This window comes from Chelonoidis abingdonii, chromosome 4, assembly GCF_003597395.2.
Source record: "Chelonoidis abingdonii isolate Lonesome George chromosome 4, CheloAbing_2.0, whole genome shotgun sequence".
Lineage (NCBI taxonomy): Eukaryota > Metazoa > Chordata > Testudines > Testudinidae > Chelonoidis > Chelonoidis abingdonii.
Genome location: NC_133772.1, coordinates 98,716,685 through 98,788,773, shown reverse-complemented (window position 1 = coordinate 98,788,773; position 72,089 = coordinate 98,716,685). Strand labels below are relative to the sequence as shown.

Below are 72,089 nucleotides of genomic sequence, written 5' to 3'. Positions count from 1 at the left end.
AACACCTGAAAAATAATTCCAGTGAAGTCTATATTTTTTAGCTCATGTGTTTCTAGAAATTTATATAATAAAAGAAGAAGAGCAATGTTCTCTGGTTTACAAAAAAAGGCAAGTACTTTATTTATCAATAGGATTACCAGCTGCTTTTTACACCATTGCCATGACTAAACAAATAGAACAAAATAAATAAAAGAGAATATAAAACCATATTACTCCAGTTGGTACCCCTGGACAACCCTTTGACTAAGTACAGAGTTAGATGTTTCAAGTATGGCACTTATATGAATAAGAGCAGAGAGAAGGTGACATATTCACAGTTAAAAGCAACAAACTATGTTCCTTTGGTATATTTGTCAGAAGATCATAGGTAACTTGGCTGAACATTAATTAGTTCTATCTGATTTATGCACATCAGAGTAATTTTGTTTTTTACAACATACTGACAAATTTGGTAGATCCCAACTAGCATAAGATGATTAAGGTCTCTGGTGTGAACAGACAGACAAACAAAAATGGCAAAAGTATATTCAGCATGATTGTTTTGTGTAATTGTTGTACAAAACTATGTTAGAAAATAGCTAATAATATACACCAGCAATAAGCTCTGTGACTCCAACAGACAAAAAAAAAATCAGACATCCTTGATGATGAAAGTGCACAGACCTTCTGGTTGAGTTTATGGTCAAGTGCCTAACAGTGCAATTAATCTCCTTTTAAAATGTGCTTGCAGTTGTATATTACAGAATTCCCCTGTATACACTCCAGAAAACAGCATCCTTGCAATTTTTTAGCTATGATCATTTTACATGCAATTACAACAATTAGTCAGACAGTCTCGCCTGTAATCTCATCCTAATAATGACCAAAAAGCTGCTCCAGTCAAAAGATAATATTGGATAATCAGAAAACAGTAACTGTACTGTAAGGCCAGAACAAGCATGGTTTTACAGCTTTTCCTTCAGTCTTTTACTTAGCACTGCATTTTGTATCTAGTTCAGTAAGTGTCGTTCCAATACCTTAGTGGCTTTCTTGGTGGTTGATAAAATGCTTGCCTAAGCAATGTACCTTTCCCTAATGTTGTCTGGGTCAGTTCCACCTGGCACAGTGTTTCAGTTCTGTAACAGCCTCACACATAAGCTGAGTCACTTGACTGAGTCCTGCCAAAGTTAGGTACGCTCATTCTTGGCAGGTCCTTGTTTCTGATTTCGTATATGGATTTCCTTTTTGCTTGTACTCCTCTCACTGCCATTTTGATCTTTCTCCAGCCCAAGTGGTTCAGTTCTGCCAAATTGAGCACCACACAAATCCCACTCACTGCAAACATGAATACCAAGAAAACAGTCTTCTCAGTGGGTCTAGACACATAGCACTCCACTTCCTTAATGCAGGGGTATCTATCACATTCATACATGGAAGGGACATTAAATCCATACAAGAAATATTGTCCCACTAAGAACCCAATCTCTAGGGCATTTCGAAAAACCACCTGGATGATGTAAAATCTGGAGATGCCTTCTTGCCGCCTCATCTTCGACTTTGTAGTTCTGATGGCTGGGTTGGGGATTTCCTTCACCTCCAAGCAGTCTGGCTCTGCTTCCTTAGTGGAGTTCTCGGTGTTCTGCAGCACTCCATTGACAATGGTATTCTTGATCTTCTTATTGTCCTCGCGTTGCATTGAGTCCTGATCTCTGTCCAAGGCGAGGAAGACGGTGGAGTACCTCCTCTCCCTCTGCTTAGCAGACTGGTGAACAGAGTACGTTATAAAGCAGAGACTGGGGGTGCATACCATGATGATCTGGAACACCCAGTACCTGATATGAGAGATAGGGAATGCCTGGTCGTAACAAGCCTGATTGCAGCCTGGCTGCAGTGTGTTGCACACAAACATAGTTTGTTCATCATCGTAAACCGTTTCTCCTACAATGGCCACAATGAGTATCCTGAAGATCACCACCACGGTCAGCAGGATCCTACAACAGAAAAGTTCGTCAGTGCACGCTGACCCTGCACACCTAGAGTGAGAGCGAAACGCCCGAAACCACAGCAGGCAGCAGCATGGCTGGATCTAACCGCCAGGGCTACGGGGAGCTGTCCGGTGCTGATCATGCACATAAACAGAGATCACAATGCAAGTGGCAAAGAAACGTTTGCCCTGATTTTTGTTTAGTCTAAAGGACAGTGCAAGCAGGAGTGTTGTCCTGTGTGACTCAGGCTACATGATATTAAAGAGCAATGAAGAGATACACGCAAGCACACTCATTGTAATCCTCAGTTGGGAAAAGATCCTCAGCTCAAAGGGTGACTAGCTAGACCTCAGTTTTACCTGGCTTTTAAAAAAGCTTCACAATTTAGAATGTTGTAAATATCAGCCGAAACCAACACAAAGGGGAGAGGCGTTCAAAGGGCTTTAAAGAAATTGATGTGTGTGGGGGGGGGGCGGGGTCGATCTCGCGACGGCACTTTATTTCCTAGAAGAGTCCTATGCCGGGACAACTTCTTGATTTTCTCCACAGGGAGCGGGAGATACTTGATGGCTGAAGTTTACTCTAGTCTGGAGCATTTTTTTTCTCCGTAACCCATGGCACATACCTGGTTAGGACATTTCCTCCCTGCACTGGCACAGGCACATGGCAACTGCTCTCCGCCAGCACTTCCAGGAGGGGCTTAAGCTAGGTCCCCTTGCCTGCCCGTCGTTCCGAGGCAAAGCCCCTTTGTTCTTACCTCCCTATCATAGTCGAGTGCTGCTGCACCGCAGCTTCCAGGAGTCTCTCTAGGATGGTCCATTCCCCCATCGCTGTTCATCCGGAGACAAAGACTTTGGCCGCGCTGCCGCTTTCGGCTTTTAGCCCACCCCAGCTGAGCAAAGCAACGTGTTAGCAGGCGGCTTGGCCCGCGGGGGTGCTGGATGGCCCGGGCTGCCTGAGTACAGCCCCGCAGCCCTTGCGCCTCGCCGGGCAGGTCCCGCGGCTGGGCTCGGCCTGGACCCCCGGTGCCTGGGCTGTGCATGGGCAGGGAGGGAGGGTGGCTGTAATGTCTTGCCGCCTCTAATCGGCCTTTAAGTAGTCTCTGCTTGCGTCACAGCCCGGTCGGGGGAGAGCAGCCAGCAGCGGCGCTAGGATTTTCTCCGGGTTCTTATGGGGGGCACGGGAAAGAAATCACTGGCACTAAAAAGAACTACATGGCGCTGGCGAGAGATTAATTTTGCGACCCAGGGATTCTTGATGATCTGGGCTCCCTGGGGAATCCCGCCGCGGGCAGCTAGCCCTAAGCAGCCCGAAATGCCGGGGGCAGGCAGAACTGGGGTCTTACCCAATCACACAGACATTAAAACGGCTCCACTAAGCACACAGGTAATGGACTGGAGTTAATTCGCCCTTAGAAGCATAGCACGCAATTAGATGCTACCAAGATCCCCCAGTGGAAAGCTTCCCTCGCAGGGAGTTCTCCCCTCCCCTCACATTTCCTCTGTTGTCTGCCGAATCTATTTTAATAAATGTAACCTGCAGCTTTGTTGTATCCATTTCCCTCTGTGTGTCGGTCTCGGCTCACACGCCAGTGATTTAATAGCTGTGTGTTTGCATGTGCTGTGCCTGTATGCAGAGGAAATACCCCAAGTACGGGCAGTGACTATTCATTGCCATTCCACCAGTCAGAGTTAACAGCGGAGGTAATGAGTGATGTAGCCACAAGGAAATTGTGTTAGGTCATCCTCAAATAAGGCATATTCACTGTTCAAACAGTACTCAGTTCGGACCAGAAAATAGTGTCTATGCTAGGTATTAATTTTAAATTTTGTTTTCTGATCTATGAAACAATTCGGGTGTGTGTGTGGGGGAGGGGGGGTACTTCTGGCTGTTAACACCTAGCTTCCAGGTAGAAATGTACTTTAGGAATTGGAACGGTTTGGTATTGTCTCAAAGTTTGGAAATATTTTGTGTATCTTACACAATGGCAGCATTCTATAGCTATAGTTTTATATATTCTTATCTCTCAAGCTTGGAAGACACTGGAATTAATATGTAGGTTTTAGTTCTCACTGGTTTTACATCATTGATATAAATATTCATGAACAGAAAGAACTGAAATTTACATATCCAGCATTTTCCAAGATTAAGGTTCTGTGTGTGCGAATCTGCATATACATATCAGTGGTGACACTAAAATATATACAAATCATGTAAAAGTTATGTATCGTTTCCCAGACAAAATGCTTATACTAAAATTAATCCATATAAATTACCATAGAATATTTTAGCTTGTTAACTATTTACATTTTAAATTTTGTGGATGCACTCAGAACCAGAGATACTACAGGAGGTTATTGCACAAAGATTTAATTGGCAAGAGTTTGCATTGACTGCCTTACACTCAAGTGATGAATCCAAGGATGTTATTTATTTTTCCCTACCTGCTAAGTAAACATTGACACCACATCACCCTGTTTTGAATTATTTTTAACCCACAAATTTCACAGAAACCCTAGTTAAGAAGTATTTCAGATAGCTTTATGGTACTATTGATCATACATCTACACCAATACAAGCCAGACTACATTAGTCATAGAGCAAGTCACACTATTCACTGGAAATAATTGGGTCCTTTGTTTTTAGGAACCATTTCTAATTTGTGTAAAAAATTACTTTAAATATTTGATGAGTGGTTGGGATGAAATCCAAAAGTAGTTTGTAAATCTTCAGCTATTCATAGTTTGCTGTCTGTTATTTAGATGTGTAAATGATCACTTAGGTCAGGATACTGTTTCTGTTCCCTGAGTGGACAAGCAGAACTATTTTTAAAACTAGAACAACAATAAAAAAATGAAGAATAGTGACTATCCTTGTTTGCACAGAAATAGATAGATTTCCTCTAGCTGAAAATTGGATTTCCGTGATGAAGCATTCCATAATCTGGACCAAGTGAGTTTCTCTCTGCAGTTTGGAATTGGTAGGCACAGTGATGAATCATGGGCTTTTCTTCTCTTCAGTTGTATGTGCTCTATAGACTGATGCCCACACCTTGCACTTCCTTCACTTGAAGTACTGTGCAACTTCTAAACATATTTATGAAAAGGTGCTATTAGATACAGCAACAGAGCTATAGAAAAATCAACTCTGGCTTTGCCTTTTAAAACAAGCCTAACAACTAGTTAATTAACTACACCAACGGCCAACTGCCTCATAAGGGCCCAATGGTGTCTGTCTGGAGATGAAACTGAAGATATATATGAAAGAAAGCAGAGGAGCCAGTCCACATCCACAGAGGAAGTGCCAATGTGTGAAGATAATACATACATACATACAGAATGCCAGTGATCCGTTATCCCGTACAGCAAGACCAAACAGCAGAGGAAAAGTCAGTCCATGGTCCAGATTGTCAAAGAAAGAAGAGAAATCCTTGTACAAAGGCAAATATGGGTATTTATATAAAGAACAGCTATTCTCCAAACTTTCATGTGGACAAAAACCCATTTGCATGGATGGGCGCCAATAGTAAATTTAAAAAGAGCACAACATGATCAAATTGATCAGCTATTTGGAATTCAAATGAATGGTCAACATATTGCTTGCTGTCTTAATCAGCTTTACTTAATGCAGTATGTCCAACTGTATGCCCTTTGGAAGGAGAAAAATGTCTAATTAATAAATACTATAAACCTCTAAAAGTGATCTGAAATAGCATTTAATATCAATAATGGTAAAGGTCCAATAACTTGGGGCCCACTGTAGCAGGTGCTGTGTCCTATTATAAAGCAGGAAATGTCCCTTTTCCAGTGCTATACAAACTCCATTTTCACTTGTGAGACATTGGACCTTAGCCCTGAGAATGAATATTGTCCACTTGGCACCTCAGACCAGGCTAATTTAAGGAAGGTAATTCCACACTTGTTGGAAAGACAAAGGTTTTCATGGCATTATATAAACAAACAAACAAACAAACAACCACAAACTACCAGAGTGTCAGCTGTTTGAAGTTCACAGTAGCTTGGTATGTCTGAGGGTGTCTTATATTCATATACCACCTAGTGCTATGAAGCCCAGACCCCAGTTGTGGCTTTTAGGCACTACCACAATACAAATACAAATAATAAATAGTGGAGTTGGCAGAGTGTAGGTGCAACAGTGAAAGGTGTATGATAAAAGCAAATTTTTACATTCCCACAATTGACCACATACATATCAGAAATACCCAAACATAGACTTACTTGATAACTCATTTGTTTCACAAAGTAATTTGTCAAATTAATCATGATGGCTAGAGACCAATGTTGGGGAGGAAAAGTTGCAAGCAGGGGAAAATTCCACAGTTTCTACAGTCTTTGTCTTAGGTTTTATACCAATCCACTGAATATATCAGCCTGTTGTAGAGAGAGGATCTGCAGCCTAGCAGACTGCCCAGAATGCTAGGGATAAATTTTATGCTGGCTGTGGCACTCCTGTTAGTAAATCATCCTACATTTCATTCACAAGCAGCTAGGATTAACAAAGCTTTATCCCATGGCTTACAAAAACAGTTTCTTAATGAAGCAACAATATTGGTTTCCAACAGGATCAGATGTGTCCTGTGTAATATTTTGTGAATTGTATACAAAGAGTATAAAAGCAACACACTTCCTTAGGAACAGTTATGTTTTTTTTATAGAAGAAAGCAAAATTCAGTACAAACTCTACTCTGTTTCTGATGGTAGCTCAAGCAACCCCTACAAAAATAACAGTAAGTCAAAGCCTGTATATGTTTGGAGCTCATGCTTCTACAATATGAACGTTAAAATAAATAATAAGAATATAGATTGGATGGATTTTGGATTAGGTTTGGAGAGTGAGATTGTTTGTTTGCTCAGTTTAGATGCCAAACTGAGGTTAATCTGTCTCTAAGAAGCTATAGGCCAGATTCCCTTTCAAAGAAATCCAGCCGCTTTGCACTGTACCAGTACTGCAAAGGGTCCAGAGAGCAGTCAGATTTCTCCAGCTGGGGATTCCTCCTGAAAAAGGGTGACCACACTGGGAGATAGGGGCTCCTACCCCACACCCCCTGTAGCTCCCAATGTAGGTGACATACCAGGGTGGGCTAGGAAAGACAGCATGAATGAAGAGCAGTGACTTCTGGGCATTTCCAGCAGGCAGCTGACTTCTTGGGGGCCATACATTACAGCATCTCCCAAATTGCTATAATCTATGCTGGGGAAAGCCCCAGAGTTCAGGTGCTGCAACCAGTTACTTGTATAAGTCATCCTTCCCCACTACTCTGTCCAATGGCAACTGGACACACCAGTGAGCCTAGGCCAATAAATCTTGAAATAATATTTATTTTAAAAAAATACTGTCCCATGGACTATTTTTATTTATTTGCAGCAGCAATGTGATATTACAGCAAATTGATGAATGCTTCACTAAGAATCAAAGAAGCCATGGTGACTTCTTATATTTCACTTTTACATGAAATCATGATTTTCATAGCTTCAGAGACCCCAGAGATATGCATTAACTATATGCAGTGAAAGACCCCTTTTAAACATTTGCAAGTTATTAACTAGAGTGTGGAAAAGAGAAAACCTTATCAGACATACCTGTTTGTTGCCTTCATTATGCTTTGTAATTGGACTTCATAACTGGGTTGGCTGATGAGATTTTTTTCAGTATTACTTTTATGAAACAGTAGAACTTTGTTTTTACAAGCACTTCTTTTCTGATAGTATTTGGTATAATCCACAAAGGCTAAGTAGTTAGCTGCTAAACTGAAAACGCCCTTCTAAGACCTCTCCTAGCCATCTGCTCTGCTGTTTTTTCATTTGGTGCCATGTGTGTATTAATGAAATGATTGCATCAGATTATATCTTTTATTCATAAAATCATCTAGGTCATTGCTTCCATCTACATTTTTTCTCTCATGAAATGAACATTTGGGTATAGATTCTCCCTTCATTGTATGCGCTTATTCCTAACAGCAATCAGCATTACATGTGAATATTAAGAAAAAGCTCTTTTGTGTCTTCATTCAGTCTAAGTCCCTTCAAAAGCCAAGAGGTTTATCTTCAAAAATCACACTGGGTGCACCTCTTCTCCCACCCCTATAATTTTAAAGTAAAAGACTTCCCAAAAGGAGAACTTCAAGAACTGGTGATGACATCTATCCAGAGTACAGGCAGACTATAGTCAATGGCAATGTAAGCTTTTCTACATTATCTTGCCACTTCGCCCTCAAGGAGAAGGCAGTTCCTTCTCCATGCCTTGTGAGTCACTGGCCTCAAGAGTGCCAAGCACAGCCAACTGTGGTGGTGGCTTTTGAGATGTGAATGGTATACACCTGGTATTTTTTCACCTGTCAGAGTTAATCACATGAAATCTAAGGTGCTAAAATACCCCAGTGGTGAAGGCCTTATAGACGCCTAGACAGACAGATACTATCACCAACAGTACCCCATAAACCTTGTGCTATGTCAGCGTGCCACTGGGAGTCAGAGATGTGCAGCTGGAGCTGGAAATTGCCAGACATAAAGTGTAATTTGGTGACAGAAACAAGTAGAGCACTGGATGAAGAATGCAAAGAAGTTTACATGAATATTCATATACATTTTTAAGGAGTTTAGTTTTCCAGTTTTCACGCCTCATATAAATATTCCAGAAAATAAGTTTAGTAGCAGGAATACTTAATGGAAGGTGTGGATTTTAAGTGACTATTCCTGGAAAGTGTATTTCAGATAACTAAATGTGAGTGTTTTTACTGGAACCCTGAATCTGAATTACACTCTTTTAGTTAGGGAAAATTCCGTGCCCTGTATAGACAGTCAAAATAGCTCAAATCTTAATAGTAAGTGCTCACAATGAACGGGTTATGAATAATCCAGAATTATTATCAGAAAGTATCTGGCCAATAATTTTCAATTACAAATACATCTATGGTATGTGGGTCCAATTACTGTAATATCTGGGTACTTCATCTAATGAGAGTGAACGATGATCTGTTTGCAGATAATTTGCAGTTAGAAAGAGGCACAATTCATCAAATAAAAGGGTGATGAATAATTTCCCCAAACCTTGAAGCAAGCTAAACTTTCTCACCTTAAATTTTGATGTCTATAGGCTAAACCCTTAGCTGGAGGAAATTGGCACAGAGCCATTGACTGCAATGGATTTGTGTCTGTTTTTATTATCTGGACCCACAGAAGTAAATTTTATATTTCTTATGAGCAAATCTAACTTGGGTTCTAATTACGGCCCACACTAAGATTCCTTATTCATTAAAGTAAGAAAACCCTTCAGAAATGCCTTGGGCATGAAATAATATAAAGGACTATATACAATTTAATACATTAAATAATAACTATGCCTTATGTTCTAAAGATACCAAGTAATGTGCACCTAATATGGTAAAGACAGATTCAACATGAATTGAAAGCAAGTTTTCATTGAGGAAAAATTGACTCACTCCATAGAGACTGTTGTCTTAAAGAAACACACGCAGAAACAAATGCAGCACTGATCAGATGCATTATGGGTGAGGAAGTCTCCTTCCTTGGATTCTTGAGGTCTATCTGGGGTCAGAGCCCAGATACCAAACTTGAGACTTGACTGGGTCATTGGTCTGACCCAATATGGTAAATCATATATTCCTATTTTCCTTTTTCTTGTGAATCAAAGGAGTTATGATTAGTAATCAAAATGAACTTGACTTTTTCTTTTTAAAACCCCGGGGGTGAAATCCAGGCTTCACAGAAGTCATTGGCATAATTCTCATTGACTTCAGTGAGACCAGGATTTCAAATCTCTCTGAGAATCTAATCTACAGCTGTGCTTTTTAAAATCTCCAATGGCAAAACACTAGGCAGATAAAATTAATGAATGCTACAGAACACCCAGAATAGGAGCAGATAAGGCCAAATGATGAGAACACACAGCCCTGTGCTCTTAAGCTATGTGTAGCTTTTGACTTCTCTCCTAGGCTTCTTGTACCAGTAGGAAAAAAGTACAATTGTTTGTGAGAAGCCATTCTGCGATATTTCACTATAAATTCATTCACATGACATTTCTTTTGGACCTAATGCTTTGCTTTACCTTGTCTTCTTTCGTCTCCATTCAAATGCTGAAACCCTATATGCTCCCAGCTGCTTTTGATTCAGTGCCGTGATGTATGGCAGAATTAATTTCCTTTGTTTTGATTGTTACACCACCATATGTCTTCAGTATTCCTGGTGCCTCCCTTTTATCTCCCCCTTCATCTCACCAATCTCAGTAGAGAATTCACATTACATTAAAGCAGTCCATTGAAATAACTAGGAGAGTGCAGTGATTGATTTGAAAGTAAAGGAAACTACTTTTGTGAACGGGAGTGAAAAGCAGGAGCTGAGTAAGGAATCCTGTTTTTACTTTTTAAATCTTTCTGTTGTTCAGGAATTCTGCAGCTAGAAAGTGTAGGGGAGAAAAGTAATTTATTTCATATACATGTAATCCTAATGAGTGTGTTTGTTTACATTATGGAATCACCCTACAAAATGTAATAGCTATTGTTTTTTGAAACATGGTCTAGTATTTAATATAGAATTCCATCCCTACTATAGAATTTTATGGGAAGGTTGGAAAAAAGTATATAGGAAGGATATTATTACATTCTATAGGATATATAGAACCCTAATGTTTAACTGCTATTAAATTCTGTTGGAATTTATGGGGCGGGACTCTAGTTAGGATAGAAGGACAAAAAAAATGCTATAATTTTTATTTTTCTTCATTTAGTAACCAAGCCCCCAATCATTCCTCCCCGGGCCTGCATGCAGCAGGAATGCTCCATACAGAACTCTTACACACACGAGGAAGGGATGAAGGGGTCAGCCTTCTATCAGCCCTACTGAAAGCTCTCAGTGGATCTATAGATCCTTGCAGGGGGAAAGAGGCAGGAAGATGGCAAGCCAGGAGAGGAATAGCTGGGATGTGGACAGGGCAGGGGTATTGTGCAGGTGCATCAACCCCTAGCCTAGGGCTGTGTGTGAATTTTGCATGAACCTCAGCCTGTCCAGTGAAGACTGCCCATTAGGTGGGTTCTGAACCCAGCCTCTGGCTAGAGAATTCTTGGTAGGGAGACACCATTGGAGTCATGCCTCTAAAGACTGGGGAGGTTGACAGAGATACAGAGCAGTGAAGATAGTCCTAACCTACCATGGATCCTCTGGGAGCCAGAGCCCTGGCCTGTTCCCCTGGAAGTTGGAAGGGAAAAGCCTTCTCTCACACTTCCAACTTGGGAGGAAACTTAGCAAAGAGAACAGCACAGATTTCTTCCTCTTTAGCCCCTCCCTTGGGTATTCCCACAGCATGGGGAGATCAGGCCCTACCCTTCATTAAAGGTAAAAAATTATCAAACAATTCAGTCTAAAAACAGTTTAAGCTACACATGTACCCATGGTCAGACAGCGGCTCACATTGGGCATGGAGACATTTTAAAGATACAGGGATAAATTCTGCACCCTGTTATACTGGTGTAAATATTAAGAAAGTTACTCCAAATTTAAAGCCTATTCCAAAGTTCATTGAAATCAATAGGAGTCTTTTCATTGACTTCAGTAGGCTATTGATAAGGTGCCTACATAAAAGATGACTTTCCCCAATATCTTGATATATTTTCCAGTTTAAGGATTTTTTCCCCCTCATTCTTAAAGTGAATTTAAGGCTTATGAAAGATGCCAGAGTGAGATCCGTGAAGAATGAAGTCTCCTTTAATCCACAGAAAAGGTACAGCATAGGTAAAAGCAGTACAATCCTACACACACATGCCTTATCCCTGACCTGGCGGGACCACATCTAGGGCCTTAGAAGGTAGCTTAACTTGTTCCATTGCTTACTTCTCATCCTCTCTGTTCAGACCATTAACAAGGCAGGCTGTTTGTGCTGAGTGTGATGGTGATTTTTGTGGTGTTGGACACACACTATGAGTTGTATGATATGAATGAAACTGAACAGAGACAGCTGATTTAATTCATGCTGGCCACCAATATTAACAACTTTTGTTCCATATCAACTTCTCACATTCAAACAAGTGACCTAGGGCTGGCTTTAAAGCCCATTGAACTCAGTGGGTTGAGAGTCAGGCCCCAAGAGCTGGAAACTTTCACATCCCAATGCTCATCCTTTAGATCGTCTTGTTATACCAACAGTGAGAATTTTTAATAGAGAATTCCCAGGATGGCAGTGGGGAGGCCCAAGCTTTTATTCCGCTAATAGCTACGCTGCTTTAAAATCCAAAATGTCAGTTTTATTCAGATGTATACAGGCCCTAAAGCAAAGTTAAGATATTTATGAGTGTTATTGTTGAGACTCAAGAAATACTCTTAATAATTAACTAATGGAAATCAATGATGATACTCCACTCTCTCTACCCAACAGGAACTGAAGTGTCCATGTCTAGATTTTGTGATAATCTTTACTTTAGGAAATACCCTGAAGCTAATTCACTTCTGCCAAAATCTAATAGAAGTCACTGATATTTCTTGAAAGAATATTTGAGATGGGGAGAAAGAAAGAAGCAAGAGAGAAAGATTTAAGAGTGCTACACAACAGTACATTGGAGCACTTATTTTCTAATGAAACATTGCAAAGCACACAAATGTTCAGGATATATTTCTGCGTGTTTTTCTTTAAGAAAAGCAGCATTAAGCATGATGTTGCCATGGTATCGGAAGTTACACTTAATTTTTCTAGATAGCAGAGAAGCCCACGTAATTTCACGCATAGGTCACAATTGCTCAAGGGCTGCATTGATTTACACATGTCCTATGCAAATTTGTCCTCATTTTTTAGCTGAGTGTTTATTTTAACATTTAGATTTAGAAACTCCTTTTTGTAGCTGGTTGTGAGTCCTTTCACACTTCTCTGTAACAAACTGGTGACTACCTTCCTGTGAGGAATGTAACTGAACTGTGGATGATTCACAGAAAAAACACACTGTACCTGATAAACAGCTGTTCCATAACTTGCTTACATTAAAGCCACATCAACTCTAGGAAATTTCACAAAAGCTTCTCTTCCAATCTAACCAGTGGAAGTCAGACTGTGAAGAAGGCAGTACTGTCTCTACCCTGTCCAGTTCAATGGTAGTTCTGAGCAGATCAGGGACATTGTCAAGGGCAGAACTGGAATGCACTGGTGACAGGGATTCCAGAGTTGTGCAAAAATCCCTGGTGGACCACTTTTGTTGATGCCTGCTTAGTCTCTTATCAGACCAAGTATCAGAGGCATGCAAATATGGCTTAGAACCACCTTCTCGCTCCCGCTTCCAGGTCTTATGCATAGTACAGTTTAACTGGTCCCAGGGGAGAAGGATAGCTCAGTGGTTTGAGCATTGGCCTACTAAACCCAGCGTTGTGAGCTCAATCTTTGAGGGGGCCATTTGGGGAACTGGGGTAAAAATCTGGGGATTGGTCCTGCTTTGAGCAGGGGAGTGGACTAGATGACCTCCTGATGTCCCTTCCAACCCTGATATTCTATCTGGCCCTTAAAAAGCTGAAAAAAACAGTGAGGCTGGTGAGATTCCAAGATACAATAAAAGCAGTGCAATATATTAACATTGAGAAAGACAATACTTAGTACACAGATAGCATGAAAGAGTCATTTATAGATTGTGACCAGACTTTATTATTCATATTCATCCATTTCACTAATGCTTTGCTCTAGAAGCTATCTTGGGGCATAGATTCATTTTCTTTTTTTGGAGTCTCTTTAACAAGAGAAAAAGGCATGCAGAGAATTTTTTTCCTTCAGTGGAACATTCCTACTTCCTACCTTCACAGCCCCTTCATCAGGGTTGACTCATTTAGTAAAGGAAAGTATGTTGGAATTCCCTGCCAGCACAACAGTGCAACTACTTGTCCTTTCAGAGTGGGTCACTGCAGAGTAAAGAGCTGCACACCCTCTTCACCTGATAGACACCAAGTATGTTGTGTCTGTTATGTTCTTCCATTCCCTGACAGTTTTAGTGTGTGGATACATTAGATATTTTTCCTTAAAATTTCCCACCATTGCTAGCACCAGGGGAGTTGGATTGTGGTAATAATAGTGGAAAATTTTAGAGGAAAATGTCTAGTGTGTGTTGAGTACTCATGTTAAGAATTGCCTGAGGAAGCCATTTGCAGTACACAAAAACAAGTTTTATTGGTCCTACAAAACCAAGGAGTTGTGTCACATGTTCTTTAGTGCCATCTACTGTCACCTTATCTGTTTACATATATACAGAAACCGAGTACTCCTGTAACAATGTAGACAAGGCCTTAGAGATCAGGCCTGAGAATCAAACCCAAGTCCCTCATGGCAGGATACTTGTCTAACTACAGGGTACCAAGGCTTTTAAACTTACAGTCTTAGTAGTTGTGACTGGCGTTCCAGGAAGCTACAATGAAGTTACTCAATTAGGGTAAACTGCAAAGAATGGGGCAGACAATCTCCAAAGCTGGTGGTAATTCCAATACTTAGATTTACCAGTCCAGCACAAAACAGCTTCTATAATACCTTACTGGTTTCCCAGAAAACAACAACACAGTTCCTTTAAAAATGACAAGGAGTCCAGTGGCACCTTAAAGACTAACAGATTTATTTGAGCATAAGCTTTCATGGGTAAAAAACCCTCTTCTTCAGATGCATGGAGTGAAAATTACAGATACAGGCATAAATATACTGGAGACGAAAGTTACCTTAAAAGTGGAGAACCCGTATTGACAAGGCCAATTTAGTCAGGGTGGATGTGGTCCACTCCCAATAATTGATGAGGAGGGGTCAGTACCAAGAGAGGGAAACTTGCTTTTGTAGTTAGCCAGCCACTCCCAGGCCCTATTCAAGCCCAAATTAATGGTGTTAAGTTTGCAAATGAATTGTAGCTCTGCAGTTTCTTTTGAAGTCTGTTTTTGAAGTTTTTTTGTTGAAGGATGGCTACTTTTAAAGCTGTTATAAAATGTCCAGGGAGTTTGAAGTGCTCTCCAACTGGCTTTTTGTATGTTACCATTCCTGATGTCTGATTTCTGTCCACTTATTCTTTTACGTAGAGATTGTCTGTTTTGGCCAGTGTACATGGCAGAGGGGCATTGCTGGCACATGATGGCATATATTACATTAGGAGATTGCAGGTGAATGAACCCCTGATGTGTTTGGGTCCTCTGATGCTGTCGCTAGAGTAGATATAGGGACAGAATAGGCAACAGAGTTTGTTACAGGGATTGGTTCATGGGTTAGAGTTTCTGTGGTGTGGTGTGTAGTTGCTAGTATTTGCTTCAGGTTGGGGACTGTCTGTAAGCGAGAACTGGCCTGCCTCCCAAGGTCTGTGAGACTGAGGGCTCATTTTCCAGGATAGGTTGTAGATCACTGATGATGCGCTGGAGAGGTTTTAGCTGGGGGCTGTACGTGATGGCCTGTGGTGTTCTGTTATTTTCCTTGTTGGGCTGTCCCATAGTAGGTAACTTCTGGGTACCCATCTCACTCTGTCAATCTGTTTCCTCAGTTCCCCAGGTACTGTAGTTTTAAGAATGCTTGATAGAGATCTTGTAGGTGTTTGTCTCTGTCTGAGGGATTGGCAAATGCAGTTGTATCTTAGACAATGGATCGTGTGATGTAGTCTGGATGAAAGCTGGAGGCATGTAGGTAAGTATAGCAGTCAGTAGGTTTCCAGTATAGGGTGGTGTTTATGTGACCGTCACTTATTTGCATTGTAGTGTCCAGGAAGTGGATCTCTTGTGTAGACTGGTCCAGGCTGAGGTTGATGGTGGGATGGAAATTGTTGAAATCCAGGTGGAATTCTTCAAGGGCCTCCTTTTTACGGGTCCATATGATGAAGATGTCATCAATGTACTGCAAGTAGAGGAGATGTACTGGGGACGAAAACTGAGGAAGTGTTATTCTACGTCAGTCATAAAAATGTTGGCATACTGTGGGGCCATGCAGGTACCCACAGCAGTGCCACTGACTTGAAGGTATAAGTTGTCCCCAAATCTGAAATGGTTGTAGGTGAGGACAAAGTCACAAAGTTCAGCCACCAGGTGTGCCGTGGTCTCATCAGGGATACTGTTCCTGACAGCTTGTACTCCATCCTCGTGTGGAATATTGGTGTAAAGAGCTTCTACATCTATGGTGGCCAGGATGGTGTTTTCTGAAAGATCACCAATGCATTGTAGTTTCCTCAGGAAGTCGGTGGTGTCTCAAAGATAGCTAGGACTGCTGATAGCATAGGGTCTGAGGAGAGAGTCCAAATACCCAGATAATCTTGCTGTAAGAGTGCCAATGCCTGAGATGATGGGGCAGGATTTCCAGGTTTATGGTTCTTGGGTAGCAGATAGAATACCCCTGGTTGGGGCTCTAGGGGCATGTCTGTGTATATTTGTTCCTGTGCTATAGCAGGAAGTTTGTTGAGCAGATGGTGTAGTATCTTTTGGTACCCCTCAGTGGAATTAGAGGATAGTGGCCTGTAGAATGTGGTGTTGGAGAGTTGCTTGGCAACCTCTGTTCATAATCTGACCTGTTCATGCAGCAGGGTGTGCTACAGCAGGTGCTACCCCTCTGATACTTAGTTCCCTTAACGCAACCCATACTCAGGCCTCCACCCATACACCCAAGTCAAATATGATGAGGATTACTGAAAATCTTATTCATCATATAAGAAAGTTCTACCAACGCCAAAGGATCGGACACATTACCTCCCAGGTTAAGAAATATTTCAGATCTTACCCAAATACACACTTACAGACAATTCTTATTAACTAAATTAAAATTTATTTTAAAAGAGAGACAGAGTATGGTTTAAAGATCAATATACATACAGACAGGAGTACAGTTCTGAGATCAGATTCATAGTACAGATGGTGAGATTTGTAGTTGCAAAAAGTTCTTTCAGAATTAGTCTATAGGTTATAGCCCAGTGTTCATATTCAGGGTGATCCAGATAGGACTGGAAATCTTAGTCTTATGACTTAAGTTTCCCCTGCATGAAGCATCAAGCAGATCTGAGATGAAAGGATCAGGCCCCAAGAGACTTTTATAGAGTTTTCTAGCAGCCTCTTGACCATATAGTCCTGGGTGAACAATAGGCTTTTGATGTAACCTATTTCCCAAACATCACCAGAACTACATGGATTAACATAAGGTATTTTATCCATTAAGCCATTTATCACAAACTTTAAAGAGACATATAGACAATTACACTATTTCACCTAAGATTAATCTAAATGTTAATATTCCCTTTTGATCTCTGAATCAATAGCTATAGTAATAGACAGGAACAATCTGTTTACATGGCTAACATCTAAGAAGATAGAAGTAAACACATACACTTAGTATCATCTCTAATTCTCTAACACTACAAGTTTCAAAGTTCTAGCCTATCTAACATGGAATGGCCCTAATTAGCATTTACATAGTTTTCTAACGGTTGAATCTGGGTCATTTATTCTGCAGGATGCTTAACCCTTTTTGCCTATGCATCATAGTAGTATAGACTTGTATAAATAAAATAAAGATATCTACACTACATTTTCAGATATGATTATTGATTGCAGGTGCTTCCATTTTTGGATGCCCAACTTGAGATGTCTGAAATGGCCCAGTACTTTCTGAAAGCCAGACACTTCAAGGTGTCTGAAGTTGGACCCCTAAAATTTCAGGAAGCTGAAATCACTAGTGGCTTTTGAAAGTTTAGGTCCTCCCATCCCTTAATTCAGAGTATAAAATTGTTAGTACTGTAGCCTCTGCACACAGAAAATTGCCATTCACTTCACTTATATGCAGATAAGAACGTTAGGATCTATCTGTAATGGGTTGAATCACAGAAAACCCCCTTGGGAACTGACACCTGATGTGCTGAGACGACCTCTGAATTCATTTTCCCTGGCCGCTTGGGACTTCATTGCCCTGCCTGGTTGTGCCAGACATGCTAGCCTGCTACAAACTCAGACCAAGGTCTGAACCACGTCCCCCAAAAACAGCTTAAGAAGTGCTCCTGTCTCCAGCACTCAGATGCCCAACTCCCCATAGGGTCCAAACCCCAAATAAATCCGTTTTACTCTGTATAAAGCTTATACAGGGTAAACTCATAAATTGTTCACCCTCTATAACACTGATAGAGAGATATGCACAGCTGTTTCCCCCCGTCCAGCTATTAATACATACTGAGTTAATTAATAAGTAAAAAGAGATTTTATTAAATACAAAAAGTAGGATTTAAGTGGTTCCAAGTAACAGACAGAACAAAGTGAATTACTAAGCAAAATAAAATAAACACACACAAGTCTACGCCTAATACAGTAAGAAAGTGATTACAGATGAAATCTCAACCTCAGAGATGTTCCAGTAAGCTTCTTTTACAGACTAACCTCCTTCTAGTATGGGTTCAGCAACCACTCACACCCCTGTAGTTACTGTTCTTTGTTCCAGTTTCTTTCAGTATCCTTTGGGGGGGAGGAGGGAAGGCTACCTCTTGAGCCAGCTGAAGACCAAATGGAGAGGTCTCCCAGGACTTTATATAGTTTGTCTCTTGTGGGTGGAAATGTATCCCTCCCCCTGTGTAGAATCCCAGCTACGCAGACATGGGCAAGTCACATGTCTATGCATGACTTAGTTCTCTACAGGGACATTTCCAGGAAAACTCAGATGTGGATTGGCATCTATCAAGGTTCATTGTTCACCAAGTACTTCCATTTACTTGAATAACCCCTTCCACACTATGTGGAACAAATCTGCCTTAGGTCCTTTCTACAGAAAACACTTTAAATACAAGCATAGAGCCAATGCTCATAACTTCACATATAAAAATGACACATGCATATGAATAGGATAAATACATGCAGTAAATATAACCTTTGCAAAGGTATGTTACATGGCATATCTAGCATAAAACATATTCCAGTTATGTCATATTTACATTCATAAGCATATTTCTATAAAGCATTATGGGATGCAACATCACGCTATCCCCATATAAAGGTATGCCAATAAGATAAAAATGAATGATTCAGTCCATTAGACTTGTTTTGTTATTACATTTAAATCATGTAAAGCATATTGAGCCAGCGCTTTTGTCAGAGATGAGTCGAGGATTACAGGAAACTAACCCAGGGAGAGAGAAAAGTTGGGAAGTAGGTTTCTGCAGGGCTTTAATAAACATTTGTGAAGGATATTTAGTTTAATACCAACGAGTTATCAGAGTCCAATGCCATGCTACCTGAACTCTCAGTGCAAAATAACTTACAGGCATGAAGGCAATACATATGGCAAAGTGAAAGGGTGAAATCAAATGTGACTGTCACATATACAAACAAGGCATGAGAGAAAACATGAGTTCTACGATAGATCAATTAATTCAAACACCACCAACTAGACAGGTAGCTGAGTCATCCAGGCTATGCAGATGGAGTTCGCTTTTACTGGAAAATGTATTTAACACAGCATGTTTCACTATGCAAGACAAAGCAGCAGGCAAGCTTAGAGAAGATTTGAGGCCATCTCTCCTGGAATTATGAAGACAGACTCTTGAAAGGGGCTGGAGGTGTATTTGTCTCTCTGGTGAACAGGTTCTTCCCCTTGTCATGCTTACCCTTTCCCCAGCCACTGTGGTAGGGGGACTAGGTAAAAAGTATTTGAGACAGCTCTCCTGCATGAGAGGGCATGACCGGATACTTTCACCAGGTCAATGAGAGTCTCAGATCTTACCCAATAATCAGGCTGATGCCAATCCTTTAGTAACTAGAACTAAAGGTTTAACAAAAGGAAAAAGAAAGAGTTGCAAATGGTTAGAAGATCAATATTCGTACAAATACATGTAAAGTCCTTTGGTCAGTTTCATAGCAGAGATGTTGAGGATGCTGATTTGTAAAAGTCTTTCTGGGATCAATTTAAAAAGTTATATTACAATCAGCAGTCCAGGTGCAGAGTCTGTTCAAGTTTTTCCATGAGAATTTCATGGTGATCCAGGGTAAACCCGGAGACCTCAGTCTTCTGGCTTAGACCTTCCCTGTTAAAGTTAAAGCAGAACTGAAATGCCAGGATCAGGCCTGGGGCTTTACTTTATAGCTCTCTAGCAGGCCTCTTGTCATAGCAAGACGTTCTCCTGAGGAACAATAGACTGTGCAAACTGTCTGTGGACCATTGCTTTGAAGCTAAACTATTCCCTATGCATACACAGGTAAACATAAGGCAATTAGCCAGTACTTTATCATAGCACAGACAGTTTAGCGGAAGACAATGCAGTAATATTATCAGTGTCCTGCAGTATCTTACATCTTTGATCTTAAGGTTAACTGAATCATCCACATGCATAATATAAGGCAGTGAAGACATGTAAGGGAATTAGTATCTAAAAGCTAATCTGGTTACATTGTTAAACTTCTAACAAGATATAGGTAAACACAGACAGATGCACTTAACATCTCCTCTTGATTCCATTACCTCAAATTAATGGGTTAATGATTGCTGGTCTAGTACAATGGTTCTCAACCTTTCCAGACTACTCTGCCCCTTTCAGGAGTCTGATTTGTCTTGCCTACCTCAAGTTTCACCTCACTTAAATTACCTGCTTACAAAATCAGACATAAAAATACAGAAGTGTCAAAGCATGTTATAACTGAAAAATTGCTTACTTTCTCATTTTTACTATAAAATTATAAAATAAATCAATTGGAATATAAACACAGTACACTACTTACATTTCAATGTGATACCTGAGCCTGTTTTTCACTTCTGAGCCTTAGCTGAAGCCTGACCCCCAGGCAGCAGGCCTGAAGCATGTAACTTAGCTTTGCAAGACCCCCCTGTGGTGTGGAGACCTGGGCAATTGTCCTGCTTGCCATCCCCTAATGCCAGCTCTGCACTTGCAACCCCTCTACATCCATCCTGAGACACTTCCCTCTCCCAGGGGGCTGCAACTCCCAGGGCAAGAAACACTGAGTTGAGCACCTCCAGGGATATCTTTACCCCTGGTTGAGAACTACTGGTCTAGTATATCTCTTTGAAATTCACACACAAGTAGATTGCCATGATTACATTTCAATAAATTGTTATGGGTCATACTCAGGTTGACTGGTCTGTCAGAGTCACAGAGGGAAAGATTTATGAGTAGGAAAATATCTTTCTTCTACATTGGGGGCAACCTTGGAAGGAGAGGGGAAATGAGGTGCCCTAGGGGAGGGAGAGGTGAGATTTTGGGGTGGGAGGTAAGTGGGAAGCTCCCATTTTTTTGGTCTCTCTGGGAAAAGTGGCAAGTTGAGAGACACTTTGGATGCACTATTCTGGAGAGGCAGGAAAAGCTAAGTCATTCTGGGGGCTCTGAAGCTCTCAGGATTTGGGGAAAGGAAGAGCAATCTGATATTAGTTGCCTGGGGCTGGATTACTATGCTGCAAAGATGGCCTTTGCAACGGGCTCTGGAGATTCCTATTCAGGTGCCCAGCTACAACGGTTGTGAAAAGTTGTATTTCAAAAACATATGTGATGGTGTAGGCAAAAACTGTATCATATTCCACACGTAGAAAAGACAAAGTTAAAGTGGTACATTTCGTGACTTCTGTCTGCTCTCCTGCGCACCCATAGCATTACATCAATAGGCTTTTAAAACATAAATGTAGTTTTCTCATTTAATATCAATAATACATACATTTTAAAAAGGTAATTTTACATAAAGAACATAGAAATGAAATGGCAAGTTCAAGAGTCCACAATTCTACTTTCTTCTAACACTATCAGAATAAGAAAAAACTATTCTATAATATATACTTTTTATTACTGTTCTCCTTTGTGTATGTGACTAATACTATTCATTTCAGGGACAAGAAGATTGGCTCTTGTGTCTTAGAAATGACAATATGATTGACTATGCCAGGTCTTGCTTGCAAGATGTTTACCAGACCTCTAGCTCTTTTAAATAAGTTCCTTATGCTTTTCACAGAAGAGAATCCAGTTAAAAACAGGGAAGATAAGAAAAGCCTGAGCATTCAAGGATTCACATATTCTCAAAGCCACTAATTAAAATGTTACAAGGATTAACAAGTTTGAAATGAAATGATATGTGTCCATTACCTTTTTAAAGGTCACAAGATGTATCTAGCCTGGATCTGAATGTTTGTAATGTTTTGATATGACTACATATCCAAATAAAATATCTTCTGCCATTACCCCAAATCAAGCTTAATTCTCATCAATTCTCAGAAGCTTCAGGCTCAGTACTCGAATGGGAGGCATCTAGGAAAAACTCAGGTTGTGCAAGAAGAGGTGGTTTAATTTAGGAAGTGGTATTGTACCCACTGAGTCAGTACTGAACAAATGCCAACATAGTGCTAAGAGAGAGTGCACTGCTGAAGGTGCCATCTTTCTAAGAAATAAATGCAAGGTTCCAACTATCTGTGCTCATGGCAAATCATATGGCATATTTTGTGAGAGCAGGGTTGCTAATCCTGGTTAAATTCCATTTTGCCTATCTGAATTCCATATTATTCCAACCACACCTGGGGCCCCAGTCTCAGCTGGGGCCTCTGTTGTGCTGAGCACTATACAGACAAGTAGAAAGACACAGTCACTGTGCAGAAGAGTTTATATTCTAAATAGACCAGACAAAGAGTTGGCGGAAGGAAGCATTAGTACCCCGTTTTGCAGATGGCAATCTGAGGCACTAGATCATACAGACAGTCTATGGTCAAGCTGGCAGCAGAACCCCAGCCTCCTGAGTCCCATTCAAGTGCCTTAACCACAAAACCTGACCTTCCTTTCCAATTCCTGTTGCAGTTTCATTTGCACACGGTATTCCACACTTTTGTCCTAAGTTTCTGTGTATTCTTGCTCTGCACTAACAAACACTTGCTGAGGGTGATAGAACTTCAGCAATGGCCAAAGTGATTCCTTTGGAGGTAGTTTGTACAATCAGCCTGTCAAATTTGTAATTCACTTTCTGATCCGTTTTAGATAAAAGGTGCTTTATAACTGCAAGTTTCTTAACAAACATAATCTATTTCTAAATCCCAGTGCAACTGTAGGTACAGTGAGCACCATTAGCACCTTAACATTTTTTGCACTGCAGTAATTATCTGTTCCACGGAATTTGTGGCATTCCCTATACTTAGGCTGGGGAATACCACAAATACCATGGTAAATTTAACTACTGTGAGAGATAAATGTCAAGCTTTTAATAGCACCTACTGTCTCTCTGTGACACAGCCCTATTTGGAGTTTGTACATTGACCCTCTGTGTGTAGCTATTTGTACAGGAAATTTATAAGAAATAGTCTTATTTGGTACTCAAAGTTAAATTATTTTCGTTTCATTGTTTTACATTAGCATAGGTGGACAGGGCCAGTGGAGAAACCTTTAGTATATCTTTTGACAAAGTGAAGAACCTCCAGGGTACTTTTCCTGATCATTTTACATCTTGTCTCTATACAAAAATAAGCTTTGAAAATAAGGTCCTATTTCTCTAAGGTATTGGTACAATGAGCAGAATGTATGGACTCAGTTTCACGGAAAAGAAAGGGACAAATTTGTCCACACAATTATTGTCAATGGGTGAGGTTATGTTAGATCAGAAGAGAAAAGAATGTAAACCTATCTCTGCATTCTTTTAAAATAATAAATGTGACACAATATATTAAGAACTTGCTTTGGACATTACTTTGGGCACTTTTTAAACATATAGAAATAAATTATTAGATCAGGCTACATGGTGTGAGTATGATTCTGTGGCACTTAGACAACGCATTACAATAAAAGGATTGTTTTTCACACTATCCCCTACAATATTTCAGTTCTTCTTTTCTCATAATCCCAAACTGTAGAGCAGAATTCAAGCCCTTAAGCAAAATACATAAAAAGTAGTCATGTGCCCGTCCTCTGAAGTAGGCTACTGAATCTTGATAGATTTTGAATAAGATTGGACATCTCTGTGATGTATCTGACGAACTATTTATTCTTTTCATTTCAGCTACAATCTCTCTCCAGATTTGTTATTTACAGCAAATCACGTCTTTATAATCATGGCCTCTAAAATTCTTTAGCATGTCAGAGACCCATTACTGGGACAAAGGTAAGAGTACTTTTGGGGCAAATATTTGGAAATGTAATTGAATTTCTTTAGCACAGCAGATAGCATGGAAAACCCAGTGCTCCAGGTACTATGGCCAGGAACAAAGCTGCCACTCTAAGACAACTTTTAAGTTCTAGGCCTTTGTTGCCCCACATGATCACAGGGTAACATTTACAACAGTACATAAGTCATTTTGCAAGTCAAACTGAAAAAATTACCCATATATATCATATATACCAGGCTGCAAAAGGCTGGACAGTGAACCAAATGAATTCTGAATCACCTGTGCACTAATGGCCAATAAAACATGGCTGTTAGAGAAAAATAACATTCAATCAAGCAATTCACAAAGACTTAAAATAACCTTATTACCATCCAAGTAGGAAAAAATCCTTTTATTGCCACAGTTGTGCCCTGGATGCTATATAGGAAAAAAATGTTGTAAAATGTAGATTTTATAGCAGGACACCTAAATACCCTGGGAAAAGATGGTAATTGAGAAGCTATATCCTAAACATTAACTGCAGTATACTGAAAACTTTTTTAAAATGTACTAACTCCAGCCAGATGGCAGTTCAGTATCTAGTAGACTATGTACGAAAAGAGGCATAATAGATTTTGTAAATATCCAAGTGCAGGGACTGTTGAATTTTGTCATAGTATGGACCACATCTGAATAGAAATATTGTCTTGTAGGACACCCATTTGCAATCAAAATACCACCAGATGATAATCACAGAAATCATGTCTTTGAAAAAGTAATATTAGGAAAATACTCATTATATGTTTAGCTCTTTTTTTATACAGGTTGGTAGCTGAAAACAAGGAAGAGAACCAACATCATATGACCAGCCCGCTCTCTGCAGACCTCCATCAAGTGTTTCACACCTCTATGTCTTCAGTGCAGAGTTCACCGTGGCTTGACTAGACAGCTGCCCATAGTTCTCAGTGGTGCATTAAACTGGACTTCTCTATAAATTCATTTGCAGGGTGCACTTTCTTGCTCTGTTGCCTAGCATGTAACTTCTGTCTGTGGCAAGGACACAAGAACGATACTTTATGTAAATAGCTTACAAGGGAAGTTATTCATGATTAACACAGCAGGTCTGAAGATGAAAGGAAACAGCAATTGGAAGCAAGAACTTTCAATGAGAATACAATTAAGGGATTCAGTCTGCAAACCACAGAGTGATTTGTAGCGTGTTTGTCTGACTGCTCTGCCTCTCCGTTTCTTTCCTGTCCACTAACTATACAAATGTCATTCTGGGTATATTTCCCCAAATAATGGATCTTCCTGACATAACTCCACAGCTCCTGGCCAAATGGGAGCACAGGAGGAGGATTTCTTGCATAGCTTCTCTGTTCAAATGCTATGGAAGTTCAGCAGAAATGGAGCATGCAATCCTAGGGTTAAAATGCAGTGCGGAAGAAAGTACATACTAGGTGAAATTGTGGGATAGTACAGAGGACTAACAGTACCCAGGCTTGATTAGCCTGTGTTCTCACTGCAAAGTAGGCAGGTTGCCAGCCCAGGCTGAAGTGAAATCTAAGATCAAGCCTGTGCCCACAGCCAAGTCTGCTAACTCAGGCTTAAAGCACATTCAAGCCTGGGTTAGAGATTTATCTGTGTGGAGAGAGGCCGGTGAAAGGCAACACTTCAGCTAGCCCTAGTCCTGACTAACTCCGCAGGGAAGCCAGACTCTACAGTTAGGCGCCTCTGGGCTAGTGAAGTAATAGCAGATTCCCTCAGCTTTTTCATCTTGCACAAATTGTTTAGCTTAAACATGCAAGGTATGAAGCACCATTGCATTACTCCATTTTAACTTCACTGAAATCGGTGGGGTTAAGCTAGTGTAAATTGGTAATAACCCAGTGGCGTATCAGGTCTGCTACAAGAAACACATCAGGAAGAGCATATCCTGTACGGAGTGTATGATTTAGTAAATGTAGTGTGTGCTAGATGATGCTCCTCATGACTTTACCTGTCTTGTTAGTCAGTTTTTGAAGAAATCATTTAATATATTTTGGGGGATATTTCCCATCAATTTACTGACCATATACCACAATTTCAGCAACTATTTTCACTTAAAATTTACTTTTTTTAACTGAACTACTTCTGTTATCCATAGATACCAGCAATACTAGTAAAATATACTCCCAAAATCTGTGTTAAAATGGAGCTAAGATTACATATCAATAATCTAAGAATAACTAAAGAACAAAAACACCAACCATTAAGAATCCAGGAAAATCAGAATTAAAGGTTAAACTTAAAGAAATCCAACACTTGACAGTATGATTATGCACAGTTAAGGCACCCAAACAGCTTAACTCTGCCCCTATTGTGATGTCCTGAAAAGAAACTCTGTCTCAACCTACCCATCTTACCAGTGAATCCAAAAGCTACAATTCTTTCCTCTTAACCATGCAGGGATAAATTTTCAAGAGCACCCAGATGGACTTACAAGCCTAAGTCCATTTAAAGTCAATAGGTCACTTAGGCTTTTAAGAGCTACATCACTGTTGAAAATGGAAGTTAGGATGAAATCATGTCCCAGTTGAAGTCAATGGGAACACTGCTATTAATTTCAGTAAGGCTAGAACTTCCCTAATAAATTCCTAAGTCACAGTCATTTTAGCAAATTTTGCCCAGTATTTGTGCCAGCTCTGGCCATCTTATACAGTAGTATACAATCCACAGAAAAAAGACCTACGTATTTTCTTGAAACAGGAAAGAAGCATAATGAATGAAATCATTCCCCACTGCAAAGCAAGAACATGATCCCATATAGCATTGATAGAGTCTTCAGTTACATTACTGTACCAAATATTGATGCAGTACTCTGCCTCATGCCGGGAGAAATTCTCCCATGGGCAGGGAGCCAGAACAGATCATTTACACCATTTAAGTTCCCTAAAAGCCCTATTTCAGGAGTGTCTGAAGTTAACCATACAACACTGGAAATACCCAAAATTAGAGGATGTGTTGGAAAATTTTGGCCAGAGTAATTTGCTCAAGGTCACACAGGGAGATAATGGCACTCCTGTGAAGAAGATCCAGGCATGACACTGCTTCCCATATTGTTCATAGTAATATTACAATATGATTGTGTCATAATCATAATGTATTTTATGCAGAATAGGTCATTTGAAGTATCATTGGAAAGTTTATGATTTGCTGAATATGATTATCCTATTTGTATGCATATATCATTTTTGTATCTAAAGTTAAGAATATAGACTATACATCTGTACTACAAAAGTGTTTGCACCTGGGGAACGCCCACCAGACAGTCTGGCTGGCTAGCTATGAACAACTTAATGGACCATTAGTGAGGACAATAGGTCTTTGAAGATGCTAATCTCCCACTTTCCTGGAAAGCCTTCCTGTGAACACTGCAAATAAACTTTGAGTTATGGCTGCAGGGTCATGTGATCAAGTCACCTAGTTCTGGAATCCATCTTGGAATACCAGTGTTTTTCCACTGACTGTTGTGGGAACTTAGTTTGGAAACAAAAGGTTCCCACCATAGGCAAAACCTATTTAAGGCAGGGGAGTGACATAATCAGAGTTGTTCTTCGCTGAATCCCTGCCCAGGCTTAGTGCTGTGAACATCTAAGAAACAAAGACAAAGGGGGTGAGAAGGACTGAGCCCAGGCTGGAAAGGTGTCTGGTCTGTGAAAGAAATACCTGGAGTTTTAAGCTGCAAGCAAGAGCAGAATCTCTGCAATCTGTTTAAAACAACATTTAGGGTGAGAATTTCCTACTTGTATCAGTTTCTTTAGTACTTTAAGCTTAGTATGTGTGTTTGTTTTATTTGCTCAGTAATTGACTTTGATCTGTCTGCTATCTCTTATAATAATTTAAAATCTGTCTTTTGTAGTCAATATAATTGTTTTTGTTTATTCTAAAACTGTTTGCGGAATTCATAACTGGAGAGCAAAAAGCTGTGCATATCTTCCTCCAAATGGAAGGAGAGAGTGACAGTCATGAGCTTATGCTGTACAGTTCTCTGTGCAGTACAAGATGATACAATTTTTGGTTTACACTACAGAGGGGGTGTGTACATGAGTGTTGGGTACTTCCCTAGCTGAAGCTTACCCATGCAATGCTGATTTCAATGTTTGTGTCTTTCTGTCCCTATCTGTGTGTATGGTGGAGGAGGCTTGAGTGCCTGGCTCAGCAGGACAGTGTAAGAGAGTCCAGGTTGGTGGAACAGGTGGGATCAGTGGTACCTCAGTTCCAATAGGCATCCTGGGAGTAAGGTGACTAGACAGCAAGTGTGAAAAATTGGGACGGGGTGGGGAGTAATAGACACCTATATAGGACAAAACCCCAAATATCGGGACTGTCCCTATAAAATAGAGACATCTGGTCACCCTACCCGGAGGAAACCCATCACACCAGGTTTCCACTGCAGCTCACTATCTACATTGAACTATGCTGCCTCTATAAATAAGGATTGCAGGAATTTAGCCCTTAGTTTTCTTCTGGTCTCTGGTTGGAGGACCTCCGATGTCACCCATCAAATACTGATGTAAATGTATTCTGCATCAGTCAAACTGTGTAATTTGTGTCAGTTTCTTTTCCTTCTCCAGCTTAAAATGATTTCTAAGTATTCCCACAACCACCAAACAACCAGACTTTTAGGATATTTTCATGAACTAATTCACTACATATGACATCTGTATTTTTTTAAACTACACAAGAAATTTTGAATTTAAGAGTAAATCCAGTGCATTTTTGTCAAGGTTTCTTCTCCACTCTGAACTTTAGGGTACAAATGTGGGGACCTGCATGGACACTTCTAAGCTTAATTACTAGCTTAGATCTGGTAACTCTGCCATCATCCAGAAATCAGTGTCTGGAGCACTTCCTGTCCCCCCCAAACTCTCCCCTCCCTGGGTGGCCTTGAGAGGCTTCATCAATTCCCTGGTGAACACAGATCCAAATCCCTTGGATCTCAAAACAAAGGAAAAAATCAATCAGGTTCTTAAAAAGAAAGCTTTTAATTAAAGAATAAAGGTAAAAATCATCTCTGTAAAATCAAGATGGAAAATACTTTACAGGGTAATCAAATTCATATAGCCCAGAGGAACCCCCTCCAGCCTTAGGTTCAAAGTTACAGCAAACAGAGGTAAAATCCTCTCAGCAAAAAAAAAAAAAAGGACATTTACAAGTTGAGAAAACAAAAATAAAACTAATCCGCCTTGCCTGGCTGTTACTTACAATTTTGAAACATGAAAGCCTGATCCAGAAAGATTTGGAGAGCCTGGATGTACGTCTGGTCCCCCTTAGTCCCAATAGCGAACAACAAACAAAACAAAGAGCACAAACAAAGACTTCCCTCCACCAAGATTTGAAAGTATCTTGTCCTCTTATTGGTCCTCTGGTCAGGTGTCAGCCAGGTTCACTGAGCTTCTTAACCCTTTACAGGTAAAAGAGGCATTAACTCTTAACTATCTGTTTATGACAATTTTAATCACAACCTTTAAAATGGACAGTGATGTTTGGTAAGCCTTGAATGTTCAAATATGTATACAGGGTTGCATACTTGCATATATCAATGTCATTTTGAAAATGGGAATTAGAAATTTGTGACAACTGTGTTGAGTTTTCAAAATTCAGGATTTGTCTACACTGGGGGAAAAAAAAAAGCCATGGCAATGAGTCTCAGAGCCTGAGTCAATTGACTCAGGCTCACAAGTCTTACACTATGGGGCTAACAATAGAAATAGAAGGCTCTGAGACCCACTCCCTCACCAGGTTTCAGAGCCCAGGCTCCAGCCCAAGCCTGAATGTCTATACTGCTATTTTTAGCCCCCCTAGCACGAGTCCTGCAAGCCCAAGTTGATTCAGGCTGTCATGGTACAATTCCCCACTCTGAACCTTAGCATCCAAAAGATGGGGTACCAGCACAAATTCCTCTAAGCTCAATTGCCAGTTTAGAACCTGTAGCGCTGCCACCAACCAGGAATTCCAGTGCCTGGTACACTCTGGTCCCCCCAAGACCTTGCCCAAGGAACCCCAAGACCAGACCCTCTGGATCTTACCATAAGGAAAGTAAACCCTTTCCCCCCACCGTTGCCTCTCCCAGGCTTCCCCTCCCTGGGTTACCCTGGAAGATCACTGATTCAAACTCCTTGAATCTTAAACACAGAGAAAAATGCACCTTCCCCCCTCCTTCTCTTTCCCCCTCCCAGACTCTCCCTGAGAGAGAAAATAATCCTAACACAGAGAGAAAATTAACGTTTCTCTCCCCCTTCTCTCCTTTCTCCCCACCAATTCCCTGGTGGATCCAGACCCAGTCCTCTGAGATCTCACCAGAATAAAAAAACAATCAGGTTCTTAAACAAGAAAAAGCTTTTAATTAGAGAGAGAAAAACAGTAAAAATTATCTTTGTAAATTTAAGATGGATTAGATACAGAGTTTTCAGCTATAGACACTGGAAATACCCTCCCAGCCTAAGTATACAAGTACAAATTAAAATCCTTTCAGCAAAAATACAAATTTGAACTCCTTCCAGCCAAATGCACAACTAAAACTCCTTCCAGCCAAATACACATTTGCAAATAAACATAACAAACATAAGCCTAACTCGCCTGATCTACCTAGAACTTACTATTTTAAACTTATAAGAGCCTGTATTGGAGAGATTGGAGAGAAACCTGGCTGCACGTCTGGTCACTCTCAGAACCCAGAGAGAACTTTTGTTCTACTAACTCCTACTATCTGTTTATGACACGCCCCCCAAATCGCTGACAATGTGGAACCACACTGGCAGTGATTTCTCCCTAGAACTCTAGAATAAACAGATCAATAACACATGCACTCTTACATATGCTACTAATTATGTACAACTACAAGATTCTTCACATTGTAAGGACAATTTTTAACCTTCTGGGGAACTTTCATGGGAGAGTGCATCAACTCCTTGATCTGTTGCCACTGCAGATGTTTCCGGGTTGTGGAGAGGGTCACCTCTTCCACGCCACCGTTACTTTTCCCTTTATCATAGACACCATCAGGCCAGTCAGCATCATCTGCTCCCTGGGCTGTGAACTGACAAACCTGTAAGTCTCTGGAATAAAAGGGCTTGAGAGAATTAACGTGGTATATTCTGGGGTTTAGGGAGGAATTGGGAAATGCTATGAGGTAGTTAACAGCTCCCAGGCCCTCTTGGACCATGAATGGCCCTTCCCATGATGCTTCCATTTTAATGGGCTGTTGCGCCTTCAAGACCATAACCTGGTCTCCTACTTGAAGGAACGCTCTCTGGAATGTCTATCATACCAGGCCTTTGCTCTTTTTGAGCATCCTTTAGGTTTTCTCTAGCAAGGGCTAAAGAGTGTCGGAGGGTATCCTGTAGGTTGCTTACAAAGTCCAGAAGTTAGTTCCTGGAGTGGGTATAAACCTCTCCCATTGCTGCTTCACAACTGTAATGGCCCTTTAACCTTGTGGCCATACACAAGCTCAAACAGTGAAACCCTAAACTAGCTGTGGTACAGCCCTGTAAGCAAAGAGCAACTGCTGCAAACTAGTCCCAGTCACTGGAGGTTCATCATGAATTTACCAGATCATGCACCCACCCAAAGTTCCATTAAACCTTTCCACCAGCCATTGTTTGATGGTGGTACGGAGTGGCAACCAGTGATTACCCCATGAGTTTCCCACAGTTCTTTCATGGTCCTGCCAGGAAATTTGTCCCTGAGTCCATAAGGCTATCAGAGCCAACCTACCCTGGCAAAAGTGTCTGTTAGGGCCTGGCACACCAGTTTTAGCCTAGTGTTGCCTAGAGCTACTGCTTCCGGCCATCGGTAGCAAAGTCCACGAAAGTTAATATGTACTGCTTTCCTCTGGGGGTCTTTTTTGGAAAGGACCCAGAATATCCACAGCTACTTGCTGAAATGGGACCTCTATTAGGGAAGTGGCTGGAGAGGGGCCTTGACCTGTCCTGGGGCTTTCCCACTTTTTGGCACCACCTCACAAGACCGACATACTTGGCAACGCCTTGCCATCCCCTCCCAGTGGAAGAGACTTCCCCAACCTGTCTTTGGTTCTGTTCATCCCAACATGGCACGCTGGATGATCATGGGTAAGCTTAAAAGCTTCCGCCCAGTACCTACTTGGAACCACCAACTGTTTTGTGGATGCCAGTCTTCCTGGTTCCACCAGAAGAGTCTCTTATGTAAAAGCCCTGTTTTAAACAAACTGGATCGCTCCCGGTGGTGCTCCGTGCCACCGCCAAGCTTTCTGAAGGCTGTCATCTGCTTGGTTTGAAAATTTATAATTGTTCATGTGTTCCTTAGGCATTTCAGCCGCCACCTCTGCTAGGGGTCCACTGAGCAGGGGCCTCAGCTCTATCATGTACTGGTCTTCAGAGATGCTGTACCCATGGCAGGTCCTTTCAAAATTTTCTAAGAAAGGCCTCAGTGTCATCACCTGCCTTGTAGTGGGAAATTTCTTGGATGGTGAACAATAACTGGAGAAGGGTTGTTAGGGTTGACTGGAGCATGCTGCCTAGCTCAGCCAACCGGCTGCACGTCTGGTCACTCTCAGAACCCCAGAGAGAACAACAACCAAAAACTAACAGCACACACAAACTCCCTCCCTCAAGATTTGAAAAGTATCCTGTCCCCTGATTGGTCCTCTGGTCAGGTGACAGCCAGGCTTACTGAACTTGTTAACCCTTTACAGTCAAAACAGATATAAAGTACTTTTGTTCTACTAACTCCTACTATCTGTTTATGACACAGGCGCTGAGATTCTCTGCTGCAATCTTTTTTTTGCAGTGTAGACATACCCTCACACTCTGCTTTTACACCCCCTGGCTCCTGAAAGCTCACTTTTGCTCATATAGACTTGCGCGCACACACACAAAGCAGTTGCATAAATATCCACTGGTCTGTACAATTATCCATTTTGCATGTGCAAATACAGTTTATGAGGAAGCAACATGTATACATGCAAATTTTGCAGGTACTGTATCTAAAATTCTGGTTTGTAACTTCCTCCAGATCTAGAAGAAAGATCTCCATTCTCAGCTGGCTAACCCACCAACAGCAAACTGAAGGCTTTACATTCATACAGGAGACACAAACAACATCTGAGAGAGAAAATTTCTTTAGCATTTCAATATCCTCCCAGCTCACAAGCATGAAGTAAGCAGGCAGGTGGCCTGGGGTGCAACACATCTATACCTTAATCCAAACAAAACCGGGCAGTCTAATTTTAGGCATACCAGCACGCAGAGTGTCACCACTTATTTTAGAAATCTCTATATTAAAACCATCCATCATTGTTCCAGTTAGAAAGGCTCACCCATCCATTATACTCTATTTCTTCCTGATCTCCTTTGTTTGCTTTATTTTTTTTATTTTTTTCCCTTTGGGCTTGGCTACACTTGAGAGTTACGGCGCTGTAACTTACTTCCCGTCCACACTGGCAAGGCACATACAGCACTGTATCTCCCTGGCTACAGTGCTGGTTGTACTCCACATGGACAAGAGGAATAAAGAGAACAGTGCTGGAGCTGTAGCGCTGGAGTGCCAGTGTAAACATTGATTAATCTTACTACGCTGTAACTGACCTCTGGAATTTTCCCATAATGCTTTTAACTAAAGAACTCTGTTTGTTTTGTTGTGATGCCTTTCTTTGTTTTGTTGTGAACTCGGGGCTCCAGGAGCTGCTTATCCAAAAAACAAACACAGCTACTGTTTGCTCAAGCAGAGGCAGGCAGGGAATGTCCACAGCTAGTGTTTGCTTGAGAAGAGAAACAGCTAGGCAGGAGGGAGGGAGGGAGTTCATCGAAGCAGCTGCTTATCTGATCTGAAGGCTATTTGCATTTAAGAGTGAATGAGATAGGGGTGGCGGAAGTGGTCGGAATTTGCAAGGCAGGGAGCTGACACAGTGTCGGCTCCAAAAATCCACTCTCTCTCTCTCCCCCACGCTCCCTGTCACACTCCACCCCACCCCCTCGCCTCTTTTGAAAGCACGTTGCAGCCGCTTGAAAGCTGGGATAGCTGCCCATAATGCACCACTCCCAACACCATTGCAAATGCTGCAAATGTGGCCACACTGCAGCGCTTTCCCTACACAGCTGTACGAAGACAGCTTTAACTCCCAGTCCTGTACAGCTGCAAGTGTAGCCAAACCCTTTATCTTCTTTCTTGAAATATAGCACTTAGACCACCAAATTGCTGTGCCCATGAGAGTAAGGACCATTTTTTGGTTAAGGCACAGAAAGGAAATTAGAAAGCCGGAATTCTGTTCCGGGCTCTGGTGCAGGCTTCCCTGGTGACCTTGAACAAGTCACTAATGATAGCTTTGAAAAGCAGCCTCTGATTTTGAGTGCCTATAGAGACATGGAGGACCTACCTTCAAAGGTTCTGAGTGCCCACAACTCCAAATAAGGCAATGGGAGTTGTAGGCACTAAACACTTTGAAAATCAGCTGTTAAGTGTCCCAAGTTCAGCACACAAAATGAGAGGTGAACATTTTTTCCCCAAAAAAGTGGCCTCTAAGTTTCCCCATTTGTAAAATGGGAATATTTACTTACCTCACAGGCATGTTGTGAGTCTAAACTAAAACCCACAGACAGGTTGTTGGGGAAAATACGACCACAAAAAGAAAATTCCTTATAGAGCTCCTCCCCCATCATTCAACAGACTTTCCCCTTTTGTGGACTAGACTTTATGGTTTCTCAGGGATCTCTCTGGAAGCTGGGGGATCAGGAGGCCAGAGATATATCTGTGTGGGGGTAATGATCACATTGGCTCTGTGCCCTGGTGCCCCATGCCACTCTCTAGAAAACAGCTTTAATGGAGCCCTACTACCAGTAACTCCCCATAGCTGTGGCTGCTCCTGAGAGGAGGGTAGTGGAAAAGATTATCAATTCTATCAGAACATCTCTGTGGAGCTAAAGGCACATTCTCCCAATTTGCAATCTCCACCCGGCCTCTCCCACTGTAAGGGCCCCAAGTGGCAATGCAGCCCCACAGGAGTTGGCTAATATCCTTCTTCCCCCTACAAATGGATTGTACATTAAAATTTAGTAACATTAATTGTAACCCTTAAGGTTGTAGGAGTGTGTTATTGTACTTTACTTACCATCTGGTTCTTCAGCGACTCACTGATTTCAAGAGATTTATTAATTAAAAATAGGATTAGGCTATTTTTACATTTGATGAGCCCTGAAACAAGCATGTGCTTAACTGAAAAAATATCTTCAATTGAACTAAACTGAACATGGCATAGAGTGAGGTCACAGTTGCATTCACTATCTTTTTTATTTTTTAAAAAAGTAGAAAGCTACTGTATGAAACACTGGAAAAATCCACTCAGGCATCAACCTGCTGTCCTACATATCAGTGCAGGAAAGCCAGTTTTGAATCCCAGAGAGAGTTTCTCATTCTTCTAGCCTGCCAGGGGCTGAGAGAACTGCAAAGCATCATGCTCTGTTCTTAAAAAAAGGGTTCACTTTGTGTCATTCAGCAGCTCTTTGCCTGTTCAGAAGCAGCATTTTCTAAGGTGGGTAGGGAGCTTAGTTTAAATCTTCTGGCTATGGCTGTTCATCCACAATCATGGATACAGGGAAGAAGGAGTTATGATATTTTCCAAATACACATTTACAAAACATAGTAGCTACTTTTCACTGGGTAAACATAGTCATGGGCATTTATAACCCTCTATTCAGAACTAGTTAGTTTTGAATAGAGCTGGTGAGAAAAAAAATTTCTCCCCCTATGTGCAATGTGGACTTCTCATCGAAAAAACAAAAACAAATTTTTTTCAGGTTTTGGCAAGTGAAAAAAAATACTACCTAAAAACTGCCAAAAGATTGAACAATTTTCTGGCTTCAGTCGAAAAGTTTTGGCTTTCAGTTTTGTGACAGTGAAAAAAAAAATCAAAATTTTTCAAGGAAAGCAGACACTTACCATGAAAATTGTTATTTAGACAGAAACCCAATTTTTAAATAATGTATTCTGATTGAATTTTTTTGACCAGCCCTACCTTTGACTCCATCTAGTAAATAATATGGGGACATGTCCTGAGTCCGCTACTATATCTTCCTCTGGAACTTCTCAGCCCAGACAGATTCCACAGCCACAAAGTGCAAATAAAGAGAGTCTCTACCACAATGGCTACCACAGGGTTATATGACCTGGGATCCCATCTTCAATTCTACCCCTCCTCCTCAGTATTAGATTAAACAGGTCCTTGACATGCTTTCCCAATTCCACTATGCTAGATGTGCCTTTAAAGCACAAGGGAGACTGTAGATTGTAAAGCATGAATGGATCTTTTAGGAAGAAAGCCACTATATTCATAATAAATTATATACTGCTAATTAACATTGTCAACGTTATATTTTTTGTGATGCAAACTGACAAAAGCTTGGAAATTCAGAACAAAGTTCCACATTCCTTCTTTATTGTTTTATTACCTAGATGGTATTGGGTAGCTTCACAACCATAATATATTATTTACATCTCAAATGCATTCCTCACAGCATCATGCTAATGAAACCTTTATGCCATGCCATTACATATTCTTCCTGTCTCAGTTTTTCCTCTATATTAATATTACGTGTCAGAAAATAATCAAACAAAAGTGTCTTTAAAGTATAATTGCCCTCCCCTGAGCCATTCTTCATGTTATGTTTGGCGTATTTCAGCCTGATGATAGATTTTTCCAATGGTTTCTTTGTGAAGACAAATAAGATTACAAATAGTTACATCAGTTTGCTGTGATGTCTGCTAAATACATTTCATGCAATGTTGCTGTAACAGAGCACCATATATAGTTTAATCACACAATTTAGGCATCTGTTAATTATCTGTTAGCATAATCTCTCTTTGTTCAGATATGACCAATAATAACAATTCTGTATTGCTGAGAATAACATTTATTATTAAAAGCAGCAGAGAATGCTGTGGCACCTTATAGACTAACAGACGTTTTGGAGCGTGAGCTTTCATGAGTGAATACCCACTTCGTCAGACGCAGGTAGTGGAAATTTCCAGGGGCAGGTATATATATGCTAGCAAGCAAGCTAGAGATAATGAGGTTAGTTCTATCAGGGAGGATGTGTCCCTTTTCTAGCATTAGAGGTGTGAAAACCTAGGGAGGAGAAACTGGTTCTGTAATTGGCAAGCCATTCACAGTCTTTGTTTAGTCCAGAGCTGATGGTGTCAAATTTACAGATGAACTCCAAAACGCTCCAAAACGTCTGTTAGTCTATAAGGTCCCACAGGATTCTCTGCTGCTTTTACAGATCCAGACTAACACGGCTACCCCTCTGATATTTATTATTAACATTTTCCTTATTGGGAGAACACCAAAAATAATTGGCAATACACTAAAGACCTAAAACTGTAGGTCTTACTAAGGCAAAATTCCTGTTGCAATTAATGGGCGTTACAGCTCTGACCATTTTAAAGCCTACATCCTTCCCTTTGATATCCTCCTCACCTCAGCTTTGTATTGCTGGCAGGTGTTGCAGGGCAGGGCCAGCTTCACCCTGTCACTGTTAACCCCTGACACCCCTGGTCCAGTTTGTTCAGCCCATCACAGAACATGACGGATGGTCCTTTACACCAAAAATCACAATAATATTCAGGTTATTCCCAGTCCCAAAAAGCTAGTCACTTACCCCAGGTCAGTTTCACCTCAAACTAAATACAGTGCTTGTAGCCAATTCTGTAACAAACTAACTAAAGGTTTATTAACTAGGCAAACGAGATGAGTTATTTACAAGGTTAAAGCAGGCAACCATGCACACACAAATGAGTTACAGTCTTAGGTTCCAAAAGGTAATAGTAGCTGCTATATATGCAAGTTCTATATGTCCTTTAGGGCTAATCCAACCTAAACAACTTAGGAATTCCTTGCTTATGCTTAGAAATATTACCTACTCCGAATTCAGCATAGTGAGACCTCATTCCTTCTTGTTAGGCATTTTTATTCCCTTCCCCCCAAAGTTCAAGCTGATGGAATGAATTCACATGCAAGTCCCTGCTTCCTGGATGTGGGGTTGCAGGAGGGAGAGGACAATTAACAAAGTATTTGTCCTTTGATGTTTCATAGTGGCTCATTTGGGTTCAAAGGGACTTCTTGTGTGCAGGATCAGCACATTACATTAATAAATTCTTTCCGGTTTGGTGAGTTACACAATTACAGAGGCGTACAACACAATTGCTCAATATAACTTTATATCATGGGCTACAGATAGTATAAGTAAGATTAATAGCAGCCTACAAGCATTTCTTCACATCTAAACCCATTCTTATAAACTTAACATCTATTTCAACAACACTAACACACAGGTGGGCCAGACTGGTTTCCACCTATGCATTTGTCAATGTTCAGTGAGGCCTAGGGGCCTGGGCATGAGCTAGTACCCAGTCTGTCAGCACCACATTCCCTATTTTATGTATTGATATTTTATTATAGGCATATCTGACAGTGAATCACTTAAGGTTCCTAATAGTAGCCATTATAACCCCCTGTTTTCAGTTGCTTATAATTTTGCCAAACTTTAACCACTCAACCTCATGTTTTTCATGCTGGCTATCTGACGCAGAATTAATTTAGTTGTTAGTGGGGGGTTTTTTTTGTAGTTTGTTTGTTTTACATTTTCTTTTCTTTTAAGCTTCAGCAAAAACAGTTTCTGCCATTTTCAAGAATAGGGTTAGTTAAAAAACTTGTCCTACCATTTCTTTGAAGAGCTCTGGCACCTCCAGGTTTAGGAGCACGAACTTCAAATGGTCCTGCCAGAGAGCTGTCTTTTTTCCATCCCTGTGAAATTCCATCCTTTTTTAACTGAATTGCAGGCTTTTGAAAATCACCATTTGTACATGCTCAGTAAAGCTTGTTAGAAGCTGGCTGTGAAAATCTCTGAATATTCCATCTGAGCATGCTCCAACTCTACAGAGCTCCCTGGGTGCCAACTGCACTGAGCATGCTCCCAGGCCCAGTAGAGCTCCCTACATGGAGAGTGCAGCATGCTAGAACTGCTAATGGGATAACTACAATAGCCCCTATAGCAAAGTACTCTTTAACCCAGGGGAAAATATGCTGGGCCAAGAGCAAGAACACAGTCATGAGTTCTAACCATAGCTCTTATTGATGTATGTTAATAATTCTGTACTCTTTACAGTCCTTTCTAACTGACCAAAGCATCATACACCTTATTTAAGGGGGAGGATAGTGTAAGTCCCACTATCTTACATATGGGATAACAAAGAGACTGAACAAGCTCAAGTAATAGAAATGAGATCTCCGATATGGCAGACTCAGCCTTTTGGAAATGACATACCAAATCTATGTGTTCATCTGAGCTGTTTGCAATCCCTATAACCCTTCTCTCCCATCCAAAACCAGGAATCCTGATTCCCAACATTCTCCTGCAGTTTAACAAATAATAGGTGTGTAAGCTATTAGAAAAGTGGATGTCATAGCACCCTCTAGGGGTTAGCCAACATAGAAAATAATAGCCTATTATTATAACCAGTTATTTCTTTAGTTCAAATATCAGAGAGCAGTGCTACAGTTGTAAAGCTCCTGGGTTCAAATCCTGAGGATGACCTATGTGAAGGGTCTATATGCTGTGAAGGGTCTATATTAATCAAGGCAAAATCCAGATAATTACATTTTAAAATATATATATTATATTTGGAGTACAGTGACCATATTTCCCTATGCTGAATACGAGACACCTGGTAAAATTACTTGTATTCAAGCAAGCTCAGTGGCAATCAGTCAGAACTATACCGTACAAATGTTCAAGTTAACATCAAGTTGACTGAGCCCCCATTAAAAAGAAATACTGAGTAATTGGATTCTTTTTATTTACCTTCTTATCTTTAAGGCTCTATGCTTCACATGGGGAGAGGTGACACATACACCCCTCCCCCTCCCACTTACATGGGGAAAGGTGACACACTCTCTCACACAAGGGGAGTGACTGACAGACCCCCGCTCCTCCCCCTCATCCAGTGCTCTCTGCCCTCCGCGCCTGACTGGGCCCCTGAGACGGACAAGCTTATCCCAGTACCTGGTGCCACATCATCCCGAGGCAATGTCTCTCCCCTCCCCCAATGACTGGAAGCAGCTTGTCTGTTCCTGCCCACACAGTATCAAAAGGCAGCTAACACCTCCAGGCCACTGCTGGCCACCAACATAACCCAGCCACCTCCTGTCCCCTGGCTACAGTGCAAGGAGGAAGGGGTTAAGCCCTAAGGACTCAGTGTGCACCGTGGTCCAGGGAACCTGACTGCCAGGGCTTCAGCACCTATGAAGCCCAGCCACAGAGGTGGCTTAGCAGGGGAAGCTGCCTAAGAGATGGAGCTGCCACAGGCTCCCTGGGGGCAGGACCCAGGGCTGTGTTGGGGGAGGCAGGTGAAGAGGATGCTAAGCTCCTACCCTGGGTGCTGCTGTAGAGCCTGCAGGTTTGGGGCAGGAACAGGCTGGAAATCACCTCCATCTCCCACTCCAGAGCTTAGCTGATGGGTGGAGATGCCTCCCTGTAGCGCTGCATGGGGCTTTGGCACACGCAGGGTTTGGTTCCTCCTGGTCAGCATCCCAGGTCTTGGGCTTTCCTGGGGGCCATGCCAGCCAGAGGCAGTGGGGGAAGGAAGGAGCCTTCCGGCCAGGCTGCTGGTGAGCTAAGCGCTCCGACCAGGGGCTGGTTCTTTGCACAGTGCTGTGAGAGGGAAGGGGCCCAGTGGTGGGAGGGGAGATATAGAGGAGTAATGGGGTTGGGGAGGGCAAAGAGGCAAAGCAGGGAGAGGACAGCTACAGGGAGAGTACATAAAGGGCTAATGAGTGGGCAGCAGAGGCAACGAGTAACTAGCCACCGCCCGATGCCTGCCCATACTCACTGGCCACTGCAGCGGGCGGCCAGCACCAGCTTGAAATGGGGCAGGGCCCTGCTGGCCGAGAGCCAGCATGCAGTGGGGGCTGCGCTGACAGATCGGCGGGGGGGCAGATTGGCCCTGCAGCTTCTCCTCACCATGATCCTTGCACACCATCATTGGCCACTGAATCCTCATCCCCACTTACCACTAGTATGCGGGTGACCGGAGAGCAGGGATCCAGCCAGCAGAAGAACCTGCCGATACCCATGGGGAGCAGGCAGAAAATACAGGACAATTTGCCTGTTTTAAAAAAAGTTCGGACACCTGCAGGAGGGCTTAAATAGGGGACTGTTCCATTCAAAACGGGATGTCTGGTCACCTTAATTTGGAAACACTTGCTTTACTGGCAGAGAGAGGAGACAAGAGCGCAATTGCCTTCCCTAGATGTTTTCCATTCACCATATTTTTGCATGTTCTTTGCTGCCCATATCAATGCACCATTAGCCATAAATGATTAATCCAATATTGTCTCTACAGAGGAATCCTGTTAATGCCATCAAGCAACTAGTGGCATCCTTCAGTCTCTTGCATGCTCAAAGGCCCATTGTTATGAACTGCTTGAACATGCTGCCAGCTTTATGCCTGCAACACCTGACCAAACGTCAGTGCCAGTCACAGCTCTATTGTCTCTTAACTTCAATTCTCTCTGCATATTTGTCTAACATTTTGAGCTTCCCTTAGTTTGAAGCACTGTGTGGCTGACTGAATTTTGCAAATTAGCAAGTACGCAATCAAAAAGCAAAGATTCTGCATTACAATTTGTAATTTAATTGGCAAGTGTCATTGTCATTTGGCTTCAATTATTCATATTGATACTTCATAGTACACTTGTAAATGTTATGTACTGTATTTTATAAACTACAAAACTTTACCTGCATACCAAACTCTTCAACATGTGAGCCTCAGAATGGTGCAATGCTGTTAAACCTGGTTAAGAAGGCAGAGGGTGGCTGTTGGTTTTGAGTGTAAGTTATGGGATGTGCTGATTAACAAATCTCTACCGTACTGGAAAGGCTTATTTAAAAAAAAAAAAATTGATAATGCTATGCACAGTGTCATGCTCTGGTATTTCTAGAAGCCAGTATTAACCTTCTCCCCCAAAACTCTCATGATCAGAGCTGAGAAAGTGCTTGTCATACTTTGTTCTTAACAAAACATTCTACCTGTATAACAATGACAGACAATTACAAAACCACCTTTTTACACCCTGTTCCAAGGTACAATAAATTATGAACAGTACAAATAAAGTTTATTAAAAAACATCTTCCTATATTCACAGGGGCAAATACATCTCTGTACAACAGAAAGTGCTTTTTTTTCTGCTTATCCACAGATTACATCCAAGTGTCCAAAGTTTTAGTTAAACTTCAGAATAGTAAATGGGAGAAACATGGGAAAAGTCTCTTGCTACGTGCATGTCCCCTATTTTTAATGTATTATTCAGTATTCCTATCTTGTATAGCAGTTGAAGAATATAAAAAGTTAGTATGAAACCTATTTTAAACATGATCTTTAATACCTTTAAAGCCCAGTCATTCTAGAGGGACCTGATACAGGACAGTGCTTAAGCACATGCCTAACTTTAAGCACTCGCCGGAAGTTAGGCATGTGCTTAAGGGCTTGCTTAAATCAAGCCTAGGTGAGTCCCATCCTGTATGTATTCTATAACATGCTGATAATATTGAACCCATAGTTTCCCATATCATTTGGTACTACACATTTCATTGATTAAATTTTTAGAAGATACCCAACCAGCAGCATAGTTATGAAAAGAAAGAGTGAGGAACAGAAAAAAGCCTACGAACGCCAGGCCATGTCTCATCTCAGTATCTGGGTCAGATGGAAAATAAGAATTAAAAGTGTCTAGGGCACTCAAGGTGATGTAAAAATAATCATTAGGATACCAGCTGTGCTTCATTTGTGCCAGGGCTTGCCAGGGTTGAGCCTTGGCACCTCTAGCCTTGGCACTTCATAGCCCCGGCACCTCTGCACTTGCCACGTCAGTTATGAAAGTAAAAAAAATTGCTTAAGTCTGGGTACCTAGTTGCTTGCGCTCTGGCACCTCTTTCATTATAAATTAAGCACTGTATAATAGTTGTATGTTATACTACTTTTGACTTCAAATTTTTGTTTGGCTCTTGTACAATAAAGCTTTTGTGTCCTTGTTTCAGAATTGTTGATAGGTTTGACGAGGTGGGGGAAGGGGTCAAGTTGTCAGTTTGGATTAATGTTTAATCACAAACATGTATAACCTTCAGAAGACACGTTGGATGGGTAAGGGAGGGGTTCTTCAGGCATTAAGGATTTACTTTAATTAGTTTTAAATAACTCTGATCATATGAACATAATTATCCTTTTCCAACTGTGTTTGGTATGCAAGACTTTGGTACTAAAATACTTGGATTATAACTAATCCAATTAGCAATTGAAAAAATCACATTTAAACCCAAAGAATGAATGTGAGTGATTTGCTTCCACTTGTCCTACTTACTGGTTTTACCCCCAAACCACTTCTTTATTATAAGAGGTTTCTTTTATTTCAGATTCCAAAAGAAAAAAAGTCTGAATTAATATATCATGGCTGCCAGAGCGCCCATAATCACACCATTTAAAAAAAGACACCCACTCAAAGACATTGATGTATTGTGTTACTTTCCAAAGCCCAGTTTGTATACAGCTTAATTTTCAGAGCAAAAAAGGGGGAAAAAAAGACAAAATTATTTGTAGGTTGCAAGTCCCAGATCTTGTTTATTTATAAAGCAATAAATATTAGAAGAAGCACAAATAAATTGCACGGGTGTGTAAACAAACTGTACAATGACTGAAGAGAGTTCAGGAAGGATTGCTGGAAGACTCCAAGAAGCATGATGTCATCATCCTGAGTGGGAGGTAAATTGAGGAAAAGGCACTTAGAAGCACTTGCGATGGACAATGGATGGACCAGCCTCATCATACTCCTGTTTGCTGATCCACATCTGCTGGAAGGTGGACAGAGATGCCAGGATGGAGCCACCAATCCAGACAGAGTATTTGCGCTCAGGTGGGGCAATGATCTAGGGAAGGATAAGCAACAAAATCCTCATCAGTTCAATAATTTGAGTTTCCAACAGCTACTCTACATGATTATAGTGATTTGATATTCCAAATTGCTACAGACTACATAAAATTACGAAAGAACTTTCCTATCTTATCACTGGTAACATCTCCAGCAGCCAGTTTACAATATATGCAATATTCTCAATTGCAATTTACAGCCTGATTTGCCGCTCCTAACACTTGCTTCTTATCAGTGTAATTCCTCTGACTTCAATCACGTTATTCCCAATTAATTCTGCAGCTCTTGGTCTTACTATTGAATTGTTCCCACCACCCAAATTAATTATTTAGTCCAATGCGATCATTCTTTACCCCAGTTTCTGCTTCTTGTGACACCAAACCCCTCACCTTGATCTTCATAGTGCTAGGAGCCAATGCAGTGATTTCTTTCTGCATGCGGTCAGCGATACCAGGGTACATGGTTGTACCACCTGAAAGGACATTGTTGGCATACAGATCCTTACGGATGTCGATATCACACTTCATGATGCTATTGTAGGTAGTTTCATGAATACCAGCAGATTCCATACCTTGAAAGGCAAGATGATAGATCAGCAAATTATACAGGAGGGACAATTTTTGTGTAAAAGATCTGTGAGCATTTATAGCAATTATTAATAAGCATTATTATAGTCCCAAAAAAGTATATGTCATAAAACATAGCAAAATATACCATCTTTGTCCTGAATGAGCTACAATATAATAGAGACAAAACAAAACAAAACAAAACATGTGACAATGATTTAGATAAAGGAAGGGTGTGGAGACATTATTTATTGTAAAACTACTGGTTAATAATAATTACTAAAGGAGATTAACACAAAGGAGAATCCTAAAACAAGTAAGTTTTAAAAAGGAGAGGTCACTTGCTGGAGACAGTGGGGGAGAGGGGAAGCTTCTCAGTGTGTGTGGAGCAGAATAAAAGAAGTGCGCAGCAAAGAGCAGTAACAGAGGATCAGTAGAAATATATGTAGAAAGGAGGGATAGGAGGAAATGACAGAAGAGATATAAAATGAGTGGAGATTATGTAGGGCCTTGAAAGTGAGACAAAGAGCTTTAATTTGATCTGGTAAAAGACAGGAGCAGAGCAGAGCAGAAGAGATTAGCAGTAGTATTTTGGATAGACTGGAGAAAAAAGAAAATGGAGAGGCCAGGCCAGAAAGGTTCAGTTATCAAGACAAGAGATGATCCAGGCACGGACAAGGGGTATAGCAATGCATATAAAGAGGAAAGACATCAGAAGCAAATGTTCATAGGTTACATTCCAATGTATTAATTTAACAGGTGCTTCCTGAAAGCAATGAAACTAGATCTGCAACGAGATGCCAGCTGATGAACAACTGCATTTAACACACAGGATTTATGCTATAAACACTTGTTGTAGCCATCAAATTTATTTGGCTCTATAGCAGAATTTACAGTCTTAGCGATGACAGTATATAAGTATATGGTATATACATAGATGCAAACCTCTCTTTTTGAAACTTCACTTCTCAGTAAAAGCAGATGTTGTCTTTAAGTATAAGACATAAACCTTTCAAATACTCTCTCAGCAAAATTCACCAATGGAAAATCTCAAATGACACAGTGACATTCTACTAATTCTAAGACATTTATATCTGAGCAATAACATTTCTGCAAGGACAGAGTCCTATAATTATGCCACATCAGCACAATAGGAATAACTTACTTATGGGCCAGATCCTCAACTAGTGCAAATCAGCAGAACTCCATTGACTTCAACTGAGCTATCCTGATTTATAATAGCTAAGAATCTCCCCTAATGTAATTCTGCTAGCACAGAGCCACAATAGAGGCTCCTACACCACCCCCTCATGCATCCCAGTGCAGGCACTTATCTAGGAAAGAGGAAGTGCGACTGAAGTGTCCCCATGTCCTGGGTTGTCACAATTGCTGGAATGGCCACAGGGAGGCACTGACAGCTAGTGCAGTTGCAATTTGAAGGCTAGTCTAATCTGCACCAAGAAACTAACCAAGTGCTCAGTCAGCAAGCCACCTTCTCAATAGTTTTGTACCAAGCATAGCTTAGCAGGACTGGAGAAGCTAATCCATTTTTTTGCTTGTTTTTATGCCAAGTTTAGCTGAATAGGTAGGTAGGGAATGGGGACTCTCCAAGCCTTACAGTTCACTTGGTCTCACGGCCAAAGGAGGAGTCCTTGAGGGCACTTACCAATGAAGGATGGCTGGAAGAGAGTCTCTGGGCAGCGGAAACGTTCGTTACCAATTGTGATCACCTGACCATCAGGCAATTCATAGCTCTTCTCCAGAGAAGAAGAGGAGGCAGCCGTGGCCATTTCATTCTCAAAGTCCAGAGCAACATAGCACAACTTCTCCTTAATGTCACGGACAATCTCACGTTCAGCTACAGAAACACAGAAAGCAAGTCAAAGTCTGAAGAGGGGGATTGCCAGAGGCAGAAATTCCCCAGTGACTTGACAGAGATGAGAAGATGTTAGCAAGGAGATGAGGATGAGATGTACTTACCTGTTGTCACAAAGGAGTAGCCACGCTCAGTGAGGATCTTCATGAGGTAGTCAGTCAGATCCCTGCCTGCCAGATCCAGACGCATGATAGCATGAGGCAAGGCATAACCTTCATAGATAGGTACGTTGTGGGTGACACCATCACCAGAGTCAAGAACAATGCCTGGAAGAGAGAAATGACTGAGATCAGATACACCTGGAAGCATCTAACTTTTCAGAAATCACATGATCTTTCAATACACAAGTCAGTAAGAAAAGAAGGTATATATAACATAATGTAAATCAGCATAGCTCTATATTGTATTCAACAGTTACAATGGATTTGGCTCATTCTGCCTTTAGTAGCATGGCTATTACTGAGCATTCAGGGTGATTCAGAATCTCACTCTCCATTTACTTTGAGTAAGAGCCTTTTCGTACCCTCACTAGCACTATCTCGGTGATCATTGTTTTCAACTGAAGTCAAAGTATTTGGCCTGAGTCTCCACTCAAACCAGTTACAGCAGTATAACTTCAGTGAGTTCATAGTAGTCACTTCTGGTTTACATCACTGTAAGTGACAGGAGAAACAGGCCATGTCTTCACTACCACTTACGCTGGCAAAACTTATGTCACTCAGCGGTGTGAGAAAACATATCCCAAGCAATATAAGTTTCTCCAGCATAAGTGATAGCGTGCACAGTGCTATGTCTGCAGGAGAACTACCGCCACTCACTGGGAGTGGTTTAATTGTGTCAACAGGAGAGCTCTCTCCCATCGGCATAGAGCAGCTACGTGAGATCTTACAGCAGAATAGCTGCATTGGTACATCTGTGTCAATATAGACATAAGGCAACTGAGGCTCATTTATAAAGCAATATGGATAAATTAATAATACCAATTTCTTATGGCTTTTCATCAGAAGATCTCAAATCACTTCACAATCTTTAATATATTCAGCCTCAGAACACCCCTATGGAGTAGAGGCTCAAATAAGGCACAGAGAGGCTAAGTGACTTGCCCAGCGTCACATAAGAAGTCTGTGGCAGAACAAGGTATTGAAACAAGGTTTCCAAGTCCTAGGCTGGTACCCTAATCACCGGAAAATCCTTCTGCACATTCAGTAGACTGTTTTAATTTTTTACCAGTGCCATATTTGAAAGAAATCATTTTTCTGTGAATCTGAATGCCTTAAAGACTGCTTACAATTTTCTGTTTTCTTTTGGAGTTGAGGGGTTGAAAGGAAACATTTCTATAGCAATCACTTATCTTTTTACCTGTGGTACGACCAGAGGCATACAGGGACAAAACAGCCTGGATTGCCACATACATGGCTGGCACATTGAAAGTCTCAAACATTATCTGGGTCATCTTTTCACGGTTAGCTTTAGGGTTCAGGGGGGCCTCCGTGAGCAAGGTAGGGTGTTCCTCAGGGGCCACACGCAGTTCATTGTAGAAAGTGTGGTGCCAGATCTTTTCCATATCATCCCAGTTGGTGATGATGCCATGTTCAATAGGATATTTCAGCGTCAGGATACCTCTCTTGCTCTGAGCCTCATCACCTACATAGGAATCTTTCTGACCCATGCCAACCATAACACCCTAATGGAGGAAAATGTAAAGAAACATTTTCTAGGGGGGAACCACCATTATTAAGCACAGATTTAATCATACCATAAAGCTAAGTATATTATTTGGAATAAAGCAAGGAAAAATACATGAACTATGCCAAAATGTGGCTAAATATGGAAAGCAACATTAATTACTTTGAATATTAATTAAGTCAACACATGGCTGACTCTTTTAAAAAAATCCTACTTCACTTAATCAATTAAAGTGACAAACATAAAACAGGAAAACTCAGCTAGCTCATTCCCACATACCTTAGGCTATGGTGGAAAGCAAACCATATAATTTCATGAAAAATGAAGCTATGGATAGATGGATGGGAGAAGGTTTTTATAGCTATCTCCATGACAGTGAAATGCATCCATGACAATAGCCATAATCATTCACAAACTAGTAACCATTTACAACTGTTGCATTCTGGAAATCATGGCAAATAGTATAGTATAAAAAAAAGGGGGGGGCTTATATCTCGTGTAGAAAACAAAAAGATGAATCCATAATATCAAACACCATTGTTGAGCTTTTACATATTTTTTGGCATGGAAGTTGTAGCTCTTGGGTGGGGGGTGGGGGGAACAGTTTACTAAAAGTTTTCTATATGCTGGTTTAATTATCACAATATGGAGAGGTAAGAGAATGGGAGAAAGAAGGAAGCACTGTGGGGAGATAAGAGGAAGGGGAAAGGGTCTGGGGCAAACAGTAAAGAGTAACAGAGGAAGTGGATCAGAGAAGAGAAGAGAAGAGAAAAGAACAGTGAATAATTCAAAGGGAGTGGCCGTGGCCTGAAGGGTTAGATGAGCTAGATGGCGAGGCAGAGGTCTATGAAAAGGTCCGGGGGTAATGTAAATGCAATTAATGGAGCTATGGATTTACACCAGCTGGAGGAGATCTGTTCCGTGGCAGGAGGGAGGAACTAGGAAAGATGAGAGAGGAGGGAGTTAAGTGAGGGTGAAGAACCACAGGGGAGAGGAGGGAGCTGAAAGAGAAAAGGATGAGACAGAGGGAGATAGTGGGGGAAGAGAAGCGTGTGGGGAGAGGAGGAAGTTCATGAGGGGGGATTGTAGAGACAGGAGTGGGGTGTGGGGAAGGAGTCCGGTGAGGCAGGTGGGGAGGGTCAGAGCGGGGGAAGAAGAACATCGGAGAGAAGGGAGCCGGCGCTCGGCAGAGAGCGGCGGGGCTAAGAGGCAGGTGGGGGCTAGAGCTGGGGCTCAGCGAGTCGGAGGGCTGAAGGAGGAGGCGGCGGGGCCCGTTACCTGGTGCCTGGGGCGGCCGACGATGGAAGGGAAGACGGCTCGGGGAGCATCGTCTCCGGCGAAGCCGGCCTTCACCAGCCCGGAGCCGTTGTCGCACACGAGCGCGGTGGTCTCCTCGTCGTCACACATCTTGGGCGGGAGGCAGGGAGCTGCAAGACAGCGCGGCCGCGTGTCCAGAGCCCGTGCAGCCCCCGGGGGAGGCAGCAGACTGCAGAGCCCCGCTCCATCCCGCCCGGCCAAGAGCTCCCTCAACACACACACACACCCCCACACCCTCGCTCCGGGCTCAGCTTTCTCTACCCGCACAACAAGGGACCTGCTCCTGCTCCCGCTCCCGCTCCCAACTGGGCAGTGAGAGATATTAGACAATCAATCACTTTCTAGATCTCTCTCTCTTTCACACACGGATAAACTCGTGGCAGACCCTGCCCTCCAGCTGTTGCCTGTTCCTTACTGTTACTGATGCAGCTTAGCTATTGCTTGCAGTAAGCGTAGACATGACAGGGGACGTTGCCACACAGTGCAAACACACTTCTCCACCCTTTTGGAGGTTTTATATACATACAATCAGTTAATATTTTTCCCTCGGCTCTTCAAATGCACTTTTACTTCTAGCAGAGCATTATTAGAATTATTTTAAAGAAATGTCGTCCAAGATCTTTCTCTGAAGGACTAGAAAACTTTTGAGAGCCGTCCTGGGGGAATTTCAGACACAACTTGTTTGTAGTGTCTATAATTCCCCAGACAGCCAACCTGTGGCAATCACTATTATTTTAAAAGCAATGAATGAAAGGATGAATGAATGAATGAAAAGTTTATAGGCTTCAGTCCCCTCTCCCAGCCCTCACCCAAAAAAGAAATAAAATTAGTCCTTATGTTACAGATGCAAAGCAGCCTCTCAACAGTTGTATCTAGAAATCCAGAAATTGTCTCCTCTTTGTCAGTCTGATCTTCTAATTTCCCCAAGGAGGCCTTCAGCTGAGCAGCTGGGAACTTGACTGATAGGCTGGTCAGCTGTACTACTCACCAGATCAGCACCTACTGCTTGGGATTCCTGAGAAAAAGCTGGGTACTGACTCAGAGGGAGATACACCAATTTATACTTCTTGGGTGGCAGTGGCAGTCAGACGTTCCTGAGGGACAAGCCAGCCACCTTTTCCTTATTTGGGCGGCTTCATGCCATTGAGTAGCGGTGAAGCCATGAATGGAGTAAGGGAAGGCAAAAGTCAGAGTAGGCCAGAGCAGTCAGGGCCCCACAGGCCATGTAAGGCAAGCAAGGGGGTAGCATTCTAACAGCAAATGGGATGGCCAAATAGGGAACCCATGTGAAAAATCATGCATACTTGTTCTGGGGGCCAATATTTTTAAAAAGGTGAATGAAAGGAGGGTGCCCATCTTGCTGTTTTAAATAATCTGGAAGCTGTAAAAAGATCAATGAATTAAGCTCTAGCTGCCATAGTGTCTGGCATGTGTCACTGCAGTGTGGGAAGTAAGCAACCAGGAGTGAGATTTCAAGAGGATAATAGTTGGATCATTAATCTCAAAATACATTTGTTTGGTGGTGGTGGCTTCTTTGCTTTTTTTTTTAATTGAGAAGGATAATCAAGACGCCCATATTTAATGACAGCAGGTGAGCAGGCTGATGTGTGAAGCTGTCATTGGTAGCTACAATCTCAGATTTTGCTCCTGTATTAAGACAGAAGGCAGCATATGCTTCCTGCATTGCTTCAGCAAGAAGCAATGCACACTTGAATTCTCTAAACTTTGATGAATACACACAGAAAAAATTGTGCCCTCCTTTGCTTTTGGCAGGCAACAGGCAGTACAAAGCAGGATCTGTTGGCTTACAATAACATAGATAAACTCCCCATTTTTGTACTTTTAGTGCTCACTGAATCAGTAATGCATAGTGATATGTATGGGAGAGAGGTGGGGGGAGAGGATGGGAACAACTTGAACAAAAACAGCCATGGTATTAATGTAATGTGGCAGTTGTTTTCCTGCTCTGTTGAAACATCCACATTGATAATTTGTTCCAGCAGTGGAACCTAGAAAATCCATATATCTTAAAATATTTTTTTTTTCAGTTAAAAATAGAAAGACTGGAGAGGCATCCCTTGAGTGGGTTTGGCCTGGTATGTGAAGGCACAGATTGTCAACGTGTTTCCTGAAGGAACTTTATTATACTGCAGAGTAGTGTCCTTCGGGAGCTCAGCTTGTAAACTACCCAGACATGTTAATGTCTGTCTATGCTATACACTCTGGGGAAGGAAAAATTGAGCCCAAGGGAGTGAAGAGAGGTGGGGGAAAGCAGCAGCAGCTCAGACAGATCAGTCACTTAGCTACAAATCTTGTGCATGAAACATATTAGATGCTGCAAAAGACTTCTGTCAAACATACATCTTAAAAAATGTGAGAGGAAAGGTCTTTGAGTATAATCAAAGCTACAGTTTTTCTGTGCTCTCGTTGCACTGAGAAATGAGTGTGATGAGTGGAAATCACTGAGGAGCAATACTATTCATTTCTATATTGCATTCAAAGGAGGCGGCAGAGGCTCTTGCATCTTAAATTTCTTTTACAGATAGGATAAATTCAATAAATATTGTGTAATGGCAAACAGTTAATCAGAAGTTTAGCTCTGGGTGACCTACCTGTCCCAGCCTGCTCTCCAGCTCATTTTGGGATTGTGTCCATTTATGAACACAACTTTGTAGATATTGCAACAAGCATCTTAGCCACATTGGCTGCTGCTTTACTTTAACTCCCTTGAGAAGACCTACACTGTTTCTGGTGAGACACTGTTACAATTTTAAAAAAATATATAAAAATTCACCTAGAGATATATATAAAGGATGGTTCAAGGCTGTAAATTACAATGACAGAAAGAGGTCATTACAGTGGAGGGCTGTGCTTCACGTACTTCTGCCTTGGGAATCAGAGACAGACAAACTTCACATTCATTAAGTTTATTGTAAAAAAATAAATCAAATATTGGTATGGCAAGGTACACAAAAAAGTATATACTTATAAACAGATTAGGCAGAGTAGAGACAGATTTATAGAAATACTTTACATAATTAGATATTTAGAGAGATTTTGATATCTTTTTATATATGTACCCATATATGTGTGTATATACACATGGATATAGTGTGCGGGGGGGAGGGTATGGTTTCAAATTAGTAATGGTTTTTAATACTTCATTTTCCATTTTTATTACATTTCTGATTCAGTGGCAGGTTCCCACATGTATTGTCAAGTGGTTCTTGCCCTCTTTTTCCTTCTTCCTAAAGTTCATCTTTTCTGCAGAAACTGAACAACGTGGCAGATTGGCCTTTTTCACCAGCAGTAAAAATTAGCTTACAGTGTTATCTCAGCTGTCCCTCCATTCAGAGTTGTTACAGTATTTACATAGAAGCCAGTTACTGATAGCCACTTTGAATTCCTCCAATCTCAGACCCTCCCTGTCACATATTATGTTCATTTGGCTGGAGAAAGAAAGAAAGAAAGAAAGAGTGTGTCTCAAAACTGAGACAAATAAAGCCAGCACTTGTATGCAAGACTTACCAGGGACAGTAGGTCCTGTGCCTGACCTTTCCTTTGTATTTCCTTTATAAATGTATATCTTCTTTCACTCCTACTTGTTCAAGTTGTAATTTTCTAATTAAAACACAACAAGGCTTGAAACTAGAACCTAGATGCCCCTGAAAGCTAAATAAATCTCTTTCTCCTTATTGTACATGCCAAGGTCAAAGGAACAGGGCACTGCACAGTATATTAAATCCAAAATGGCACCTGTTTCCTCATAGCCATTTCACAAGTACCCAGATAAACTCATTTATTTGGTCAAAATCATCCAGCTGTCTGCCAAAAAGTGATGTTACAGCAGCAATAAATAAACCAACAAACAACAACAAAACCCATCATCGGGGGAGGGGAGGCGAGGGGGGAGGGAGAGGAGAGAAGGGAATTCCAGAAATTGAAATGACTAGAGTCTCTTTACCTGCAGGATGCATTTCTTAAGAATCAGCCACAGCCCAAGCAGTATATTAGCGGCAAAGGAAAAGCAAGCAGAAGGGATTGTTAGATAGTACAGGGAGCTGCAATAGCGATGATTTTCACATATCCAAAAAGAGTTTGTCCTCCAGGAATATTAAGATTGAAGTGTTTAACAAGTGTTAATGGAGAAGCACACATCATTTCATTAGCATAGTTGTGCCATATGTGTGCTAAGGCAACCACTTCATTTCTAGACTTACAGCACCTCAGGTGCTACTTGGAGCAAGTCTGCTTTTCCTTTGCAAGCAAAATTTGATGTGGTATTCAAACTAACAGGGAACTGCTTTGACTTAGAATTGCAATCACAATGGACTGTTAGCTCTTGCATGCTAAAAAAACAGTATTATGACCTTGTGATAACCCAGATACCTAGCATCTCTTATTCACTGTAGTATTTTAGGTGAAGGAAGGAAATCAGGAAAATAAGGCCCTGATACTGGAAGCACTTTCTACCAGGTATACTGTTTATTGCCCTTAAGATTTCAATTGAACTATTTACAGTTGTAAACACTGCATACAATAAGAGAGTTTGCTGGTTCAGGCCTCCCTTTCTAAGTATGTTTATATACTATCAACTTATTCTTTAGATTATCTACAGATGTTATAGGTATATCTACATATGTGTGGATGAATCCTTCTCATCACATTAAACCATCATGTGTCCTATATATACAGGTGGTCTGTTATAGAAGTGTTTTTGGAAATTTTTAAAATGTTGTAAGTACAATTGTGCATCCTTCTCCCTGTAAAATCAGTTGTCTTAGTTACAATGAAATCCACTGTGCAGACCTCTGTGGGGGAGAAAAATTATAACTAATATATTATAGAAACCTAAAAATATATCTAATACCTGTTACATACATAATAGTGTCATGATGTTTTTGGAGTCCAATATCTCATAATCTACTAGGGTTTGGAAACAAAAGCTTCATCCCACTCCAGTGCTATAAAGCACCTACACCTAGCCTCAAGGTACCATAGAATATCAAACATGTCACTGGATCAGAGCTGAATATTGCCTTTATGGAGCCTCAGGCCAATGTCATTTTTATGAGAAATTGTACATTTGCAAGGAAACATCTCTGACAGATTTTATTTCCATAGCAGCTATGTATGGTTTTGGAAGAAATTATCCCTGCAGAGGCTGAATTGTGGGCAGAGTGCAGGCAAGAATATTAAAGATACATGGCAAATTTATCATATGGCTATCATCATATATGTGGGATATATGTAGACACACTCTAGTCATAGAAGCTAGAACTGAAAAAGAGAATTAGATCATTCCTGACAGTGCAGAATTGTTCCCTGTGATGCATTTTATCATGTTTTGTTCAATCTAATTTTGAAAGTATCTAGTGACAGAGCTTCCTCCCTTTCCCCGGAACATTATCCCACAGCTTAATAACTGCACTGTCAAGCAGTTTCGCCTGATATTCATCCTAACTTTCCCCTTTCTTAGTTTTATCCCATTTGTCCTAGTTATAGCCCCATGTATCGTACTACGTAAATTCTGTCTCCTTCATGTTTATGTCCTTCACATAGTTGCAGGCTGTTATCATGTCTCTCTCTCTCTCACTCATATAGCTCTGTGTGTCTATAATTAACCTTAAGTGTGCACTGAAATGATGGAATAATGAGATGGGCAATAGGAGACTAGAGATGCATCCAAAACACTTTTATTATGAAGCTGATAGCAGCAGGGGCAGAAAATATAGATGGATGTGAGCAATAGTGTAAGGAAGTACTGAATCTCCAGCCCTTAAAGAACTATTTGCAACATCCCATTCACAAATAAAGGGTGAGAGCCCAATCCCTGCTACATTGCTTTACACTGGGTGAAATGGCCAGAGTGGCATAAACAGGCTGTAAAAGCACAGGGCCCAGACGGGGAGGTTTCCACCCATTTCCAAACAGCAAAAGACAGTTGTAAGGTTGCCTTCCAAGGACTCCCTCACAACACAGAGGTTCTGCCAAGGGTAGGGCCCAGCACGTAGCACTGTGAAGACTTCGTGCAGCTCTGGCCTGAAAGGCATCCTAGAGAGGCTGTCATAACTTAGACAGGCCCCAGAGTGATCTAAATTACATTAGGGTCATATAGCAGTCCGGGATAGAGGGACTGGTGCAAATGTTGCTTAAAACCTCCTTGTCTCCTGCTCCTCCAGGGCTCTAAAACATCCTGACACAAAAAGAGCAGGAAGAACTGTCATGGTATAATTCCCCACTCTGAACCTTAGCGTCCAAAAGATGGGGTACCAGCATGAATTCCTCTAAGCTCAATTACCAGCTTAGAACCAGTAGCGCTGCCACCAACCAGGAATTCCAGTGCCTGGTACACTCTGGTCCCCCCAAAGCCTTTCCCGGGGAACCCCAAGACCCAGATCCTCTGGATCTTAACACAAGGAAAGTAAACGCTTTCCCCACCCCCTCCCAGGCTTCCCCTCCCTGGGTTACCCTGGAAAATACTGTGATTCAAACTCCTTGAATCACAAAACAGAGAGGAAAATTCACCTTCCTCCCTTCTTCTCTCTCCCTCTCCCAGACTCTCCCTGAGAGAGAAAGCAATCCTAACACAGAGAGAAAATTAACCTCTCTCTCCCCCTTCCCTCCTTTCTCCCCACCAATTCCCTGGTGGATCCAGACCCAGTCCTCTGGAGTCTCACCAGAATAAAAAAACAATCAGGTTCTTAAACAAGAAAAGCTTTTAATTAAAGAGAAAAAAAACAGTAAAAATTATCTTTGTAAATTTAAGATGGATTAGGTACAGGGTTTTTCAGCTATAGACACTGGGAATATCCTCTCAGCCTAAGTATACAAGTACAAATTAAAATCCTTTCAGCAAAATACAAATTTGAACTCCTTCCAGCCAAATACACAATTAAACTCCTTCCAGCCAAATACACATTTTCAAATAAAGAAAACAAACATAAGTCTAGCTCGCCTCATCGACCTAGTACTCACTGTTCTGAACTTATAAGAGCCTGTATTAGAGAGACTGGAGAGGAACCTGGTTGCACATCTGGTCACTTTCAGAACCCAGAGAGAACAACAACCGAAAACTAACAGCACACACAAAGCCTTCCCTCCCTCAAGATTTGAATGTATCCTGTCCCCTGATTGGTCCTCTGGTCAGGTGACAGCCAGGCTTACTGAACTTGTTAATCCTTTACAGTCAAAAGAGATATAAGGTACTTCTGTTCTATTAACTCTTACTTATCTGTTTATGACAAGAACAGTCCTGCAAACCTCTGGTTCAATGGTTAGCCAGACAAAGGACTGCTGCTTATTTCCCTAAGCACAACTCTCCCACTTTTACCTTCTGTTCCTCCCCTCTGTTTGTGGTATCTACCTGTTAGTCTTAATCTTATATTTAGATTGTCGGCTGTGTGGGGAAAGAGCACAGTGGGACTCTGATTTGATGGCAGCCTCCAGGTACTACTATAATACAAACAACAACAACTGTGAAGGCAACATAAAGCAATCTGATTTAAAAATATCAACTTCCGAAATCATGTAAACATGATTCCTTTAATATTAGGAATATTTCTGCAAAACCACCAGTGCTTAATGTTAAATTCCAGCCAGTCACTTAGATTTAGTGATTATGTTATTTTAAAATACACTCAGGCTTCCTTAGTGTTCATTGCCACAGAAAGGTGAATCTTGCAGAACAATCACCCAACATTTTCAATGAAATAATGATATCACAGAGATGGGTATCTTGTAAGAACATAGGTTATGTAGATTTATAAATAAATAAAGATTAGAGAAAGAGAGATGGTAGAAGTGGATCCAAATACAAAAAGCAATTGACTTCCTGTTCCAAGTTTACATCCACTTTACTTTCAATTTCCCTCTTAGAGTATCCTCTGTCCTAGTCTCCAGGATGGCCTACAGTGAGAATTTAAATTGGCATAGCTACATCACTCCTGGGCATGAAAAATCCACACCCCTGAGAGATGTATCTACACTCACCTAAAACCCAGTGTAGACAGCGTTAGATCAATTGAAGAATTTTTCCATCAACCTAGTTACTGCCTCTTGGAGAGGTTGATTACCTACACCAACAGGAGAACACCTCCCGTCACTGCAGTAAGTGTCTCCCCTGAAGTAATAAAGCAGCATAGCTACAGAACTGTGGCTGTGCCACTGTAGCCATTTAAGGGTAGACATATTTGCCATATATGCAGGGCCAGTCATGTTGAGACCTTACTGCAGCTCCAATTTTTTTGTACCATTCTCTGACTTATAGGCATCTGGTCCAAGTTTTGAGCCCTGAAATTACTGCTTGCAGCTGAGCATCCCAGGTATGACCTAAATTCTAACATTCTATTGACTGAAATGTTGTCCCAAAGGAATGCAGTAACACTGCAGTGAAGGATCAGCAGCAAAGCAGTTCATTAATCAAATCTAAAGCTTCAGACCATGCACCATTCAAATAAAAGGTTCTCTGGAATTTTGATAGCAAATGATTTATTTGAAAAATAGCTAATTAGTCAAAGGACTATTCCCTGGCACAAGTAGATTTAGAAAGGACTCTGTAGTGTATGGAGACCATAATTCAAATTGCTACAGAGAGAATTTCTCAAGCTTGTACCCTTATTCTACATTTTCTCACTCCTTGTCTCTGATTTTACGAAAAGATCTGCACTTCCCAGAAAAGACAATTAGGTCATGAATACCATGAACACAGTTTTGCAATTTTTGTAGACCATAAAGACTACAGATTTTACTCTGAGAAAACAGCCAAAATAAAAAAACTTTTTCAGAAGATCTCTGAATTTTCTATCTATGATGGATGTGCAATTATTTTTCCATAGGATTTTATGTAAAAATATTAACTTAATAAATATAAAAGCGACAAGGTGGGTGAGGTAATATATTTTATTGGACCAACTTCTGTTGGTGAAAGAGCTCTTCTTCAGATCTGGGAAATGTACTCATAATGTTAAGCTAAATACAAGGTAGAACAGCTTGTTTAACATAAGGAGTTAAAACATCTTGCAAGACACCATTCAAAGTGAAGTGGGCAGTTAACAACTCTGCAGTCATAGGACAAGGGAAGGTTCTTGTGTTACAGGCCAACGGACAGCTCTCTGACACCACCTACTATGAAGAACTCAAAGAAGTCCCTCCCACACCACAGTTCACAGAAATCTAGGGATATCATCAAATCCTTTCCCAAACCACTCAAAGAGAAACTCTACAAACTCATCCCTCATGAACCCACACCAGGGACCTTCTACATGCTTCCCAAGATATGCAAACAAGGAAACCCAGACAGACGCATCATATCTGGTTATGGAACTCTTTCTGAAGGAATATCATCACTTATAGAAGCCATCCTTAAACAACTCATCACACAAAGGGCCAGTTCCTTCTAAGACACAACCAACTTCCTCCAGAAGCTCTGCAGCATTAACACCCTCCTTCAGAACACCAGCACTGTCACCCTGGAGGTCACCTTCCTCTACACCAATGTCTCTCACAATGATGGCCTCGCTGCCTGCCTCAAATATCGTGTTTGTGAGAAAAAATAAAAATAAAGTAATTAAAGAGCTAGAAAAGACTGGTTTAAACTAACTTGCAAGTGTTTTCTTATACATATGTGTGAGTCTAAGATGGCAAAAAGTTATAAATAAGTTTGTGTAACAAAGGGAGGTTGGAGCTGCCAGAGGCAACTCTGATGAGATCATCCTGATGAGCTTCCCACTATAAGCAACTGATCACTACTTTCTGAGTGTTTTGCCTTAATGAAGATGTTAGATCCCTCTGCTGAGTAAGTGAATCTCAATCCAACACTAAACTCTCTCATAGATTTCCACTACAACTTCAGCAACCATCGTCCATCCATCAAACTCTCTCTACAACACTCCCACACCAACATCAACTTCCTAGACACCCTGATCAACTTCAGCAATGGAACCCTACAAACAACTATATACAAGAAACCCATCTACCTTCACAGAGCCAGTAACCACCCCAAACACACCAAGAAATCTGTTGTCTACAGCCTGACACTCAGAGACCACAGAATATGCTCCAAGGAGAAAGTCTGGGATACACATCTTAACACATATAAAACCAGACAAAGACACTCCACCAGAGAAATAGACTACATCATGGAACAGGCCACCTAAATACCTTGAGAGAACCTGCTTCAATACAAAAAAAAAAATCCTACAACTGCACATCCTTAGTTGTCACCTGTCTTCCCACACTGGAACCCTATACAGGGTATCATTAAACAATTACAACCCATACTCAATGGGAACAACATCTTGAAATAAATATTTCCCAAGCCTTCACTTCTGGCCTTTAAACAATTCCCCATCTCTCCAATCTGATCATCAGAAACAAACTCCCCACAGACCAGGACACACCAACTCAAAGTGGCACCAGATCCGGCCATAACAGATGCAAAACCTGCAGTGATGATCAATACCCCTCCATAATACGCCTTTCACTATCCATAGATCCTACACATCCTTATCATAGCAAGATATACCTCATACAATACCATATAACCTGTGGGTGAACACTTCACAAAACACTCACTTCTCAGTCCTCACCCTCAAAGGAAGCTTAAATTCATAACTTTGTTAGACACAAAAATTATGGACTGAATAGAAAATTGGATTTATGGTTTATTATAACAATAAGTAACCCATGAACTCTTCTTTGTCTTATAACTGCAGGTGTTAACTGTCCACTTCCGTTGGAATGGTCTCTTGCAACACGTGTTAACTCCTTCTGCTAAACAATCTGATCCACTCTGTATTTAGTTGTGACACTCTGACCTTTCCCAGACCTGAAGAAAAGCTCTGTGTAAGCTCAAAACTTATCTCTTTCAACAATAGAAGTTGGTCCAATAAACGATATTACCTCACCTACCTTATCTCTTTGATCCCAGGGTATTAACATGACTACAACAATACTGAAAACATTAATAAATATAATGTTTTTATAGTAGCAATCCAGAGATTTCCAAAATCACTTCCCCAAGTTGACCTGAAGGGCCTGTATTAGTCTTCATTTCAACCAAATTTTCCCCATGAACTGTTCTCCAGGATACAGAAGTGTCAATACTAGACTAAAACTTGTTTTATCATTTACATTTTTATTATGTGTAACATGGATATAGTGGCATGTACACAAAAGACTATGGAGACCTGTGCCAGGGTCCACTTGCTCCTACCTCTGCTCAAGTCCACAAACAGCTCAGTTTGGTTTTTGCTGGTAAAACATCCAGTGCAGTTTATTTACAATATTAGTTTCCACTACCCTTATACTATGTCTATACTATAAATTATCGCGGTATACCTAATGTCACTCAGGGGTGTGACTAATCCACACCCCTGAACAACGTAATTTATACTAACCTAAGCACTGGTGTAGACAGTGCTATGTTATTATGCCAACAGGATAGCTCACTCCCATCAGCTTAGAACATTTTCACCAGAAGCGCTACAGCTGTAAATGACCTGCTGAACAGTTTTTGGTTAAAGTCTGCAGCTTTGGGGGCGTGGACCAGACCTGGGTCTATGTTGCAGCAGTCTAACCTGTCTGGCTCAACAAGGCAGGGTTCTGGAGTCCCAAGCTGGCAGGGAAAATAGACTCAGAGGTAATTCCAGCACATCAGGTGACAGTCTCAAGGGGGTCTCTGTGATCTAACCCATCCCAGCCTGATTAACTTCTTAGTTCTCAGCTCATCAGTTAGGCACAACTTTTCTTAATGACATCTACTCTGGAGTAATTAATCAGAGTTGCAGTGACCAGAGGGCTGACTCAGCTGCTTTTGCCCAGCACTCTGTCACAAAACCTCAGAGAGTACTGAGCAAGAAAAACAAAGTGCATAGGTGCAGGGTAAAAAAAGGTAACCCATCTTCCAGCCACATTTGGTCCGTCTCTGAATCACTGTTTGGTGAGAGATGAGGAATTAATTGCTTTGTTTTTGAAGGGAAGGGGAATGCATTCCATCAATACTTAAATTTTTTCACTTATTTATCTGGAGTTTTACTTCACTAGTACTGATGATAAATAATATATCAAAACCTACTTCCCATGAGAGGGGCCCCATCCAAGTAGAGAGGTTGTCATATTATCAGGGCACTATGGAGAAGATTGTACGGCTTCTGCTATACCTGGTCTGTGGATAACTGGAGCACTTCAGCCTTCCCTCAGACACTTTTCAGTAAAAATCTCACAAGAAAAACTATTTCCTATAGAAGGCCACAAAATTGGGGCAGATATAGGGTTAGCTATAAGTAGAATGCTCTGTTTCAGTAAGCTTGGAAATATTTCCCACATACTACCACTGACATAACAAGGGTTTAAAGAAGTTGCAGAAGGCCCTGCTTTACTCAGCCCTGACAAATATAGCTCCTTCCTACATTACCTAAAATCTTCTTAGTGAATAGAATCTCAGGGAATCATTCAGTTTTTCAATCCATCTGTGCAGAGTATACTGAATCCTAAACATAAGTAAGTGAAAAGCAGCCTCGGTCAGTTTTATTGGTGTCTCATGGGTCCAAATGAATGTTTGAATGAAGAGGTTTTCTTGCCAGGACAAAACAGGCTGTTGACCTGGATATGCTCTATGGTATACACAGGCAGCTTGGACACAACATTTGGCAGCACTCCATGCCTCAGTCACTATCTGATGCAGCAGTCTGACATTAGAAGGGCATGGATCCTCAATCAGTGAAGTGCTACAGATGGCTCAAATATTTGCTAACATGGATCATATAGCTATCCTTTGTCTTGTGTGACTGATTGCCAGGCCTCTGGCTAGCAGAGTTGGGGGAATTTCTCTTATTGTTAAGTGTTCCTGTCCATCCCAAACTGAAGAAATGCTATTTCTTTTTTATGATAAGCATATGGATTGACTTCACTTGTTTCCATCATGTACCACCTTTACTATACTCTTAGTTACACAAGCAGTTTAGCAATTCCAGTATGGGAGTGGCTCATTCCTAGATGTGAAGGGAGTAGTCACATACTCTTGTCCATCTTGTTCAATAAACTATTAGTTCTAAGCCTCTGGCCTGGGGTTTTGGGAACGTCTTTTCCATCACGCTGTTAAATGTTCCATCTCCTTATCTTTCCTGTACCTGCAAAACTATTAAATCGAATGTAGCAATTTCTGTTTTCTGCTATCTACCATCATTCATACCAATCATTGTCTAATAAGTTTAGCAATCATGTATGCTAAATGTAGCTGCAAAGAATGAGGTCTGGGCCTGCTTTTTGCCTTTGTGGTGACCATTTAAATTAGCTCTTCTTCTGCTCTTGGGTTTGATTGTCTTATTTCCAATCTAATGGGCCACATTTTCTTCTCAGTTACACTGTTCAACAGACATATGCTGGCATCAATGAAAGAATTTGGCCCACTGTCTTTGCTTCACTTTATAAGGATAGATCTACAGTTGCAGCAGGGTTTATAAGTACAGACACTGAATACCCAGCTAGTACAGGTATAAAAGCAGTGTATACTGGCAAGTAGAGTAGAGACATGCCAAAATCTTATAGCATACATGGCTGTCTACACACCCAAACAATGCCTCCCGCGTATACACTGCTATTTTTAGCAGTTTAGTGTCCTGCTGCGTCCCCACTGTGAGAGCCTTTGCCCACTGCAGTGAAAGACTCCAGCAGTGGAAAAAGGCTCTGGCACATGAGAGGCAGACAGGAAAGTCTCCAGCAGTGGGGAGCTACCAGACCCCTTCTGCGCTGCTTCCTACTGCCAGAGCCTTTCACTGCTACATGTAGCTACAGGTATCCTACACACCACTGCAAGAGTAGACAAGGCCTAGAAGATTTATGCCAAGTGTTACTTCATTTCACTGTATGAAGCATTTTAAGATCGCATATAAGAAAGGCACTATATAAAATAAAATGGCAATGCACTATCTCTGGAGATATTTAAGAGTAGGTTAGATAAATGTCTATCAGGGATGGTCTAGACAGTATTTGGTCCTGCCATGAGGGCAGGGGACTGGACTCGATGATCTCTCAAGGTCCCTTCCAGTCCTAGAGTCTATGAATCTATCACACCATAATCTCAGCTATTGAAAGATCACTGGTATTTTTTTGAACAGCATGAATGAACATAATTGGGTAGATTTAATATTATCATAATCTATTAGCAAACGTAGCATTTCTATTCATGTATGGATCTATGTGAAAATACCTGGGTATTTTAGTTTATTTTTGACTAACATTTACTAATCACAGTACAGAATCTGTTTTACACTGGTATGATGCCACAGAAGACAATGAAATTATTCCAGATTTATCCCTGTGTGAATAAAGCAGATTTTGTCTGCATAAAAACATGCTTCCCATAAAAAACACATTTTCAGTCAGCAAATTACTTTTGTACTATAACTTGGCTAGCTAGGTGTTAAAATTCAGCCACATCTAAAAATAAATATAGCTAAAGTACAGTTAAGTACTTCTTAATTGTGCAAGGGTCAAACTTTAAGTTAGTGTTTGGATTAAAGCTGTTAAATGTGAGAATGAAGCAAGAATGGTGGATGCTGGCAATATGCTTTTCCATTTAGAAAAGTCTTTTAGTATAGTTAGCATTTTAGTGCATACAAAAAATCCTTTCTGTGGATGGCCCAGCCCCAGACTGAAGCAATCCCAATCTTGGCAACACAGATCAAACATAGGCAAGGATTCAAGACTTGCGAAAAACCTAGAGGGCTTCTGATAAAGAGAGTTAGAAATGAAAACATATGTATCTATTCAAAGGTCAGACATGCCTACCTAAAATGGCAAAGATGTCAGACCATGGTAAATATGAGGTTATGTAGTGAAAAAATTTTAAATAGTGAAATAGGTTCACTATTCTTCCAATGAGGGAATATTTTCATTGATAAAACAGCTGTGCTCTGCCATCAGTTGCAATCAGAAAAATGGGTTAATTCTGAGAGCTTATTATAACATTTCTAAGAAAAATTCATGAGAAAAAACTAAAATGTTGTTTCAACAAAGAAAATCTAACTCCTGTATTTTACAAAGCTATACCTGACAATAAAAGCTGCCCAGTTACATTTGCCCTCTTCAGAGCCCCCCCATAGCCCGTTATCCCCCAGCCCAGAATGTCTTGGATTCAGATACTTAGCATAGCACTACATACGGAAGCAACAAATGTAACATACTGCCCTTTAAAATGTGAGGAAATATGGCCCTAGGAGCACAAGGAAAGTTAGTAAATCAGGAAGTCCAAATTATGTTTGCAATATAATCAGCCGCAATATAGTCACAGAGAGTGTAGGCACTGAGCTGGGTCCCCAGCCATGCTGTCTTCCCCAGTGGGTGCAGCGAGGGCTGAGCGTGGCTCTTAGGCTCCAAACTACACCGACGGACCAGCAGAGGACAAGCACGATGAGACTACATATACTACATCCTTTCAAATGGTAGCAGTGCTTCTGTAGCCCTTTAGATCATCTGGAGGAATTCTGAGTGAGTCAGCAAGAAATCCTCAGGGTGCTCCAGCTGCAGCATGGGTGGTCCCTCTATGCTCCTTCAGAACCAGGCTGTGCATCAGAAGCCACGGGACACACTTGGTCTTCATAATTCTATATTCCTGTCTTAACAAATAGCAATGGTGATATAAATTCGTTGTAGAGAAAACAGAGAAAGAATGTTGGTCTAACAAAACCCATCTCTCTCCAAGTCAATTATTCACAGGGAGGAAAAAACATAGGGAAGTTCTGAATATTGTGCTGTTGGGGATCAAATCTGGATATGTTCTTGTTCTGGGGGTTCTGCTGTTGACACAAAGGAGGCTGAGGACAATTGAAAGGAGGCATACACATGAAGTACAGCCAGATCCAATTGACAGTGGAACATAATGGTCTGCCTGGAGGAACCTACACTGATCTCTCTCAAAATTGGTGAAACTGAACTTGCAAAACTTTAACTCTGCCTGTGCTGCAGAGATTGCCTCCTGGATTATGTGTTGTCACTGACTGACTGCTTGTCTATGCAGTCTGTCTTCTCCTTCTGGCCACCAGTGGGGACTGTAATCAGTTACCCAGGGAAAAACATCTGAACACATCTTCTCACCAGCTAATGAGCACAAGCAGTTTCAGTTGGATGGAGGCTGCTTAGTTTCTGGTGAGAACAATCCATCCCCCAGTCCATAGGGACACAATCAAAGCACAGACTGGCCACAGTGTCCTGGCCCTGTCCTCTCTCCCAGGCAATATTTCAGAATGTTGTATTTCCAGAGATAAAGTTGTCATCATAACTTATTGTGTAGATATGAAAGATCACAACCTCCACTGTAAGCTTATAAAACAGTAGTATTAAAACAGTGTCCTTCATAGATTAAGTATGTCTGTGGGGGTGAGGCGGGAATTGCCAAATACCTTTTACATTGAAATAAAAGCTCTTTAATTCACCATGTAAAAATGAGAAATTCACAATGGTGTGACATTTGATGAACACGATGGTGTGACATTTGATGGAGTGAGCTGCAGAATCCTTGCCAAACACAACGCCATCTTTAACACATGGGCTTGCCATTTCTGACGTTCTGAGCACACTCTCTCCCCACATTTACTCCTTGCAGCAGGGCGTCGCTAACGTCATCAAGTCCCACCAACGTAATGAAAGGGGAGACAAATCCATAAAGGCCTGCCAAGGCCATGCTCAAAGGCCAGGCAAAAAGGACCAGTATGAACAGCCAGAGCAAACTCCACATCAGATAGAAGCAGGTTGTCTTAAAGCGCTCACTGAAACATTACAAAATAATCTGGATTAGTGCCAAATACATCTGACATTTTTCTTTCTACTCTTTTTTTTTCTATGCTAACCATATATAGCAAAAAATAAGATTGAGTCAGTAAAGGTGATCCAAATGCAATATTACAATTCTCACTTGGTATCTAAATGATACAAAATAATGCACAACACCTCTCTCTGTAAGCACAGTAACCTGATTTACAGAGCAGTTATTTGTCTGCACATTTCTGTATGTGCCATTTAGGCCTTGGTTCTGAGAAGTTCATTCACACTCCATCATTGGATGAAGAGGTGCTTCTGTAAATGCTAAGGGCAAAATTTCAAAACTGGGCTTATAAATCCGTATTTACACACTTAACATTAGATTTGGAGCTCAACTTTAGGGACCTAGCTTTGAAAATCCTGGCCTAAGTAATCAGATACAGATATGACTGAGTTTCCAGAAATAATTATGATTATGCAGAAATGGGGTCTCTCTCTCCTCTTACTGTCTTTTCACCCCTGCTCGTCCTTGCAGCTCTTCCAAAAAGCTTAGCCCTCTGCTCTCACAATGAGCCATTTTTATTTGGTACATTTCCTTTTATTTTAAAAGCTGTCAAGCTCTCCCTTCTTCCATCACCAACCCCACATACATCTCCTCTCTCTCACCCTCACTCAAAGTCATTTCTTTCATCCTTTCCAGCTATCAAGAAAAATCAGTTTTAAAACCACATCTGGGCCGCATTTCTCAGCAGTTTTGTCTTTGAGAGGAAAACCGTTCCCAAAATTCAAACCAGTGGAGCCATTGCATGTACACAGCTCCAGCTGCTGGAGCTATGTTTATAACCAGTGTAGTTAAATCTGCTTTAAAGTTGCTATTAAAAAAAATTGGTGTCCAGGACTTTGTCCACACTGGCACTCCGACCAATTTTTGGGAAAGTGTCTGAGGTGCTCAGAGGCACTTGCTGGGTGGGGACACAGTTTCAAAGTAACAAACAAATTCTTGGGGAAGATGCTTATATTGCATCTGGTCCTCCATACCCATGGTCTTTTCTGGTCTCAGTGACTCTCTTGGCTCCACTCTAAACCCTTACATCCAGAGCTCAACTTAGAACTGATTTTGGGTTCACTGGTGGTTCCCAAGTATCAGAGGGGTAGCCATGTTAGTCTGGATCTGTAAAAGCAGCAAAGAGTCCTGTAGCAGTTGTAACAAAGTTCCTCCTCTACCTTGGTGGGTCCTGTGCTTATTGGCAGATTTGCTCACCTCAGTGATCTTCCCCACGTTGTACACTCTCCTGCTGACAGATGGGGAGGTTGGGGACCCAGGGCCTGTCCTCTACTCCAGGTTCCAGCCCAGGGCCCTGTGGATTGCAGCTGTTCTCGTGCCTTTGTACAGCTGCCATTGACAGCTACAACTTCCCTGGGCTCCCCAGGCCTCCCAACATTCTTTTCCTCACAGGAACTTTCCCCTGGTGTCTGTACTCTGTTACTCTTAGCCATCACAGCAGCACCTCTCACTCTTCAGCTCCTCTGTGCCTTTCTTGCTCCAGCTCCTCGCATGCAAACCTCCTCTCCTCTGGCTCCCCTCACTTGATGGGGTGAGCTCCTTTTAAACAGGTGCCCTCATTAGCCTGCCTTGATTGGCTGCAGGTGTTCTAATCAGCCTGTCTGCCTTAATTGGTTCTAGCAGGTTCCTGATTACTCTAGTGCAGCCCCTGCTCTGATCACTCAGGAAACAGAAAACTACTCATCCAGTGGCCAGTATATTTGCCCTCTACCAGACTCCTGTACCCCACTGGTCTGGGTCTGTCACACACCTTATAGACTAACAGACGCATTGGAGCATGAGCTTTCGTGGGTGAATACCCACTTCATCAGATGCATGGTAGTTCTCAGACATCCAAAAAAAATTGATTTTTTTCCTGAGAAAGTTTCAGAAAGTTTGAAACAAGGTATAGTTGCATTTTTTTTTCAAAATGAGATCTCAGACTTCCCATTCTGCAGGAAATTCCAAAAATTCAATTATTTGTTCCCATCTGGAATTAAATTATATTTGTAATTTCACTGAACAAGAATCCCAGATTCCAGACAGCTCTAATTCAGAGGTAGGCATTTGGAATTCACAGTCTGCAAGAGGGTCTAATCCTGAGAAGGGATCAGCCCCTCAAAACTCCTGTTAGAGCCAATGGGAACAGACAGTGCCTCAGGATCAGGTGTTTAGGGCTGAACCTGCAAACCCTTCCCCATACAAAAGTCCCACGGGTTTCAGCAAGACTACTTACATAAGGAAAGATTTTCAGGAGTGGCTCATTAGGTTCTAAGCTCTTGAAGACAGGGATGTACCATTTTGTACAAGTAGCAGTGAACACTTATGATGCTGTCTAAATCAGAGATTATTTTGAAGTCAGAGATCCTTATGTCTGTAATATAGTTTCACTCATAACATATAATTTATGACAAAGCATTTAAGCTCTAACTCCACAACTCTACTAACTCTAACTTTTCTTAGGCATCTAACTCTCAGGGTACGTCTACACTACCCACCAGATCGGCAGGTAGCGATCTATCAGAGATCCATTTATCGTGTGTAGTGTAGATGCGATAAATTGATCCTTGATCACTCTCCGTTGACTGCTGAACTCCAGCTGCACGAGAGGTAAAACCAAAGTCGATGGGGGAACCGCGGCAATTGACCCCGCACCATGAAGACATGAGGTAAGTCGAATTAAGATGCATTGACTTCAGCTACGCTATTCTCGTAGCTGAAGTTGCGTATCTTAGGTCGGTCCCCCCCCTCAGTGTAGACCAGGTCTCAGACTTAATCACCAAGTCCCACTTTTAGGCACCGCTGGAATCCACAAAACCCCCCACTTAGCTGCCACCTAACCCTGTAGGCACCTAAACTCACTTGGCACCTACATTTTTGCAGTAAGAGTTCTTATGTGCTTATGTTTCTGCCTCTGAACAAATGTGCTGCTGCCTCCCAGTCTAGGTGCCCAGGTGCTTATCTCCCACCTTTTCCTCATCAGGCAGAGGGGAGAACTGAAATCAGGGTCTCTCACAGCCAGGTGAGTACCCTAACCACTGGGCTAAGGATTATAAGGGAGTTCCTCCTCTTTTGTCCCTGCCCACTCTCTCCAGCAATTTTGTGTGGAGTTAGGCAGCTTCTGAACATGCAGGCCTAGAGGCAAAGTAGGTGGCCAAATACCTATTTTCCCTGGTTTGTGGATCACAGTCAGAGATAGACACCTCCCTGCAGCCTGGACTTAGGTGCATCTCATCTCCATGAGGAGGCATGGCTTAAAGTATATGCCTCTCGATGGCAGCTCCCATTACCTACCTGAGGGAGAGACTTACCTAGAGTGCTGGGTTTTGTGGTTTGCATTCTAAGGCACCTATCTCTTCCCAGGCACTGTAGAAGGAGGGCCTAACAGATTGCATTGTTGTACCAGTGATTTTTCAGGCACTGAAAAGTTAGACATTGTGGTGTTCAGCATCACAAAGCCTAAGTTCCTTTGTGGATCTGAGCCTTAGAAACAAAATAAGAAGTCCTTACCTTCCATCAGACTTCTGAGATTTCTCACCCTTTTCAAGCATTGATGATCAGACAAGCGCCACCTGAAGACACTATGACAAGACAGTCAGAATACTGTAAATGCCTTCAGCAGAAAGTGAACTTACTATACCTGGAATATTGCATTCAGTTCTGGGCACCCAAATACCAGAAAGATGTAGATCAATTGAAGGGGGTTCAAATAACAGCAACAAAAATTACTGTGCTTGTAAGAAAGAAATTCCATTGAAATCTGTGAAAACACTCTCACTAGCTTCAGAAAGATTTGGATCAGACCCTAAAAGCACTTTGCTATCAGAAGATTAAGAGAGAGGGGGTGAGATAACTAACTATAGGTAACTAAAGAGGTTAAACATTAACAACTGAGAAACATTTCTTTAGAGTGATATACACCATGTAGTTATTTACAGTGATTGATGAATGAATTTACTCTGGCCTTTAATTATGTATCATTGTAGATCTTATAAGTGTATTACTTAGGTTGGCATTTTCAAAGAATGCTAAGGGATTTAGGCATAAATCCACTGAAATTCAATAGGCATTGGGCATCTAACTCCTTTGGGTTACTTGGTTGACTCTGACTGAGAGACTGCTTTGTTGATCAGATGCAGTAATACCAGAACAAGCAGCAGTGGGTGAAATTCAATAAATAGATCAAATAAACAACAGGGTGAATATTAAGGATGTCTAAAAAAATCAGCCTGGGAAACTGTCTCCCAAAGAAAATGGAAGAAGTCTCCACCGCTTGAGACCTTTAAAGCAAGGCTAGAACACATTGTACTTTAAATAATAGTTCTACAGTGGCAAATGGCCTGATTCTGTCGTTAAAGTTAGTAACTATCTACTAATATAACCTTTATCATTGTAACATGCAATCATCTCCCCATTATTCAATGGATTTTATCTTCCCCAAGTCCCTGTAAGTTAGGGAAGTTCTAGACCCATTTTACAGATGAGGCACTAAAGAATAGGACAGATTAAGTTGATTTATATGAGGTTGCACAGGAAGCTGTTGCTTAAGCTGGGAATAACCAGATCTCCTGAATTTGAGGCCAAGTCCAATACCCTTCCCACTAGACCATCCTTTCTCCCCAAAGAATATGAGAATGGGGTATCAAATAGCTGTGGTGAGAAAGGGCAGGTCAGATTCTCCAAAATGATCTGTGTGAGTGGGCTATGGTTCTGTAGGGTCTTGCTGGTTTCAGGGGTTCTCTGCACAGGTATGTTTGCCCACATGGATCAGCTTGCAGGAGTAGGGATCTACTTTAAAAGTTAAATACTTTGTTTGACTATATATGTAACAGCAGGAAAATAGATCAGTAAAAGGCCTACCTTAAGACAGAGAGATTTCTGCAGTCTCTTAATGAAAAGTCACTCTGACCCAGGAATTCACTGATGCATAAACACACAAGCAAGTCGAATATCACAAGGACCATGCAAAATCCCTTGTTTTCCCTTATGCAGTTTGACTGAGCATGATCCTACAAAGAGGTGTAAAAACATCACTACTTCCAAAGCAACTAAAGTGATGTCACAAACAGGCTTATGACTTAATGAGGGGAATACGCAGCAGGAGCAGATGAACTCTAAAGGAAAATAGCTCTTGTTTGCATGATAATATCCCTTGTTGTTTAAAGCAGTAGAGGTGAAGAAAGAAAAGCTAAATGCTATATATGTGGACTTGTCTTAGAATAGAATGTTTAATAAAGCTCGCTGTGAGGTTATTGTTTTTTTAATATTCATTTTTATATATTGCCTTTGCCTTGTACAGTACATTTATTTAAATAAACATATATAATATTAATAAATTCAGGATCCAGCCATACCAATGTATATCTTACTCCCAAAGCCAATATATGGGGAAAAAATTAGGGTTATTACAAAAACACAAGTGGTCCCGTGGCAGAATTCTGCATGCCTGATGGGAGATTCCAGTGTTATTCCTATTCTGACACAGTGTTATTCAAGAACATAACCAAGTTGTGTTATGCAGCAGAGACAGAAGAGTTCATCATTCACAAGTGCTCCACATCACTCAGCATCAACCCCTCATTCAGCCAAATTGGGATCAGTTCAGGCTTCAAGATTATAGCGTGGGCATATAGATCCAACAAGCTAATGGATAACCTCTGCCACTGACACAACATGGCATGCTTCTTTTCTTGTAGGAGGGAATTCTATTGGATAGCTGAGGCTACCAAAAGAATAATGGCCCTCTGGTTAAGGTATGGAACTGGGAGTGAGGAGTTCTGGGTGCTATACCTAGCTCAGAAACAGATATCCTATGTGCCCTTGGGTAAGCCACTTAGACTCTCTGGGCCAG

General features: G+C 41.3%; 2 protein-coding genes across 3 annotated transcripts; both read right to left on the bottom strand.

Annotated features, from left to right (window-relative positions):
• Positions 1–146: 146 nt before the first annotated feature.
• On the bottom strand, positions 147–2,808 carry GJD2 (gap junction protein delta 2). Its single transcript, XM_032775005.1, has 2 exons — positions 2,722–2,808; positions 147–1,970 (listed from the first exon to the last, which is right to left on the bottom strand). Exons 1-2 carry the CDS (start codon positions 2,790–2,792, stop codon positions 1,127–1,129), a joined length of 915 nt encoding a protein of 304 aa, XP_032630896.1. The 5' UTR covers positions 2,793–2,808; the 3' UTR covers positions 147–1,126.
• Positions 2,809–43,672: 40,864 nt separating this feature from the next.
• On the bottom strand, positions 43,673–50,485 carry ACTC1 (actin alpha cardiac muscle 1). Of its 2 annotated transcripts, XM_032774999.1 has the most exons (7): positions 50,426–50,485; positions 49,399–49,547; positions 47,794–48,118; positions 46,539–46,700; positions 46,225–46,416; positions 44,382–44,563; positions 43,673–43,990 (listed from the first exon to the last, which is right to left on the bottom strand). In XM_032774999.1, exons 2-7 carry the CDS (start codon positions 49,525–49,527, stop codon positions 43,847–43,849), a joined length of 1,134 nt encoding a protein of 377 aa, XP_032630890.1. In that variant the 5' UTR covers positions 49,528–49,547; positions 50,426–50,485; the 3' UTR covers positions 43,673–43,846. The 2 variants fall into 2 exon arrangements, with proteins under 2 accessions (XP_032630890.1, XP_032630891.1); XM_032775000.2 differs by lacking the exon at positions 50,426–50,485 and having other exon boundaries at positions 49,399–49,610.
• Positions 50,486–72,089: the final 21,604 nt, after the last annotated feature.

What these genes read in the sequence shown, in the direction of transcription:
- ACTC1 (XM_032774999.1), bottom strand. Translation starts at nt 49,527, where the DNA reads ATGTGTGACGACGAGGAGACCACCGCGCTCGTGTGCGACAACGGCTCC. An exon ending in CTACTCCTTTGTGACAACAG is followed by an intron (nt 46,417 to 46,538) that starts GTAAGTACATCT and finishes GTGTTTCTGTAG; the next exon opens with CTGAACGTGAGATTGTCCGT. An exon ending in CTAGCACTATGAAGATCAAG is followed by an intron (nt 43,991 to 44,381) that starts GTGAGGGGTTTG and finishes ATCCTTCCCTAG; the next exon opens with ATCATTGCCCCACCTGAGCG.
- GJD2 (XM_032775005.1), bottom strand. Translation starts at nt 2,792, where the DNA reads ATGGGGGAATGGACCATCCTAGAGAGACTCCTGGAAGCTGCGGTGCAG. An exon ending in CACTCGACTATGATAGGGAG is followed by an intron (nt 1,971 to 2,721) that starts GTAAGAACAAAG and finishes TTTCTGTTGTAG; the next exon opens with GATCCTGCTGACCGTGGTGG.